Source organism: Prionailurus bengalensis, unplaced genomic scaffold (assembly GCF_016509475.1).
Source record: "Prionailurus bengalensis isolate Pbe53 unplaced genomic scaffold, Fcat_Pben_1.1_paternal_pri Un_scaffold_93, whole genome shotgun sequence".
Lineage (NCBI taxonomy): Eukaryota > Metazoa > Chordata > Mammalia > Carnivora > Felidae > Prionailurus > Prionailurus bengalensis.
In genome coordinates this window covers 32,751-104,839 of record NW_025091190.1, presented here as the reverse complement: position 1 = coordinate 104,839, position 72,089 = coordinate 32,751, and the positions used below count along the sequence as shown (strand labels likewise).

General features: G+C 41.5%; 1 protein-coding gene, 2 long non-coding RNA genes and 1 pseudogene across 4 annotated transcripts in view; 2 read left to right on the top strand and 2 right to left on the bottom strand.

The window, feature by feature from the left end:
• Positions 1 to 2,788, bottom strand: part of LOC122478559 — a 3,091-nt gene extending 303 nt beyond the window's left edge. The window contains exons 1-3 of one of the 2 annotated variants that reach the window (XR_006296095.1): positions 2,653 to 2,788; positions 1,486 to 1,617; positions 1 to 427 (exon numbers count right to left, since the gene is read on the bottom strand). The exon at positions 1 to 427 is cut by the window's left edge and continues 303 nt beyond it. This is a non-coding gene — a long non-coding RNA (uncharacterized LOC122478559). Of the gene's footprint in view, positions 428 to 1,485; positions 2,536 to 2,652 lie in introns of those variants that run through there. The other variant, XR_006296094.1, reaches the window with a different exon arrangement.
• Positions 2,789 to 15,828: 13,040 nt separating this feature from the next.
• Positions 15,829 to 49,209, top strand: LOC122478560 (annotated as a pseudogene).
• Positions 49,210 to 54,741: 5,532 nt separating this feature from the next.
• LOC122478558 lies at positions 54,742 to 66,632 on the top strand. Its single transcript, XR_006296093.1, has 2 exons — positions 54,742 to 55,097; positions 66,477 to 66,632. It is a non-coding gene; the product is annotated as an uncharacterized LOC122478558 (long non-coding RNA).
• A 5,118-nt stretch (positions 66,633 to 71,750) lies between these two features.
• LOC122478562 overlaps positions 71,751 to 72,089 on the bottom strand; it is a 22,687-nt gene continuing 22,348 nt past the window's right edge. Inside the window, exon 4 of the mRNA XM_043572107.1 lies at positions 71,751 to 71,906. Within this exon, the coding sequence (XP_043428042.1) occupies positions 71,881 to 71,906 (26 nt within the window). The 3' untranslated portion in view covers positions 71,751 to 71,880. The remainder of the gene's footprint in view (positions 71,907 to 72,089) is intronic.

The window sequence follows — 72,089 nt, the reverse complement described above, 5'->3', positions numbered from 1 at the left end:
AGGAAGCTGGGGCAGGATGGTATGTCCCGGCCAGCCACAGAGAGGAGCTTTACAGACCCCTCAAAGCTCAAGAGACAAAGCACAACGGCTCAACCCCACCCAGTCACACACCTCTATGTGTGCTGTCCACTGTCCAGGATTCACGGGGCTACCCACAGAAACACGGGATCCGCGTGTGGCTGACATGATGCCAGAGACACCTCCCCACCTCCCCGGGGCTGCTTCCCGCACGCCAGAGGGGACAAAACGAAAGTCTCTGTCTCACGACAAAAACTCTGTACACACAAATAAAAAAATAAAAAACTAACGGAAGTCTATCTACAAGGCTAGCTCTTTGCAGAGGCTGCAGGTTCTGGAAAGTGAAGAAATTCGTATGGGTCGTGGGTCACCTCTGGCTGCTCCCCGATGCTGAGGCCAGAAGGACTTCCTGCAATTGTGGGAAAGACAGGTGTTCACACAGTGGATCCACACACACGTCGCGGTTCACACCGGGCCGAAAACGTGTCCTAGTGACGGCGGTTAGTGAAACCACAACTCAGCCATAGAGCCCGCTTGTTACTCAGCCAAACCTCCACCATGGACGAGCACCCCCGAGCCCACAACGTCAAGACGTTATTTCGCGAGCCCGACCTTCTATCTGGGAACTACAACAGCAGCATGGGGAAGTAAGGGAGTAAATTCAAGGAGCCAGGAAGCGTTTGGTTCCCTTCCTGGTGGGACTGAAATCCCGGTGGGGCCCACACACCTGCCCGCTCTGTCTCAGTAAACACAGAAGGCCCCAGGCCGCCTGCTCTCCCCTCAGGGCCCCGGAGGATCGACACACTCGTTGACACTCTGTGTTAGGACTAAAATCGGGAATGGCAGAAAGAAACAAACGTTCCCCGAGTTGAACTCAGCGTCTGAGGCTCGTTCTGCCCCTTCCAAGGTCCCTGGGGTGTAGCCAGCTGGGGCTCCTCATGACACAGGGCCGGCCATGTCTCACGGCCACTCCCCACGATTCCTAACCCCAAGTGACTTCCACTCACACGCTTCAGCCCCGTGCAGCTGCCCGACTAGAGGGCGGTCTCAGCGCCCCAGGGGCAGGGGCACCCTGCAGAGGGAGCAGCCCACAAAGTCCCGGGGCCACCTTACCCAGGTGGTGCTGGTCCCTACTGGAGGGGGAGGTGTTGGACAGGGAGCTGAGGTTGGAGGACAGCCAGGAGCCCCTGTGCTCTGCCTGTGCCTCGTGTAGGTCCTGCAGAGGCGTACAGAGACACAAGCAACCAGGAGAAGAGGGAGGCTGCAGCGCAGATGACTGGCAGGCCTGACGTCCATCCGCCGGTGGGCAACATCCCCACTACGGGGCGAGCCTGCCTGCAGCGACCCCGTAACACACACCACTTCTGGGAGGGTCCTGCTCGCGAGGCACCCCAGAGATGGAGCTGGTGACAGGACCCAAAGAGAGCCTGCGGGACACGAGCTCTGCCCTGACACCCCTGACGCTACCTTGCCCCCTGTGAGAGCCGGCTGATCCTGTCCCGAGCCTCGTCAGCTGCGTGCTCCACCAAGGCCAGCACGTGCTCCTCTGCCGTGCTGTCAGTCAGGCTGCAGGCACTTCCTTCCAGCTCAAACGTGCAGCTGCGAGGCAAGAACACCACACATGTCACCGGGGCACGTGCTGCTCCCACCTCACCACAGTCAGTCCCTACCACTCCCCAAGGTCACCATGGGCTGGGAGCAGAGGCATGAAGTACTCCTTGACCCTGTCCTCATGGCTGTAACTGCAGCAATACGCGAGGCCTCCACGAACAGCAAGGGAGACCCAAACGGCCGCTGGAGGTGTCTCGTGTCTCAGCTGCACACCTGAGTCGATCTAAGAGCAACCTGACGGCAACCTCACTACTCACAATGTCATTCGAGGCACCGTTGGAAAAAGAGGCAAAGCTCCATGGAGCGTGGAGACACCAGAAACAAGGGTGAGCTGGGAGCACAGGTCATGAGGCAAAAGGGGCATCCCGAGCCTTCGGCAGGTGGCCTCAGACCCCACACAGAGAAGAGCTTTATTTGAACAGCCAAGGGTCGCTGGGTGCAGCACCCAACGGATGTGGTCTCTCCTGTGGAAGGTTCCAGAAGCACATGGACAGATTCCATCCAAGGAGCTGTGGGAGCAAATTCTGCCTGCGGATCCCAAGCCTGCAAGAAGCACCCCCTCCCTGGCCCAGGGTGGATGGCTGCAGGAGTTGGGGGGGTCGGGTATGATGAGAATGAAACCCCGCCCAAAGCGTGTCACTTGCCTAACACAGCACAGCTATGTCCCCCGCTCAGGGACAGCCAAGCCAGGCCACCAACAAGTGTCCTGCATAGGAGGGAACTTCTTCAGAGTGAAGGGCCAACAATCACTGCAACACACGTATGGGAACAGCAGTGTCACACCTGGAACAGAGCCTGCGTATGGCTGGCAGGGGCGGTCCAGCCCTTGTGCCCCCAGGTCCGTTAGCGTGACAAGGCCCGGCTGGTCCAGGTTGCCGGCCAGCTGCCTGGAAATACCTGAGACCAGAGCTCACATGCAGCCTCTGGGGACCAGGCTCCTTCCAGCAGGTGGGGTGGGTGGGGGGGGGGGTCCACGAGCTACTCCGCAGACACGGGCGCCAGCACAGGCTCACCCTCACTCACATTCCTGAGGTGCGTTTCCCGATACCTGATAACTTCTCTACTTCCTTTTGGATTCCTTGGCAGTTTCAACTTGTACAGGTGCTGCTTCAGGAACGAGCTCCTCAAAAGCTGTGTCTTCGTTGCCCCGAAGATCTGCCTGCTGAGAAAAATCCATGTCCTGCATAAACGACATGCTGTGCTTCAGAGCTAACAGCCGCTCCTAGAATCAAAAAGGACAGGGCAGCAGGCCTTTACCTCTGCCTCACAGCCGAGGCGCCATGGCGATGGGTTGGATGTGGACAGCAGCAGCCTCGCCTGGCCTAACAGCGGGCTCCCATGGTGCTACCGCGGCAGGTGTAGGTGGGACTCAGCACCACAGGCGCGGCCGACTGGCTGGGAGCACTCGGGGCTGGCAGAGGGGGACGGGCCAGAGGGCACAGTGGCCCTCACCTCACCTACAGGCTGATCAGGTACAAGGCACTGGTCCTAGATGCGTGACACATGCAACCTGGCTCGTGGGACAGATCTGGGAAGCCACTCTGGATGGCCAAGACGTCCTGTCCGGACTCAGTGAGGCAGCCACGTAAAACAAATCACAGTCTGGCTGCAATCCATCAGACACCCACACTTAGATCAACAGATCCAGCACTTTCCACCAACCCTAAAGAAGACATTCCAGCTGGCGCAGGAGCAGAGAGAGAGAGAGAGAGAGCACCTGGAGGGGAGGGTGGCCTGGGATGTGTACCCTAGAGCAGAAGCTCCGCGCCACTGCCAGTGATGGACTGGTGGAAGCATGTCAGTCAGTGGGGGTGGGGCTCTGTGTAGGCATCGAGACAGAGGGGAACTCACGTCTCTGTGGCTCCCTGCTGCCGTGGGTTTCTTACTTTGCTCATCTTAAAGCCTGCGTGAAGGATCTTCTTGGTCTACTTGTAGTACACGGTGTCTGGTCTGTTGTAGGTCATCGCGTTATCACACATCAGTTTGAAATCTGCCTGAAAGGGAAAAAAATAGAATCTGTCAAATTTGAATCACTAAGATGCCAGCGAAAACCGGATTCCTGTCAAGAGGCTAAAACTGAGTGGCAACTAAACCAGGCTCTTCAGCTTCACAAATGGTTTTTAACGACTCTTTGAGGAAAGTTTCAGACCTTTCAGTGAGAAGCCTGCCAAACCTAGAGCTTCCTCTTGAGCACGACACATGCTTGCTTTCTGTTTCTGTTGTTTTATTCTGAGAAAGAGAATGTGTGTGTGAGCAGGAGAGAGACAGAATCCCAAGCAGGTTCCACGCTGTCATCACAGAGCCTGACGTGGGGCCTGAACTCGCGAACCATGAGATCATGACCTAAGCCGAAACCAAGAATTGGACGCTTAACCGACGGAGCCTCCCAGCTGCCCCAACAGGTGCGCGTTCTAAGAACACCGCAGCTCCCTCTCTCCACCTCCAACTCCCCCGCTTTGGGAGAAATCAGATGTAAATAGGAACAAGAAGTGACAGCCAGGTCCTTTTAAGTAAAAGCTGAGGGATGAGCAGAGACCTGAGCACGTTCACGTCCTCTCTCTGGGATTTTGCTACAGAATTCAAAACTTGGTCTATCGGCGATTACTCTAATAGCATCAGCAAAAAGGCTTTCCGTAAGATAGGAAAATCTTGCTGAACAGCTTACATTAAAAGCAAGCTATTGGACATTTCCATATATCATCACCCCAACCAAATTACTGACAGCACACACCTGTCACAGGTGCGCTGGCCATGAGGACGCATAAGGGCAGCTGAAGCCAGCCAGACCCTGACTGAACCCCAGCACTGGCCCCACGGCCAAGGTCCCCAGGGCTGGGCCTGTGGCCCTCAAGTCCCCACCCTCTGCAGGCCTTGATGTAGCAGTCTTGAGGACAAGGCAGAGGGGGGACACTGCTCACATCCAGGACTGTCACTGGGCAGCAGAGCAAACCAGCGCCCGACAAGGAAGGTGGAGGATTGAGGGCCGCTCGCCCCAGTACCCTTGCATGTGGCACAGCCTCTGAGGCTCAGCAAACACGCTCAGTCATGTCACCAGAAAATGACAGTGATAGAGCTAAGCCTTCCAAATTGAATAGAAACTAAGAAAGAAACCCGATGCCTTTTCCTAAATGACATCATTACCAAAGTGTCCAGCACTCATCTTGATCCGCCCCTGGTTTCAAAGCCAACAAACAATTCCTACCTCGCAGTTTTACCAAGAAACAGAGTTCAGAACTACACGCTAGAGAGTCATAGCGGCGGTGGTGGCGAGGTGGCATTGGCGGCGTGAGTAATCTATTAGGAATATTATTATTAAGGGTTAGCATATAAATTTTATTATAATAAAATATTTTAAAATAAAGATATTTCTGTAAAGAAAGAAACGCCAAATAAGCTTCTTATGGAAAAATCACATAACGTTAAGTAGGTAGTTTACAGCCATCTGATATGAATCCTGGGATATTCTCATTTCATACAAACAGAAGTTTTTAATTGTATGCAGAATATATGCACTAAGACCATTTTGTTAAGTATTTTCACTGAATAGTCTACATAAGTCATCAACTACATATCCCCTTAATTATAACAGGAAAAAAATTTACTTACAATAACTTTACAGTAAACATTGAATATAATATTAAGTATAAACATAATGCATAAATATATGTTTTATTTCATAAAAACCGAAAATGAAAGTGAGGGATTCATGTCTGTTATATTCCTCAGTTTTCCCAATTTACAAATGCTTAAACAATCCTATCATACTGAGGATGATACTGAGGACCCACTAGATCAAATATTGATTCCCATTATAAATAGAAATCATTTCAAAATACAATTATGATCACAAAATGAAAATTTTAGAACTTTATCCTACATAGATTTCTCCAAAGAATGGTTGGATTGACATCAGCTTCATTAGAAGACAACTTATGTTTAAAGCCATCGTATCTTTCTATACTATTCTTCTTTTGCATCCTTAATTACTTGTATGATATATTCCTTTTGCTACATAACTAGCCGTCCCAAAGGACTTATTCTAATGGTACTCACCTGCATCCTTGAACATATATACCATCTTACACTGACTGTAAATAGCCAAACCACCTACTTTGTCAGTTCAGAGACAACAAATCAATGCATGATAAATAACACCATTCCACTTTGGACTAAAAAACAGGAGGTTAAAGTGTTTCCCATTATTGCTACCAAGAAAAAAAGAAAATTTTCTGCCTTTGAAAATAGGCGTTGACTTCTCTTGACAGAATGTAAGTTTATCTACAGAAAAGATCCACGAATTCTTAACACATTTTTTTCATAATAATATAGTCTGTCCTTTAAAAAATAAACGTAAGAAAAAAACTGTATATATTCTCTATAACAAGTAGGTAAACCATTTCACATACCAACAAAGAGTTAAGTAGTGTATATTTCTATATGCTACTGTATAGATATAGGTATATTCCTATATTGAGGTTCTTATAAGGCAGACAGATACACATATGAATACATATATCACAAGGTATTGTGCATTTACAATAGCATAGGAACAAACATAAAAAAAATAGCCATTAATTATGGTATGTCCCCATGGTGGTAGTAGATGGTGGGCAAGGGTGCTGAGAAAAAAAGTATAAATGAAGAGAAAAAAGTTATGGATGAAATGGCATTTAAACTTGGTCTTGATAAGTGCGTAGAATCACAGTAGAAAGATGGATTATAAAAGCAGTCCATGCGGACTAAATATTATGGGTAAGTTCTGAGTATTCTCATGTATATAATTTAATTAGAGACCAGAAATTGAAGCACATAAAACTGTCAGGATAGGTACTCAAATATGGGTCTAGCTATAGACAACTGAGTGCCAGAATAAAGCGTTCACAATTGATTTGGTAACCAAGAGAGAGAAATTGAAGGATTCTGAGGAGAAAACCTGACTTGCAAGCGAGGATGGGAAGTCTACTGGAATTTGTAGGAATGATGTTGGAAAACAATTTTGACAGTGTAGGTAAGAAAATGTAACCTTGAACTGAGGGAACTAGTTATAAAAGACACCCGATAGCTATCAGTATAACTCTAGTACTTTTCTATAGCAAATTTCCCCAGAAACGGATTAAAACACCAACATGCTAAGGAAAATCATATGTTGTAGGGAAGGCCAGCAAAAGAAACTATGTGCATATGTATGGATAATTTTTTGTTTTGGATGCTACTTTTTTTAACAGTATGGTAATTAATAACTGCCGTGCACCATAAAAAGATAAGAAGACAAAGTAGTCTGGGCTTAACTTACAAATCAACAGACATGCAAAAAATCATCAAGGACAGACATCTGTGTGTTATACCTCCCTCAGTAGTATGTCAAAAAGACAACCTACTCTCTCAAGAATGATGCCTGCAAAAAGCAGAGAGGAAAAAGTTCTCCTCAAGAACGCTTTTTGTTTTTCCTACAGCAACATTAATTACATTGTCGGCTAGAGCTGAAAGCATGAGATAAGCAGAAGCAATCTGATTCTCATCTTGTTTAAACTTGTCAGTTCTAAAATGAAGTCAAGAGTTAGGGAAAATGGAGAAGGTCTCCTTCCTCATTTAAAGATAAATGGGAAGTCCAACTCCTGAATTTTTTTAAAAGGACGGTTACTCTCTAGAAGACAGTTGTCTCTTTGAAAGTATTTCTAATTCAGCCTCTCACATGACAGCCTCCCAGAGTCTGAGAGTGATATGTTTCATCAGGAGACACTCCCGTCTTCAGTGCAGCTCTGGATCACCTGTTCTGCCTTTGACCCTCTGCTAAAAGAAAACGGATCTCTACAGGGCTTAGAAGCTGCCAAGACTTAACAAATTTTTCAGCTGAACTTTTGCTTCAACTCAGTGTTCTTACTTCCTAGTTCTGCTGTTTCATGTGGCATGCTAGGCAACCCTAAAGAGAAGCTACTTTCAATAAGCACTTATTTGTTAGAATTCTGACTCCCAATATGATCCTGGAGATTAGATACATGTTCCTCCAGAGAAGAGAAAGGAGGAGAGGGAAAACTGAGGAAAGAACAAGAATAGATGAAGTATGAATACGTAGATCACCTAGTGAAGGGAGGGTTAGAGAGTATGACACAGAGATGTGAAACAAAGCGTCTGAGGGGATGCGATGCCTGCGATTTGTCCCAAGTATCAAAACACTATGAATGTACCATATTTTGAGGGAATTTCAATACAGATCTTATCCAGTCAACATTTTTTTTCCTTCTGAGTTGTGAATCCCTTTCCTCTTCTAGTTGTGTATCCCTAAATTTTTCCTCAAATAAAGCCTTTTATTTTTTTCAAGTGTTAAACGAGTGGAATGAAAAGAAAGAGACCATTTTATTTCTCATTACTTGGACACATTTTTTTTATCCCTTAGAAAGTAAATCCATTCAAATAATTACTTATTAAAATTATCTGGGACAATGCTTTAAAAAGCCCAATGCATGAATGGTTTTATTGTTGAGATTAATATATTTCACCAAATTCTACCCACTATTACATATCCAGACTGCTCTGATTGTTCACATGAATTTTTTAATGAGATATATTTTTAAAGTGTATTCTTTGAAGAATTTTTTTTTTTTTTAAATAGAAGCTTAGGCACATGAGTGAGGTCTGACTTTATGGGGGAAAAAATATCACTTGAATCAAGACATGAGGTCTAGTCTATGCACCGATGCAGTGCCCACAATTCTGATGTGACATTCCAATGAAATCCTGAAAGTTAATACTTCCTAAATTCAGGTTTAGGGTACATGGGCTGGGAGAAAACAATTTCCCCATTATCTTCTTCATAATCTGAATCTTAAAGGTCACTTAATGATGGCAAATTGATGGGAGAAAAACTAAAAGCAACAAAAACAAAACCAACAAATAAGTTTTATTGTCAATTGAAAAAATAAATAACCAGCGCTGACAAGTAACAAAGAATCCTGATTTTAAAAAAGAAACTGCATTTGCCATTTTTTTCTAATCTCTTTAAAGGTTTTCAATAGTTCTAAATTAAATCCCTTTCCCCCTTATCTCTTTTTCCATCAGAAAATCTGAAGAGTATTTGGATTCAGACATCCACTGCACCAAAGATCTTTCATTACACAGCACAAACAAGCAATTTATTGAACAAGAACCCAATTACTTAACCTAGCTTCAGGTTTCATTCTATCTACCCTGCCGCATCTACCTTGACGGAAGCCTACTCATCTCTTCTCATGGACGTTGCTACATATCAGTTCTGATACAGAGAGATGATTCCTAACCTTCTTGTAGAGAACCACTGATTCAAGAAGCTCAGATGCCCATCTCAGCTTCCTTGGACCCATGAATAACAATGGGAAAGAGTGCAGACAGATATGGACCCTTTCCTCCTCTGTACAAGGAACCAGCATTCAAAGAGTTGAAAAAAAGGAGTATCTGCTCAGAGAAAATGACTAACATTTACCAAAGTCCTGTCCTGGCAGTGTCTGAGGTTCTCTCCAGGGTGTTTCTGTTCTTTACATTACTATCATGCTCCCCCCATTTTGCTAGTAGAGAAGAAAGTAAATTCCGTAAAGTTCTTGTACCTTTATTGCTGCCATTCTTGTTTTCAAACTTACTGATAAACGATGTTAATGACTTGACTTTTACATCACAAATTCTCAATAGTAAATGCACATTAGAAGAACCTAGAAACCTACAGCCTGAGTCCCATCCCTACAGATTTTGATTTAATTCATCAGGACTGGAACCTGCGCATTGTTATTGTTTTTAAATTTCTCCAGATGATTATAATTTACAGCTAATGTTGAGAAGCATTATTTGATGTGAATAGCAACCAAAATTTCGTTATTATATTAGAATTATGAACAGCTGTTAGGAACCATTTTAGTTTAGCTTCATTTCCAAAGCGGTAATATTTTAAAGAAAAGCCTCTGGGGGCACCTGGGTGGCCCATTGGTTGAGCATCCGAATTCCTCTCAAGTCCTGTCCTCCTGGTTCATGAATTTGAGCCCCAAGCTGGGCTCTTTGTTGAGAGCTCGGAACCTAGAGTCTGCTTCATATTCTGTGTGTGTGTCTCTCTCTGCCCCTCCCCTGCTGACACTCTGTCAATCTCTCTCTCTCAAAAATAAATAAACATTAAACAATTTTAAAAAAGGAAAGCCTCTAAAAGTTTACACTCGCGAAGACATCGTTACCTCACAGGAAAGTCTATTTCTTTGGTTTCCTTTTTAACATTAAATCTTTAGAGAACGTTCCCGATATATTTCAAAGTATCCATGTACACGACTGCTCATGACAACACTGTTTTTCTTGATAAGTTCAATAATACCGACAATAAAGAAGTGGAGTTACACACACAAACACAGAGAAAGAGAAAGAGAGGGAGGAGAGAGAAGGAGAAAGGAAGACACCAACTAACTCACATAAATGGGAATAGGGAGAATGCCTTCAGTGTAAAATACTTTACGGATGTACTTATAGGCATATATGTGCATGCATAATACCTTTTTGAAGAACACTGTAAAGGGTGGTTTCTAGAAATAGAAGGTTAGGCTTTTATTTCTAGTATATACCTTTTTAATTCTTTCTATATTCTAATCATTTGTATGAACTGGTTTCATATATTTCAACTAGGAGAGACTATTTGGATAATGGGATAACAAATCATTTGTTTCTTTTTTAGAAGTTTTCAGTATTCTCCCAATACTGATGTGCAATTAGCTACCCACACTCTTCCTTGTGCTACCGTTTGGAGGTGATGAAGTTACCAGTCTTCTACATGATGGCCCATTGGCTATTTTAAAGAAAACAACAATGTTTTCCTTTGGTGGAAACTCATTTCAGATTCTTCATATCCTTTTGAAGACTGTACTGTGTGTTTAGTATTAATGTGCTGGTATTAAAGGATATGAAAATAATGTCACCAATTTGTGCCATGAAGAAGCTTACATTCGATCAAGGAGATAAAAATAAAAACATAAATAAAAAGTAGTAATTTCATTGCAAGTTCATTTGTAAACAGAGGAAACAAATGCCCACAGGGGAGTCTACTCTCTCAAGATGGTGAGCAACCAATACAGGGAGTGTAAAATTGGCAAATGGGCATGGAACGTGTTTCTCAAAATTTACTTTTCAAGTTAACAGAATTTTGATGTGTTATTTTAGTTCAATTTTACAACAGTACCAGATATCATTATTCCCAATTTATAACTGCATAAGTAGCAGCTCACGATATAATGGCTTTAAGATCTTTTCTTCTCTGACCATGTTCTGATTCATCAATGTTGCTCTACAATAGCCAAGAATTAAATATACTTTCTAAATATGGTCTGATCAGTGCACAGGCAAGTGACACTACTGAGTCCACTGATTTTAGCACTCATATCCCTGATAATTTGTTCCAGAGTGAAGAGAGTGGAAGGAAAAATAGAGTTGATAGAAGCAGTTGGGTATATGGAGAAAGAAACGGCAAAGCCTGCCTGGAAGACTCAACGATGGCTTCAGAGAGCAGGCAGTGTTGGCTTGAACTGAGACTTGAAAAGCAAGGTTGAGTATTCCGGGGATAAATAGTGGGGTCTTCATTCCAAGCACAGGGAGTAATACAACCAGAATACTACCTGTTTAGACACTGTGGATGCTTTCCACATTGTGTACAGTCACAAGAACAGGAACAAAGGGGCAAATGGGAGTGAGGTTTGAAAGGGAGATAGAGGACTGACCATTATTATCTTGGGAATTTGGATATGATTGTACAGGCAATTAATATAACAACATAATAACTCATTTTATGTCCTGGAGAAAGACCTGTGTATTTTCCAGACATTAAAAAGGAATGAAAACATGTATAATAGAGATGTGCTCAGCTAAAATAAAACATCACCTAAATATCAGTAGTTTTCAAGTTGAAATGACAATTTCATACTTTTGTAATTTTTACTCCCCATCGGGAACACAGTTACACACTTTTGTGAGAAACAATGGTCTTTTTCATTAAGCTATGCATGATATAGAAGAGTCAACAGGTGCCTAACATGACTGCTTGTGGTTAGGATCACTTTCAAATTTATTTTGGCATAGTATTTCCATCAGAAAATTCTAAGTCAATAATTTTTTAAAAAAAATTTGTACTTCTATTACAGGCCATTTATTGCAGGCTGTTTACTATGATTTTTTGCTTACGATTTCTTGTCAAATGAAAAGCCCTAACTTAGCTTCTCCCGAACAATTTCAAGCTTTAGCTTCTATAGTACAGGTGTCTACTGCATATCCTAGAATTGGTATCCCTACTGGGAACAACAGGAGACCATGGCGAGGAAAGAAAACACACAGCAATATGTATGAAAAGAGTTTTTTTTTTGTCTCTTGGTTTTAATGTTCTTTAAGATAGCATGCTGGTTTCCTCTGATGCAAGAAGATTCCTCAAAAGACACTAAATTTAGAGTCTTTAAACAATATTCTGCTCTATGAAATTCTTATCAAACATTCATTGTTGAGATTTTTTAAATATGGGTTAATAAGTAGTTTCAGACAAGAGCAGAACAAAACTACTTATTTTATATTTGGAATATAAGACAAAATTGTATTTGTGTGATACAATGTTAGGGACTAGATTGGTTATTTTTACTTGATAGAAGTATGATTTATAGTGTCTTTGGGTAGATTGTGATTGTTTCATGTTTTATTGTCAAGTTTCCTTGGCTAATAAAGCCACAGATAATGAAGCTGGCACAAGAGATCATTGTCTAGAGTTTTCAAGGTCAATATGTCAATTAAGATCCATGAGCTACTCATTAGGACCGGAAAAAAATGAACATGCTGAGCAAGAGGAGATTACAAGTCTGGGATATCAAACATCTGTATTGACTTATGACAGCGTCAAGTTCTCCCTTTTGTGAAGTGACTTAGAGGGGCAAATTACTTTTTCACTAATTTGACAAAGATGACACTTTTTAAAGCTTCCTAATATAGGTTCAAGGATGCTTCATCACATACATCCATAAACCATGATACATATATTGCATCAAATTCTCCAAGTACATATTGTCCATGTCATCTGGCAGAAGCATTAATTTATTTCCTTCATTCATTTGACAAAGACTTATAATTTCCTGAGTATGTACTGTGAATAAAGTTCTGGGTTAGCCAGAGGAGAGGGGGAAAAATGAGGTAACCACCATTTCTGTCTCAAATACCCTACAGAGATAGATACTAAGCAATTAAATACATGATCAGTTAATTATAGCTGGTATAAGTGTCACAAAGGGAAAGTGCATGATGTGAGAACATACAATTATTATCATATAGGACCTGCAATGAGAGAATCATGTGGTATGAACATATCCACAGAATATAGATATTAATTTACTAACTAAATATAATTGAATATGGATTTGTTGAGAACCCACTATATTCCATTCATTCTGTGGGGGTTAAGGATGTAAGAAAATCATACAATGTAATTGGGGAAAGAGACATATGTACAGAAAAATGCTAAAAGCTACAGAAGCACAGATAAAGGGTGGTCCCTGAGATTTAAAAAAGAAGAAGAAAAATACTTGAAAGAGAGAACTGGTTCATTCATTTAATAAAATATTTATTAAACATTTATCATTTTTCCAACTTGGTGCTTGGTGTTAGGGACTTATGTCAATAAAATATAACCCCTGTCTGTAAATGACTCACTTTCTACAGCAGTGGTCGAAACCAGGATGGTTTTCTCCTCAGGGGACATATGACAAAGTCTGGAGACATTTTTTTTTTTTTTTTGTCATAACTGGGGAGGGGGCACTACTGTCATCTAGTGGATAGAGACCAGAGATACTGTGAAACAGCCTACAATACAAAGAACAACACCCCCAGTGATGAATAATTATATATCCCCAAATGTCAACAGTACCAAGGTTGATAAACCCTTGAGAGCCACAGAGAAATAAGTAACCAATTACAATGCAGTATTATTAGTGATGAAATTGGGCTGTGTTTTAAAAGACTAAGGAAAGTAAAGGAATAAATGTGATGCATTAAGGAGAGTAGGCAAGGAAAATCATTTAACATAGTACACTATTATTGCAAATTTTGGTGAGATTCTGGAAATGCCTGTCAAAATGAAGATAGCAAGGTTAATATAGAATGGATGTGAGAGGGTTTTTGAGAGGTAAAACAAACGTTAATTTATGAAGCAATTATATGATGAAAGTTTGTGAGGTTGAAACAGATGGAAGAAGCGGATGGAAGAGTCAATGCTTTCCTTACAGTTTGTTTTGTTTGGGTGGTAGGTTAGATGGTGTTAACATGAATATATATCAAGACAAAGGTGAAAGACAGTTTTGAAAGATATTAATGATAATAAAAATAATACATGTTACATGTCAAAGAGTATGTTAGTCACAGCAAACTATTAAATGTGTCATAACCCTTGTTAGGGAGGTAGAGCTATTTAAAGTAAGTAGTTATCTCGAATTTTTAAGAAAGGGAAAGAGAGATTAAATACATCACTCAAGGTCCCATTGCTTATTTGTGGCAACATCCAAACTCCAATTGATATTTATCTTCTGAAGCCAGTGTTGTCAACCTCTATGCTCTACTGGATAAGGAAAGCGAGACTGTAGACCATCTAGGTGGAGTTTTCACAGTTTGGATTTAGATTGCTTGGGTTCTCCAAAAAGTGAAACCTGGCATAAAAGTTTATATACTGCCAGTGTCTTAGGGAATACAATTCCAGGGAAGCAGAAGTGAGGAGAAATTTGAGTGAGACATAGATATACGGAGAGCAAACATTCAATTTTAAGTCAAGCACACTTGATGGTTTGATTGCTGGAATGTCTTCTAAGAGACCATCCTAACTGTTGCATTTCAGGACAGCCCATGGATAAGACAAAAGGGAGAATATTCACCACCTCTCAACAACATTAGTTAAAAATTTGCTCTAAAAACTTTGGACTCTTCTGCCTTTCCTACATTGCTCATCTAGAGATACCAAGTGGGTGTCAGTGGCAACAGAGATGTCTTGAGGCAGGAGGCAAGAAAGATTCAGCATGAATGGAAGATAAAACACGATGAGTTGTGCCAGTGAGAATCAATCACAAGGAAAGCTAATGCAAAATAAGAGGCCAAGCCCTGAAACAAATACAACTGGGAAGCTATGCAATGGTGTGTACGAAATAGCTGACCTATCTGCTCTAAATATTACCAGCTTTGTTGCGCTCAAGTTATTTCCCCTTCTGGGGTCTTAATTTTCTCATCTTCAAAACAGAGAAAATCATAGTACCTATCCAGTAGTATTGAGAGGACTGAAGGATTTAATATATATTAATAATTTGAAACAGAATGAACATAAGCACCAAATGCATTTATCATTTATTATTGACATCACCATCATCGTTGTTGAGAAGGAGAATATCAGCCCCTTAATAGCCACAAATGGGCTGAGTCTAACAGCAAGGCCTGGGTGTTGTTAGAGCTGGCCTGGCACCCACAGTTAAGGGTATAATGTCCTCTTGTTGAATATAAATTATCTCGGACAAAACACGAAGATCCAACAATGTCACTTTGTGACCATGATGAAGTGAGACTAAAAACAAAAACTTAATTGATCAAATAGAGAGTACAATAGTCAATACTCCAAAGAGTATTTGAGAAAAATGGATAAAAAAGAAGACAGATCACACTGGGCAAATTGATGAGCAGGAGATGGGGAAACCAATCATTTTTAAAGTATGAATGTGAATAAGACAGAGATGGGAATTTAACTTGAGGAAAATGTAGGGTTGCAGGAGAAATTACGTATGACAGGGAGAAGTAAACAGTTAGTTTGCTTTAAGAAAGGCTCTGTGGGAAAGAAGTGTTTGCAGATCCAAGAAAGAGAGGGGAAATCTGATGAAGTAAGTTCTTAAAGTACATAGAAAGGAGAGATAGCAAGAAAATTGTTGGAAAACTAACCCTAAGAAGGAAAAGGTATTTCATTCTCTGAAATTGGAGTAGAAAGTGAGATAAATCCTAGTATCACTGAATATGAAGAATCTGTGATAGAGGGTAAAGAGGGGCAGCAAAGAAGTTTCATGACTGCTGACTTGTTTTCTCACTGAGGAAATAATCCAAGACATCTGTTGAAGTTAAAGGATAGTAGCTTGGTAACACTGGGGCAGCCACAACAAAAAAGGGACCTGGAGCCAACAGGAAAGAAAAAGGTATCAGACATTAATAAGTATGCAGCCAGCACTTCCTTTTGTGGGCCACAGTGAGAGTGGAAAGTGCGCCCCAAAGGCCTCAGGCACACTGGGAGAGTACAAGGTGATAGAGCACTGCCTGCCTACCCCAAATGCCATACTCTGCGCCTCTATCACGTGCACATCTTTGTACATAATCATGCTGTCAACAAGTTCCACTTCTGGTACTTTGTCTCTGAGCTGAAGAAGATGAATATATCTTCAAGGGAAATTGTCTACTATGGACAGGTGTTTCAGAAATACCCCCATGTGGGTCAAGAACTTTGGCACCTGTCTGTGCCATGACTCCCCAGTGGCACTCACAATATGTACCAAGAGTACTGGACCTGACCACTGCAGGTGCTGTTACCCAGTGCTACTGAGACATGGACACCTGGCATTGCACCTGGGCCCACTCGATCCAGATTATAAAGGTGGAGGAGACTGCAGCCAGCAAGTGCCTACCAGCAGCCAACCAACTCCATGACTCTACGATCAAGTTCCCACTGACCCACCAGGTCTTGCATGGCCAATAGAAGCCATGTTTTACCATGAAGAGGCCCAAGATCTTCTTTCAGATACAGAGCTGCCCTGTCCCTAGGTCTGCCCAAGAAATGCCTTGGGAAAACCAAAAACCCAAAAAGCCAAACAAACCAACAAACAAAAAAACCTAAACAAAACAAAACAGAGAGAGAGAGAGAGAGAGAGAGAGAGAATGCAGTTAAGGCAGAAGATTCTACACTCATAACCCTAAAGGATCTGATCAGTATAGCTATGTCATGTTTCTGTAGAAGTCCTAAGCGTCTGAGATGACAAGGAGACACATAAAACTCTTGGACCAATCCCTGTTATCAATGGCAAGTTTTCTGTGGTGAAAGGTGAAGAGGAACAAACGAATAAAAAGTCTTAAGCGAGCACAATTGAAATGAGCGATGACTGTGTCCAGGCCACATAAACAGGAAAACAAAGCCTGCTACAGAATGACCCATTAAAGGAGCTCGATTTCTAGGTCACTGGAGATAGGGAATGGAGAAGACAGGTGGAGATGTAAGGGTGGGGTGGGGTGGGGGATGGCAGCTACGCTCAGTAGCAGTGCCACCGAAGGAATTTGAAGGTTGGAAAGGTAGAGGGTTTCAGATAAAGTGTTTTAAGATTTTGGAAACCAAACAATTATAAAAGATAGTGAGATGCAGCCAATGATGTAGAAATTTGTCCTTGAAGTTGGGCAGTGTTATGGAGGGAAGTAACTAGAGAAGAGTCCAAGACCCTAGTGGCCAGGAAAGGTGTTACATGTTAACAGGAGATTAACTTTAAAAAGATTACTAAATATTAGTTGTCCTATTTTCTCAGGCCAAATAAGATTTCTAGTACACTATAAAAAGAAGGAAGAAGAAGAAAACCCCTTTAATGTTTCATATTATAGTTCAGAAAACTTACATTATTGTATACCAATTTCATTAAACTGCAGTGAGATTTATTTTTACAGAATGCTCATATGCTACAGATAGACATTACCTTCTGAAGAAGATGTCAAATAGACTTGTTTATGCCCAGAGAAGCCACGTATGTAGAAAAAGCCTCACCCATCTACTACAGTTTCTGGAAAAGAGCTGAACAATTGGTGGTTACTACTGATGGAATTTAAAACAGATTCAAAAGATATAAGAAGCTACATTGTTAAAGGAATGGTATATAATTCTTGTGCTTCTTTACGTATGAGATCTTTTCTAAAAATTTTTTTGATGTTTAGTTATTTGTGAGAGAGAGAGAGAGAGAGAGAGAGAGAGAGAGAGACAGCGCAAACAGGGGGAGACACAGAATCCGAAGTAGGCTCCGAGCTCTGAGCTGTCAGCACACAGCCCTACACGGGGCTTGAACTCATTGACCGCGAGATCATGACCTGAGCTGAAGTCCAGTGCTTAACCAACTGAGCCACCCAGGTGCCCCTCTAGGTATAAGATTCTTAATTTAAAAAGTAACTGCATAAATCTCGTGACCCTAGGAAATACTTGGTTACACTGAAGCTTTATTTAGCCCTGAAAAGAAATTCAGTGTTCTCTCTTGGTAAAATTTTGAAGAATCACTCATTAGACCTAATTGTTCTTCCAGAACGTCTGGCTGTTAGAGGTAATTTAGTAGGACAGAAAATAAAATATACTCGCAGATTACTTGCTACAAATAAGATTGTACTCTCTGTCTGTATCGTGAAACATTAAATCATATTTCCAAAGAGAGAAGTTACCGGATTATCTCCTTGAGAAAATACATGTGTGTTAATTCTTAACATCTTAACTCTACATTTGGGAAGACCTTATTTTAAGGTTTGACTTTTTCCTGCTGCTGATCATAGACCTGAGGACAATAATCAGAACCACTAACATAAGATGACAAAGAAATGCCATAAAAAATACTTACATAAGATATACCAGGAAAACAAACAAACAAACAAACAAACAAACAAAATACTTGTTTTTTCTGGGCAGTCTTATTGTGATATGTAGAATTTTTACAAAGATTAGGTGATTTTGAGTGGTGTTTACAACTAAAAGATGGGAAAAAAATCAACATTTTTAAAAATTTTACTTTTCTTCTGGAATCCTCAGGCAATATTATAACTGACTCATTTAACTCATCTGAATTAGTTTTTAATAAGCTCTCAAAGGTGGACCAATTGTCTCTAGTTTCTCCTGGGAACTGGAGATAATTAAATGAAGGTGAGATCCAAACTCCTAAGGGTATTTTTTGGCTAATTTTTGAGACTTCTTTTTTTTTTCTTTTTTTTTTTTTCAACGTTTTTTTATTTTATTTTTGGGACAGAGAGAGACAGAGCATGAACGGGGGAGGGGCAGAGAGAGAGGGAGACACAGAATCGGAAACAGGCTCCGGGCTCTGAGCCATCAGCCCAGAGCCCGACGCGGGGCTCGAACTCACGGACCGCGAGATCGTGACCTGGCTGAAGTCGGACGCTTAACCGACTGCGCCACCCAGGCGCCCGAGACTTCTTACTTCTAACTAATTTCCCTTAGATCTACATACCATTCTGACCCCACATCTACCATGGGTGATTAAGAGTTCTGCTTGCTTCTTTCACTATCAATAGGAATAACTCATATTTCAAACTTAGAATTTACCTGCAAAACTGAAAAACTTGTCAGTTATTATCTACCATTACACTCTGTCATATTCACACACAAAAAAATCGTTTATTGATTTCATATGTAACCAATGATGGGTTTTACATTCTTAGCTACTAACCAACCACTCCTTTTGATTTTGGCATATTGTTAGAATTTAGAATTCAAACCCAATCCCTTACTCTTGTCTCTCACCTTCCACATATCTATTGGCATAATCAGAAATTATGAATAGGTCATGTTTGAGAACCTAGAACTCTCTGCATGTCATTTAACAGCCACCAGTCATGTATAGTTATTGGGCCCTTGAAATGTGTCACTACTCTGAACTGAGATGTGCTGTAAGTTTAAAATATAAAGCAGGTATTTAGGTCCTCGTACAAAAAAAGGTAAAATATCTCATTAATTTTTATAATGGTTTGATGTTGACATAGTAATAGTTTTATATATTTGCTAAAATACAACATTGAAATATTTTATAGTGTATATAGTATAGTAGTCTGGCTATAAAAATTTTTAAATTACATATGTGATTCACATTCCATTTCCCATTACAATTTTATTGAACAATACTGCCCTAGCACAACGTTTGAAATTAGCATTCTCAGTAAATGTTGTATCCTACAAAAGAAAGCAGATTTGGAAAATGTTACAGGACACCCTACTATCTGCCCCACCATTTCTCATGAGTTGGGCTCATTCTTTCTCTTTGAAAATAACCAAGATTTTTTTTTCTTTTTTAATGTGTATTTCTTTTGAGAGAGGGGAAGAGGGAGGGATAGAGAGAATCCTAAGCAGGCTCCAGGCTGTCAGAGCTGAGCACAGCATGGGGCTCAGTAGCACGACTGTGAGATCATGAGCTGAGCCCAAATCAAGAGTTAGATGCTTAACCTACTGAGCCACCCAGGTGCCCCCCAAATAACCAAGATTTTCAAACAGCTGTTTAAAAGGTATACCAACAATTAGCAAGATTTTAAAACAGCTGTTTAAAAGTATGGATTGACAAGAACCAAGTTTTAAAGTGTTTTAGAGTGTAAGCCAATAATTGTAGTCTTTCTACTACTCACAATGTCATGTGTTATTCTGTAGTCATAACATTCAAAATATCCGAGGAGGTACGAAGTTGAATAGAACCTCTGCATCTTCTATCTCTAGCATTCTTTAGACAGTAAAACAGTTATGCATAGGCGGACCACATTTAAAAAACCAAGGCTCTCACATATTTACTCCTCTGGTCACAAATGTGCAATGATTTCCCAGGCAGTACTGTCCACATGTATAGAAACAGAAGCTTACCTTACATTACCTCCTCAATAACTAATAATGACTTGTCCCTACCAATAACACTACAATCATGGGATACAGCTTGGACAGGGTCATGTTTTATAAATGCTGTCTTTAAGAAAAAGAGTAAAGTGGCTACTAGCTCACAAATTGGGTATGAATGCCAGTTAATCATTTTTTATTTAAAGAATGCTTATAGTCTTCATCAAGCCTCAAAGTCCTAGTAGATCACAGAATTGAATATGGATACTGAAAAAAAAAATACTAAAAAGCAATAAAAAATAAGGCAAATTATATAAATATGCAATTAAGAAACAAGATTCAGAAGGAATAATACATTTGTTTTAAAAGTTCTTTTTCACGGTGCCTGGGTAGCTCAGTCGGTTAAGCATCTGACTCGACTTCAAGCTCAGGTCATGTTCTCATGGTTAATGGGTTCAAGCCCTGTATCCACCTCTGCTCTGACAGCTTGGAGCCTGCTTGGGATTCTCTCTCTCTGTGCCCCTCCCCCACTTGCTCTTTCTTTCTCAAAATAAATAAAAATAAACCTTAAAAAATAAATTAAATAAATAAAGTTCTTTTCTCATTTACTAGAAATGAAATGCAAATTAAAATATGACATGATTTTTGTCAATCTAGTCAGCATTTTTTAAAATTTGACCTTTATTTTTATACAGCAGTTTTATATTCATACAAACTGCAGGGCTTATCGTAGTTATATATTGTAGGGGTTTGAACAAATATATAATGACATACATCCATCAGTACAGTATCATAAAGAGTATTTTCATTGCCCTAAAAATCCTCTATGATCTTATTCATCCTTCCCTGCCCAGAACCCTTGGCCACCACAGATCATTTTATTGCCTACATAATTTTGATTTTTCCACAATGTCATAGAGTTGGAATCACCCGGTACATAGCCTTTTCAGATTGGCCTCTTCCACTTAGTAATATGCATGTATGTTTCCTCCATGTCTTTTCATGGCATGATAGGTTTTTGTTTTTGTTTTTGTTTTTGTTTTTGTTTTTGTTTTTGTTTTTGTTTTTGTTTTTTCAGCACTGGATAATATTATAAGGTGGCTTGCACGTTTTGCTGAATTAGAGTAAATGTGCTACAAACATCCAAGTACAGGTTTTTGTGTGGGTGTAAATCTTTAACATAAACTTTGAACTCCTTTGGATAAATACCAAATAGCATATTGCTGGAGACTGTGATTCTTTTTTTTAATTATTTTAAATGTTTATTTATTTTATGAGAGAGACAGAGTGTGATCAGGGAAAGGGCAGCAGAACCTGAAGCAGGCTCCAGGCTCTGAGGTGTCAGCACAGAGCCCAACTTAAGGCTTGAACCCATGATCTATAAGATTATGACCTAAGATGGACTCGGATACCTAACTGATTGAGCCACCCAGGTGCCCCACTACGATTAGTTTTGTAAGAAAACACCAAACTGGGTTCCACAGTGGCTGCATCATTTTACATTCTTACTAGCAATAAATCAGAGTTCCCATTGTTCCACATCCTTGCTAGCATTTGGTGTTTTGGATTTTGGCCATTCTAATAGGTGTGTAGTGGTACATTGTTTTCATTTGTAATTCCCTGATGACATATAATGTGAAGCATCCGCTTAGATACTTATTTGCCATCTTTCTATCTTCTTTGGTGAAGTGTCTGTTGAGGTCTTTGGTCCATATTTTAATTAAGTTTTTTGTTTTCTTATTGTTGAGATTTAAGTGTTCTTTGCATATTTTAGAAAACAGTCATTTATGAGAATGTATTTTTTAATTATTTTCTCCCAATGTTTTACTTATCTTCTCATTTTCTTGACATTATCTTTCACAGAGCAAGAGGCTTCAATTTCAATATTTATCCAGTTTGTCATTTATTTCTTTCATGGATGGTGTCTTTAGTGTTGTATCTAAAAAGTCATTACCAGGTAGCATCTTTTAAATATATGTATATATATTATAAATGATCTAATTTGCGAAGACTAATGTATACAGATACTTACAATTTTGTCTGAAATGGAAAAAAGAACAACATACTTGAATTATGTGGAAATTTTAAATAAATTACAGCATATTCAAAGACTGAAATATCACGTATGCATCAAACTTATTGAGAATATTCTAAGATAGGAAATTATCTATAATAAAATTTTAAAATAAAAGTCAAAAACCCTGATATACTCAATTTAAAAAATGATATTTATAGAAAGGCTAGAGTAAATTAAAATATACAAAATGTTTTCTCTGAATAGCAGGATTATGGATGCTTTCAATATTATTTTAACAATTTAATTTTCAAGTTTTCCAATTTTTTTAAATTATAAAAATACAAAAAAAAATCACCCTTTTAATCAGATCAAATGATGAGACAGTTTATATACTGAAGTCTCTGAACAATGCTGATGATATGACTGACATGTAAACTTTAAGTATTCTCCCAATTTTATCAAGTCTCTTATCAGGGAGAAGAAGGAAAATTGACAATTCTAATTATATTAAAGGTTTCATCACTGCAGATCCTTACATTCTCTGAAACTTCTATGCCTAACGCACTTTTTTGTTTCACAATACTTAAACATATAAATTTTGTTTGTTTCAAATACATTAATATATAAATACCAGAAGCACAGAACATACAAAATATTTTTCAATATGCACCAAAATTGGGCAAATTTGATTCGAGCTTCTAAGGTCCCAGGTAAAAGACCTATTCATTTGCTTACCAGTTCTTTTTTTTTTTTTTAAACCTATTTATTTATTTAAATATAATTTGTCAAACTGGCTTCCATAAAACATCCAGTGCTCACCCCCAACACGTGCCCTCCTCATTGCCCATCACTCACTTCCCCTCCCTGCTCCCCACCCATTTGCTTGTTCTCTGTATTTAAGAGTCTCCTATGGTTTGCCTCCCTCCCTCTCTGTAACTTTTTTTTTCCCCTTCCCCTCCCCCATGGTCTTCTGTTAAGTTTCTCAGGATCCACATACGAGTGAAAACATGTGCTATCCGTCCTTCTTTGTCTGACTTATTCCATTTAGCATAATACCCTCCAGTTCCATCCACATTGCCGCAAATGGCCAGGTTTAATTCTTTGTCATTGCCAAGTAATACTCCGTTGTAAACATAAACCACATCTCCTTTATCCATTCATCAGTTGATGGACATTTGGGCTCTCCCCATAATTTGGCCTTTGTTTGAAAGTGCTGCTATAAACATTGGGGGACAAGTGCCCTTATGCATCAGCACTCCTGTATCCATTGGGTAAATTCCCAACAGTGCTATTGCTGGGTCATAGGATAGTTCTATTTTTAATTTTTTGAGGAACTTCCATACTGTTTTCCAGAGCAGCTGCACCACTTTGCATTCCCACCACCAGTGCAAGAGGGTTCCCGTTTCTCCACATCCTCTCCAGCATCTATAGTCTCCTGATTTGTTCATTTTAGCCACTCTAACCGGCGTGAGGTGGTATCTGAGTGTGGTTTTGATTTGTATTTCCCTGATGAAGAGCGACATTGAGCATCTTTTCATGTGTATGTTGGCCATCTGGATGTCTTTGGAAAAGTGTCTATTCGTGTCTTCTGCCCCTTTCTTCACTGGATTATTGGTTTTAAAAAACCTGTATTTATTTTGAGAGACTGTGTGAGTGGGGGAGGAGGGAGACAGAGAATTCTAAGCAGCTTCCATGCTGTCATCACAGAGCCCAACCTGGACTTGATCTCAACGACTCTGAAATCATGACCTAAGCCAAAACCAAGAATCAGACACTAACCGACTGAGCCACCCAGGTGCCCCTGACATGGTAATTCTTGAATATGTTGCTTCAGAACAAAGAAATCTGCTTTCCTGTCCTAAATGTTCTGGATATTTTCTTCTTACACTATATGTGGATATTGTCATAATACAAGTAATGTCATCCTGATGGATTTCTAGGGTATACCCAGTTTTTCCCCTTAGTACGGTGATATAAAATCTTTTGAAAGGGCATGCAGGTTTTTTACTCAAATAAGTCAAGGTAATTAAGGTAGATAAGAAATAAAAAGTACTTTGATGTATAAAATAAGATGGCTTTAGGAAATGGTGGCATCCTAGAATTCTAATTTATGGTAACAGTGTTTGTCCCATGCTCCCAGTTGATGTCTGTTTTATAGGAAATCAATTTTATGGGCTCTGTTTAAACACAATGCAGAAGTAGAGAGAAAAATTGTAATTCAAATGTCTGGCTGGCTCCACTCATGATGCCATGCCCCTGAGTGTGACACTGCCGATGTGAATGTCCTGTGCCCACTGTCCTTCTCAGAGCACATCTTGACCCATGGATAGGAGCTGTGCTTTTTTTTTTTTCTTCAATATATGAAATTTATTGTCAAATTGGTTTCCATACAACATCCAGTGCTCATCCCAAAAGGTGCCCTCCTCAATACCCATCACCCACCCTCCCCTCCCTCCCATCCCCCCCCCCCATCAACCCTCAGTTTGTTCTCAGTTTGTAAGATTCTCTTATGCTTTGGCTCTCACCCACTCTAACCTCTTTTTTTTTTGTCCTTCCCCTCCCCCATGGGTTCCTGTTAAGTTTCTCAGGATCCACATAAGAGTGGAAACATATGGTATCTGTCTTTCTCTGTATGGCTTATTTCACTTAGCATCACACTCTCCAGTTCCATCCACGTTGCTACAAAGGGCCATATTTCGTTCTTTCTCATTGCCATGTAGTACTCCATTGTGTATATAAGCCACAATTTCCTTATCCATTCATCAGCTGATGGACGTTTAGGCTCTTTCCATAATTTGGCTATTGTTGAGAGTGCTGCTATAAACATTGGGGTACAAGTGCCCCTATGCATCAGTACTCCTGTATCCCTTGGGTAAATTCCTAGCAGTGCTATTGCTGGGTCATAGGGTAGGTCTATTTTTAATTTTCTGAGGAACCTGCACACTGTTTTCCAGAGTGGCTGCACCAGTTTGCATTCCCACCACCAGTGGAAGAGGGTTCCCGTTTCTCCACATCATCGCCAGCATCTATAGTCTCCTGATTTGTTTATTTTGGCCACTCTGACTGGCGTGAGGTGATATCTGAGTGTGGTTTTGGTTTGTATTTCCCTGATGAGGAGCGACGTTGAGCATCTTTTCATGTGCCTGTTGGCCATCCGGATGTCTTCTTTAGAGAAGTGTCTATTCATGTTTTCTGCCCATTTCTTCACTGGGTTATTTGTTTTTCAGGTGTGGAGTTTGGTGAGCTCTTTATAGATTTTGGATACTAGCCCTTTGTCCGATATGTCATTTGCAAATATCTTTTCCCATTCCATTGGTTGCCTTTTAATTTTGTTGGTTGTTTCTTTTGCTGTGCAGAAGCTTTTTATCTGCATAAGGTCCCAGTAATTCATTTTTGCTTTTAATTCCCTTGCCTTTGGGGATGTGTCGAGAAAGAGATTGCTATGGCTGAGGTCAGAGAGGTCTTTTCCTGCTTTCTCCTCTAAGGTTTTGATGGTTTCCTGTCTCACATTCAGGTCCTTTATCCATTTTGAGTTTATTTTGTGAATGGTGTCAGGAAGTGGTCTAGTTTCACCCTTCTGCACGTTGCTGTCCAGTTCTCCCAGCACCATTTGTTAAAGAGACTGTCTTTTTTCCATTGGATGTTCTTTCCTGCTTTGTCAAAGATGAGTTGGCCATACGTTTGTCGGTCTAGTTCTGGGGTTTCTATTCTATTCCATTGGTCTATGTGTCTGTTTTTGTGCCAATACCATGCTGTCTTGACGACAGCTTTGTAGTAGAGGCTAAAGTCTGGGATTGTGATGTCTCCTGCTTTGGTCTTCTTCTTCAAAATGACTTTGGCTATTCGGGGCCTTTTGTAGTTCCACATGAATTTTAGAATTGCTTCTTCTAGCTTCGAGAAGAATGCTGGTGCAATTTTGATTGGGATTCCATTGAATGTGTAGATAGCTTTGGGTAGTATTGACATTTTGACAATATTTATTCTTCCAATCCATGAGCAGGGAATGTCTTTCCATTTCTTTAAATCTTCTTCAATTACCTTCATAAGCTTTCTATACTTTTCAGCATACAGATCTTTTACATCTTTGGTTAGATGTATTCCTAGGTATTTTATGCTTCTTGGTGCAATTGTGAATGGGATCAGTTTCTTTATTTGTCTTTCTGTTGCTTCATTGTTAGTGTATAAGAATGTAACTGATTTCTGTACATTGATTTTGTATCCTGGCAACTTTGCTGAATTCATGTATCAGTTCTAGCAGACGTTTGGTGGAGTCATCTGCAAAAAGCGAAAGCTTGACTTCATCTTTGCCAATTTGGATGCCTTTGATTTCCTTTTGTGGTCTGATTGCTGATGCTAGAACTTCCAACACTATGTTAAACAACAGCGGTGAGAGTGGGCATCCCTGTCGTGTTCCTGATCTCAGGGAAAAAGCTCTCAGTTTTCCCCCATTGAGGATGATGTTAGCTGTGGGCTTTTCTAAAATGGCTTTGATGATGTTTAAGTATGTTCCTTCTATCCCGACTTTCTCAAGGGTTTTTATTAAGAAAGGGTGCTGAATTTTGTCAAAGGCCTTGTCTGCATCGATTGACAGGATCATATGGTTCTTATCTTTTCTTTTATTAATGTGATGTATCACGTTGATTGATTTGCGAATGTTGAACCAGCCCTGCATCCCAGGAATGAATCCCACTTGATCATGGTGAATAATTCTTTTTATATGCTGTTGAATTCGATTTGCTAGTATCTTATTGAGAAGTTTTTCATCCATATTCATCAGGGATATTGGCCTGTCGTTCTCTTTTTTTACTGGGTCTCTGTCTGGTTTAGGAATCAAAGTAATACTGGCTTCATAGAATGAGTCTGGAAGTTTTCCTTCCCTTTCTATTTCTTGGAATAGCTTGAGAAGGATAGGTATTATCTCTGCTTTAAACATCTGGTAGAACTCCCCTGGGAAGCCATCTGGTCCTGGACTCTTATTTGTTGGGAGATTTTTGATAACCGATTCAATTTCTTCACTGGTTATGGGTCTGTTCAAGCTTTCTAGTTCCTCCTGATTGAGTTTTGGAAGAGTGTGGGTGTTTAGGAATTTGTCCATTTCTTCCAGGTTGCCCAATTTGTTGGCATATAATTTTTCATAGTATTCCCTGATAACTGTTTGTATCTCTGAGGGATTGGTTGTAATAATTCCATTTTCATTCATGATTTTATCTATTTGGGTCATCTCCCTTTTCTTTTTGAGAAGCCTGGCTAGAGGTTTATCAATTTTGTTTATTTTTTAAAAAAACCAACTCTCGGTTTCGTTGATCTGCTCTACAGTTTTTTTAGATTCTATATTGTTTATTTCTGCTCTGATCTTTATTATTTCTCTTCTTCTGCTGGGTTTAGGCTGCCTTTGCTGTTCTGCTTCTATTCCCTTTAGGTGTGCTGTTAGATTTTGTATTTGGGATTTTTCTTGTTTCTTGAAATAGGCCTGGATTGCAATGTATTTTCCTCTCAGGACTGCCTTCGTTGCGTCCCAAAGCGTTTGGATTGTTGTATTTTCATTTTCGTTTGTTTCCATATATTTTTTAATTTCTTCTCTAATTGCCTGGTTGACCCACTCATTCTTTAGTAGGGTGTTCTTTAACCTCCATGCTTTTGGAGGTTTTCCAGACTTTTTCCTGTGGTTGATTTCAAGCTTCATGGCATTGTGGTCTGAAAGTATGCATGGTATCATTTCAATTCTTGTATACTTATGAAGGGCTGTTTGGTGACCCAGTATATGATCTATCTTGGAGAATGTTCCATGTGCACTCGAGAAGAAAGTATATTCTGTTGCTTTGGGATGCAGAGTTCTAAATATATCTGTCAAGTCCATCTGATCCAATGTGTCATTCAGGCCCCTTGTTTCTTTATTGACCGTGTGTCTAGATGATCTATCCATTTCTGTAAGTGGAGTGTTAAAGTCCCCTGCAATTACCACATTATTATCAATAAGGTTGCTTATGTTTGTAACTGTTTTATATATTTGGGGGCTCCGGTATTTGGCGCATCGACATTTATATAATTGTTACCTCTTCCTGATGGATAGACCCTGTAATTATTATATAATGCCCTTCTTCATCTCTTGTTACAGCCTTTAATTTAAAGTCTAGTTTGTTTGATATAAGTATGGCTACTCCAGCTTTCTTTTGGCTTCCAGTAGCATGATAAATATTTCTCCATCCCCTCACTCTCAATCTAAAGGTGTCCTCAGATCTAAAATGAGTCTCTTGTAGACACAAATAGATGGGTCTTGTTTTTTTATCCATTCTGATACCCTATGTCTTTTGGTTGGCGCATGTAATCCATTTACATTCAGTGTTATTATACAAAGATACGTGTTTAGAGTCATTGTGATGTCTGTAGGTTTTATGCTTGTAGTGATGTCTCTGGTACTTTGTCTCACAGGATCCCCCTTAGGATCTCTTGTAGGGCTGGTTTAGTGGTGACAAATTCCTTCAGTTTTTGTTTGTTTGGGAAGATCTTTATCTCTCCTTCTATTCTAAATGATACACTTGCTGGATAAAGGATTCTCGGCTGCATATTTTTTCTGTTCAATACATTGAAGATTTGGTGCCAATCCTTTCTGGCCTGCCAAGTTTCAAAAGAGAGATGAGTCACGATTCTTATAGGTCTCCCTTTATATGTGAGGGCACGTTTATCCCTTGCTGCTTTCAGAATTTTCTCTTTATCCTCGTATTTTGCCAGTTTCACTATGATATGTTGTGCAGAAGATCGATTCAAGTTACGTCTGAAGGGAGTTCTCTGTGCCTCTTGCATTTCAATGCCTTTTTCCTTCCCCAGTTCAGGGAAGTTCTCAGCTATTATTTCTTCAAGTACACCTTCAGCACCTTTCCCTCTCTCTTCCTCCTCTGGGATACCAATTATGCGTATATTATTTCTTTTTAGTGTGTCACCTAGTTCTCTAATTTTCCCCTCATACTCCTGGATTTTTTTATCTCTCTTTTTCTCAGCTTCCTCTTTTTCCATAACTTTGTCTTCTAGTTCACCTATTCTCTCCTCTGCCTCTTCAATCCGAGCCATCGTTGTTTCCATTTTGTTTTGCATTTCGTTTAAAGCATTTTTCAGCTCCTCCTGACTGTTCCTTAGTCCCTTGATCTCTGTAGCAAGAGATTCTCTGCTGTCCTCTATACTGTTTTCAAGCCCAGCGATTAATCTTATGACTATTATTCTAAATTCACTTTCTGTTATATTATTTAAATCCTTTTTGATCAGTTCATTAGCTGTTGTTATTTCCTGGAGATTCTTCTGAGGGGAATTCTTCCGTTTGGTCATTTCGGATAGTCCCTGGAGTGGTGTGGACCTGTAGGGCACTTCCCCTGTGCTGTGGTGTATAACTGGAGCTGGTGGGTGGAGTCGCAGTCAGACCTGACGTCTGCCCCCGGCCCACCGCTGGGGCCACAGTCAAACTGGTGTGTGCCTTCTCTTCCCCTCTCCTAGGGGTGGGATTCACTGTGGGGTGGGGTGGTGTGGCCCATCTGGGCTACTTGCACACTGCCAGGCATGCAGAGCTGGAGATCTGGCGTATTAGCCTGGGTGGGTAGGCAAGGTGCACGAGGGCAGGAGGGACAGGCTTAGCTCGCTTCTCCTTAGGTGATCCACTTCAGGAGGGGCCCTGTGGCAGCGGGAGGGAGTCAGACCCGCTGCTGGAGGGGTGGCTCCGCAGAAGCACAGTGTTGGGTGTTTGCGCGGAGCAAGCAAGTTCCCTGGCAGGGACTGTTTCCCTTTGGGATTTTGGCTGGGGGACGGGCGAGGGAGATGGCACTGGCGAGCGCCTTTGTTCCCTGACAAACTGAGCTCTGTCGTCCCGGGGCTCAGCAACTCTCTCTCCCTTTGTCCTCCAGGCTTCCCGCTTTCTGAGCAGAGCTGTTAACTTATGACCTCCCAGATGCTAAGCAAGTCCCGCTTGCTGTCAGAACACACTTCGTCCGGCCCCTCCGCTTTTTCGAGCCAGTCTCTGCTTGGCCTGCAGGCCCCCCCTCCGCCCCGGCTCCCTCCTGCCAGTCTGTGGAGTTCGCACCACCTCTCTGCCCTTCCTACCCTCTTCCGTGGGCCTCTCATCTGCGCTTGGCTCCGGAGACTCCGTTCTGCTAATTTCTGGTAGTTTTCTGGATTAGTTAGGCAGGGGTAGGTGGAATCTAAGTGATCAGCAGGATGCGCGGTGAGCCCAGCATCCTCCTAAGCCGCCATCTTCCCTAAACCTCGCTTACCAGTTCTTGAGAGTATGTGCAGAGTGTGTGACATTTTCTAATTTTCTCAGCTTTAAAGTCCTGTCCTCACCACTAAATAAGTAGATCTTCAAGAGGTAGTTCTTATGGGGTAGCAACTACTCTCAGCAAGCCCAATCTTAAATCACATCAACACAAAATTACTTTAATTAAAAAGAAAATTAAAACGCAAACACTACAGACACATATCCATATCCATACACACACACACACACACACACACACACACACACAAACTGCAGTTCTCTAGAGATCACCCACTTCAACTTTCCTTCAAGTTCAAATAATATATTCCTGAATTTAACATGGATCATATGATACAATAATCTTTGGTTTCATTCATCTCATTATTTACAAGTCAATCTTTTCCAGCAAACAGTTAAATAATTTTTTAAAATTAACTGACAATTCTAATGATATATTCACAGTTGCCTAATAGGCTAAAGAAAAAAAGACTCCAAGGAAAAGCAAATAGAGGCCCATTCAACCTCCTTTTAACAACAGTAAAACTCCAGTACTTTCTCACAGTTGAGTCTCCAAGCATTTATTTCCCTTCCTTTTAATTTTAACCACACAGCCAATGTTGCCTTATCTTCCTTTACATTTGTTGTGAAATCTTCTGCCACTTTCTTTTCCCTCTCTTGTTGAAGTTGTCAGTCTCTATTTTCCCTTCAGTATTTCACTCAGCCTTAATGAAAGTTAACCTCACAATCAAAATTAAATGGAACTTAATGGGAGAAAAGAAGAAGGTAATACGTTTGTAAGAAAACTGATGCCATACTTAGGAAAATCAGTGTCAAAAGCTGTGATCATGGTATCACTTAATGATACAACGTCATTAACGCAGCTGATGTAAAGTGATCCTGAGTATAAGCAATTGTGTCTGAGAGAACACAGGTGTGAGTGTACATAACCACCCACTGGATTCCACTCAGGATCTGTGAAGGTCATATGTGGTCATCACATTCAGGACCTCATACCAAAATAGCAGCACCTTTGATGATAAAAGATAAGGCTGGAGCATCAACAGAAAACCAATTGTCTTCTTTCTAATGCAGAAAGCTCACACTGCAAGGCATTTCCATTCTAATAGAAATACACTTCACACTTTCCACAGATCAAAAGATATTTGAGTCTCTCGTATCTGGCATATGAGGATATTTCACTTTATGTTCCAGACAATTCTTCCTCTCTCTCTTCTTCTCCCTTCACTCCCCTTCCCTGTTCTCTCCTCCTTGACCCCAGACCATGTTTCCTTACTAAATCACACCACAAGCAATAGTTTCAACTTTACCTAATCAAATACACATAAACGGATCAAAGTGATTAAATGATGAAGCACCAACCAAAGATTTACAATAGGCTCTATAGAAAATGAAGGATACAACATCTCCAGTAAAGCTTATACTTTCAAAGTGGTAAACTTTCTGTCTGTTCACTTTTGGTTCCCTTGATTTTGATAATTTTTTGTAAATCTGAAGTTCAGGAAACCAAAGAAAATCCACAAGAGATCTTTAGGGTACAATGATAATCGGGTGTCGAAGTTTTACCTCTTCCTAAACAATAAAAAAAAAAAAAACCAACACCTGAAACTACATATAAAATGTAATTAAAAATCATCCATATTTCTCTAGTAATCCAGTGTTCAGAAACAGTTGATTCTGGAATAAATAGGTTTGTAAATTTTTTAGTGTGATTAATTATGATTTAGTAAGAGTAACTAAGTTTTATTAGTTTGCCTGAATTTATGATCTTTTTCCTTTTTAAAAGCAGTATCTTCGGGGCACATGGTAGCTCAGTTGGTTAAATGTCAAACTCTTGGGTTCAAGTCTGGGTCAAACTCCCGGCTGGGCATGAAGACTGCTTGGGATTCTCTCTCTCTCTCTCTCCCTCTGCCCCTCTCCTCTACTCATGCTCTTTCTAAATTAAAAAAAAATTAAAAACTGAAAAATAAAAAATAAAAGTGCTCTCTTCACTGACAGTAATTCTATTTGTGGCCATAACATTCAAGATTCTGAATGCTTCTTCAGTCTCCATTTTCATATTTATTGATTTTTTTTTTGTAGACACATTGTTTTTTTCTTATTTGAGGGAAAGAATGCATGCAGAAGCAGAAAGAAGGGGCAGATGGAGAGGGAGAGAGAGAGAGAGAGAGAGAGAGAGAGAGAGAGAGAATCTTAAGCAGGCTTCACACTCAGCAGGGAGCCTGATGTGGGGTTCCATTCCATGACCCTGGGATCATCACCTGAGCCAGTATCAAGAGTTGGATGTTCAATCAACTGAGCCATCCACGTGTCCCTCCATTCTCTTATTTATTAAAGAGTCATGGCCATCCATTCTTAAAGGCAAAACTATCTGAGGCTCCTGTATAAAAGTACCCAGGTGATTCTAGATCTATCATTTAGTGGTTAATACTTGTTTTTGGCTATTGACTCCCTTTTGGGGAAATATTCATCTCCTACTCTCAACTCATGTGGTTCCCATGAAACTGATTCCATTCATAGGTACAGGCCTGGCATATGACTCAAACCTGGCCAACAAAAGCCTCACATTTGTCTACCTCAGTGATTGGCTCAAGGATACACACTGACCTCATGAGAACCAACTAAAGCAGGTTTTACTAAGATTTCCCACAGAGAATTCATCTGCTTTCTTTGCAGTAGTTGGCCTAGTGGTACCCAACTTGCAAACACAAGAAGTCTACCTGACAATGGAGCTTATATGAAAGAGAACCAGGGTCTGGAGAGAACAAATGGATTGAGGGACATTGTTTGATCCTCTGAATTAAGCAGCTAATGAGTTTATATATACTGCTGGAAGTCTCAGTTTCCAGGGATAATGATTATGCCTTTTGTTTAAAGCAATTCGAGTTAAATTTTATGTACCTTGCAACCAAAATAGTCTTAACGGACACACAGCAATGACCACTCTCACTTCATATATTCTGTAGAAATTAAAACTGTACAAACTGTCAATGTAATAATATACAGGTTTAAATGACTTAGCATATATTAAGGAAGGCTTGTTTTTAATCTCTCTGATAGGATTTACTTTCTACAAAGAATATTTTATCTTATAATTAGCCATGTTCTCCCATATGAAAAGGAAAACTGAGAAGCACCTGGGTGGCTGAGTTGGTTAAGTGTCAGACCCTTGGTTTAGACTCCGATCATGATCTCGCAGGTTCATAGGTTTGAGTCCTGCATCAGCTCAGCTCTGACAGTGCAGCCCTGCTAAGGATTAGCTCTCCTTCTCTCCCTCTCTCCCTCTCTCGCTCTCCCAAAATAATTAAACTTAAAAAAAAAAGGAAGACTGAGATAGATAAATTTTTCAAGAGCTTATTTGATGACACTTCTAATGGAATTGCAAGGCAAACCAAGAATAGTTGGAAGCATTCCACCCACAGAAGCTAGGGGCCAGGTTTTTATAGAGGAGAAAAAGAAGCAAAGCAATTATTTGACTGGTTATAGCTTAAGCAGTTGTCTGATTTGGGAAAGCCTAGGTGGCTGTGACTGGCTGTCCTCAGGGTTCATTTTCTTGAATTCAAATGCACGGACTCTGGCTTAGTGTTTGGTTTGGTTAATGAGGCCTTAGAGCGACCCCTGTCTAGTGGCCTCCTTCTTTAAATATTTTCACACCAGCATATATTCTCCATAGGTTTAAGTTTAAATATAAAATTTCTGGTTGGTATGGGCCTCCACAAAAATAACACATTTGGCAATACAGGAACAAAATGTGACCAGGTAATTCACACAAAGCTTTCTTTTATACAGTTGGCAAGGAAGAAGAATCTGAGAAATTGAAGCAAGTGCAATCTAGGGTGAGACTAATACTCCTACATGTAGTTAGCTATAAGGTTTCTGTTTTATTTTTATTAGTAGTCATATTGTTGGAGAAGAAGAAAAATTCAAACGTTCTTGTCCTCATTTTAAAGTACAATATTTTAGGGGCACCAGGGTGGCTCAGCCAGTTAAGCTTCCCACTTCAGCTCAGGTCATGGTCTCGTGGTTTGTGAGTTCAAGCCCCACATCTGGCTGTCTGTTGTTACTACAGAGCCTGCTTCAGATCCTCTGTCCCTCTCTCTCTCTTTCTGCCCCTTCCCAGTTTGTTCTTTTTTTTTCTTTCTTTCTCTCTTTCTCTCAAGAATAAATAAACAGTAATACATACATACATAAATTTAAAAAGTATATAATATTTTAAAGAAAATTCCTTTTGCAAATATGACCTTCTAACAGAGCTATCTATATGCTTGGGAAAAAAAAAACATTTAACTATCCCTTCACTCCAAGAAATTCCTCAAAATCCATCTCATATACAGACCTATTCCATGACATTTAGTTCACATAACAATTCCACATGCTCCTAAACTTGGTGTCTGCCTTTCTTGTAACAGTAAATACATTATACCAATGGGGAAAAAAAGGAGGTAAAAAAGAATGTCTTAAATTCATCACTGTATGCTTAGAGCTGGCTTTTATATGTATAGGTAATACATCTTAATTTTTTGACATTCAATCTTCAGGGGGTACTAAGAAAATATCATTTTTCATGCACTTCAGATATATTATTTCTAGAATTCACAACTATCCTGCAGATATCACCCCCATTTTACAGATGAGGAAACTATAGATCAGAAAATGGAGTCCATAGTTCTCATCTAATAGGTTACAGGAACAGATTTTAAACAAAGATCTGAATTCCAGTTCTTTCCACATTACCTTGCTAACATATGCTTACCTTAGAATGACGTTTCCTGTAGGACAAGAATTTCATCATGGCTATTATTGCTTCATTATATAGAATGTTGCAATATAAAGAGAAAGCCAAATAATGAATCTGGATAATGTTAAAATAAGCCCGAAACAGGGGTGCCTGGTTGGCTCAGTTGGTTAAGTGTCTGACTTTGGCTCAGGTCATGGTCCCCTGGTTCTCGGGTTCATGCCCCGCAGAGATATGCACTGGTGGTGTGGAGCCTCCTTGGGATTCTCTCTCCCTCTCTGCTCTTTCCCCACATGTGTGCTATCTCAAAATAAATAAACTTAAAATAAGCCCCAAACATGTATAATCTTACACTTATTTGCAGATCTTGAGCAAGTTGCTTAACTTCTCTGTGCCAAAACTGCTTCAAACAGTAGTGATAATACCTTAGAAATTAGTTATGATGCTGACATACATTAAAATATATAAAGCTCTTAGCACAATATCTGGAACATAGTAAACACTCCAGAAATGTTAGCTATTGCCACTGAGATGAAAACTCACTAGATGGACATGTTTTAAACCAGGTGACTCCAGTCAGCAATAGCTGGACATCTAATCCGAAAACAGTCAATCCTACACTGGCTTGAAATCTATGATATGATCCGGTGAAAATATGATGCATGTCTACTAGTTTCTCTCCCTTGGGAATCTGAATTAAGAAACAAGGACTAAGCCCATTCATCGTAATTCAGAATTTATATGGTTTGGCTCCTACCTTCATCAATTTTTCTCTCATCAATGTAACCAACAATGCTAAGACTGTTGCTGAATCTAGTCTTTCAGTCTTCATTTTTATATCATTTGGCAGCATTCCATATGTTCAAGACCATTCTCCTCATTCTCTTTGGAAAGCACTGAAAAATTGCAGCTATTCAACACTTAATCCCAAGCCTCTAATCTCCACACCCCACTGTCCCTCTATGCAATTTCATCCACACTTTTGACTTCACTAATTATCTTCATGTTAGCTCAGACTTGTCTTACACATTCAACTGCCTTGTCCATCTCTCACTTCTCTGGATGGCTCAACGATAAATGATACCTCCGACACCATATGTCCCAAACCAAACTCATGATCTTCCCTCTCAAACATAGCCAAGATCCCTTCCAGTGCTCCTTACTTCCATAGTGGCCCCAACAAGTAACCAGATCACGAATTAGAAAATTAGAAGCATGCCCGGATACCTCCTTTTCCTTTATCCCCATCTTTTACTAAATCCTATTAATTTTATCTCTTAAATATTTCTCAATTCCTTCTCTCCATCTCCACTGCTACCTTTTAACAGGTATACCTACATCCATTCTAATATCTTGTGTACTTTCCATACTGTAACCAGTTATATTTTTTTATGATTCTAATCATGTCATGTTCCTGCTGAAGAGTCCACAATGGCTTCCTACTATTCTTAAGATATTTGGTGAAAATACATATCATAGTAGGCAAGACCTGCAAGATATGTTTCGGCTTCTTTCCCTCTCCTGTTGCCCTACATGCAGCCATATTTGTCTTTTTTTTCAGCTCCTTAAACATAATAGATTATATTTCCTGCTACCTTAGGATCTTTGCACATGGTTTCGCTCTGCCTGGACTACTCCTCGTCCTTCTCTTCACTTAATTAATCCTTATTATATCTCATCTCATAATACTTCCTCACAGAAAGTTTCTTGAACAACTAGACTTTATCAGACCATTTAGTTATTTATTCAACAAATATTTAATAAAAACCTACTATACACCATGTATAGCTCTAAACATATGGGATTGAGAAACACAAAAACCCTTCCCTTCATGAAGCCTACATTCTAGTGGAAGCAAACAGGCAATAACCAACAAAATAATGCATAGAATGTATAATATATGTAAAGCCAGTAAGTCTGGGGACTGGGGGTAAGGGGGAAGAAAGAAAAAAAAAGGGTAAGAAAATCACAAGCAGAGAGTTTCCAGTGCCTGAGTTGGTATCTGACATAGAGTTGGCCCTCAATAAATATTTGTTGAGCAGATGAATGAATAAAGGAAGGAGCATGTTCAAGTTATGAGAAAGTGTAAAGTGTAAAAGACTAGAGGAACTACTTGATGGATGAAACAAAGAGAAACCAGGCAGGTCTTGAGAGATAACAGTCTCTTGAACCATTCATTCTCAATGGCTTCATTCAGCTCCAGTTCCAGTCATTATATGGTCTTGGTATAACCATATTTAGTATCCATACCCTTCCTTCCCCAGTGCCAAGGGCTGGATAATTCAAGTGGATCACTCTTGAAACCAAAATACCTAATCAGGACACGGATACAAGATTGTGTATACCACTTCCATCACTCACCACCACACATATCCCTAAAGCCACTTCTTTACTACACACACACACACACACACACACACACAGATATCACTTGTGTTGAAGCTTCAGTTCTCCAGTCCACAGCCCCTTTCAGGTACAAACTCCCTCCCATATACACAAGACTGTGAAAGCCCTTGCTCTTTTCCCTGACCCTGTGAGACACTTAGGTCACTACTCTCCAAATCCAGTCAAACCCACAACTGGGGGCCCCTCAGGAAAAGGAACCTGGGTCTCTCCTTCCCAGCAGTCTCCTGCACCTTAAAGACTATCTTCTACCCACACGTAGATGGACATGAACTCCTTTGTGATTCTGAATGACCTTCAAGATCACTGATCCCATATATACTCAAACTCAGGCTCCAGCATCAGATGGCAAGGTTCTGAAGGACTGGGGCTCTGAGTGCCCCCTCAAGCCTCTTGTCTTTATCAGAACCCACAGAAGGATTTGTATACTTTCTGGGTGGCCTGGGTGGAAACTAAGGCACTGTACTTCCCCAAAACACAAATATTCAGTGTATACCCCCTTTCCATGGCACTGCCTGATATTACAGTAACACTCGCCTCACAGATAACTGCCTCCTCACAATTAGAGACTCTATCAAACCATGTCCCTTTAGGGAGCCCTCCCATGTTCCCACAAGTCTGTGTACCCTGCTCCATGACTAAGCCCACTCCTATGATCAGCCCCATCACAAGCGCCCCTCAGGATTGGAGTCCTGTATCTTCCCTGGAGTCCCAGCACTTTCTGGGCTCATGCTCACTCAGGAGTGGGCACACTCGCACATACATCCCTGCGCCTTCTCTGGGACTCCGAGGTCCCTTCCCACCATTCAGAGTTGTATGACTTCCCTTGACCCCTGACCCCGAGGTCCCAGCCCCACCACACAAACACACAGGGACGCCTCCTCAGGAGTAGGGCCATGCCCAAGTCCCCTCACCCCTCAGACCCAGGACTGCCCAGCTGCTTCAGCGCTTCCCCCTGAACGACCGCCTCCACAGATCTGCCTCAGGTGCCCTCTGGCTCTGCTCCACCATGTTTTGTTGTCCCTCCACATCTAAGCCCACGCAAAAGTCACGGGGCAGTGGGGAGTGGGCAATAGGATCCTCGGGGTGACATACCTTCCTCAGGAAGACTGGGAACAATGTAGAGGGCCTGGCGGGGAGGTGGTAGGTGGGCTGGGAGGGAGCAGTCGCCTGAGGCCCCGCCCCCCCATGGCCCCAGTCCTCTTGGGCCCAGGTGCCCACAGGGCTAGGAGTCCCCAGCACTTCTCATTTTGCTCCTGAACATTCGAGTCCTGGCAACTGAGCATGCTCAGCCACCTCTGGGGACCCATTGTGCTGGGATGGCGCTCTGCTGCACTGAGGGGTTCTTCCTGCCCACCCCAGACATGTAAGGCCTGGCTTTACTGTGGTTGAAGCTCAATTTGGGACTTGAGACAGATTTCCTGATTTCCCAACACATCTCCTCCTGGCCTGCCTGGTTCTGGTCAAGGTGCTGGGTAACCTATTTCTTCAACTGAAATGCACCGAGGAATCAATAGTTCTGTGCCCACCGATACCAAACTCGAAGAGGCCCAAAGAGTTCTGGCTCCTTGCCCCTCTACAACTGCACCAGCCCTAACCCTAGACTTTACTGCTGTATTTCTCAGTATACTTAGGATGTATTTTCCCATCTCCCCCTGGTGAATCGACACTATCTTCTAAGACCAAGCTAAACATTACACTTTTCTGAGCTGCTTTATCCTCCCACAGTCACCTGTGTGTCCCTGGCCTGATGCTGACAATGCTTTATGCATTATTTACTTCTCTCTTCCTCACTTAAGGGTGGGGTGAGCTCTCTGATGCCTGGGGTCTGACACTTCATCTAGGTATACTCCATACCACAGCATAGTGCTTGACACAAGGTAAGTGCTTCATAAAAGTAAATGTTTGTGGAAGGAAAAATGAATCCTAAGTTCACTCCTGCACATCCTACCAGTTTTATTGAGCACTTAGTTTTTTAACAACTACCATTCTAGACCCCTTCTCTTCAAAGGTCTCACAGAGAAAGGAAGAGATTATGGCTTTATATACCTCATAGAGACACCACCTCCAGCCTGGACTTCAACTTATTCTAGGATGTTAGCCCACCAGAGAGTGGACACTCCATACATTTCTTTACTGAACAAAAGGATGTAGTCACAGAAACAAAAAGAGAGAGATGGAGAGAAAATGGCTTTGGTAGAGGTTAACTAGTGTTTGAAGTGCTACCGAATCACAGAGAGAACTCTCAATTAGAGGTGGCAGGAGTAAAACAACGAAAATCCTAAAGAGGAGTGGATACCCTAGCTGAGTCTTGAAGAATGAATAGCTGTCAGCCAGGCAAAGGAAAGGAAGACTGTGCCAGGCAGAGGGAGCAGCATGAGCAAGGCAGAGTGTAGGGAACAGCAGTGATACTCAAAGAAGTCCAGGAGGCTAGAGCACAAAACTCCCAGGGCAAAACATTATCTCTAAAGAAACTCCTGTATAGCTAAGTAATGTCTTCAGTTGGGTTCCCCAAAAGCAAAATCTGAGGCCAGGACTTGGTTGCTGGTAATTTGTTTGGGAAGTAAGCTCCAGAAACAGATGGGAGGGAGACAGAATGAAAGAGGGGAAAGTGGAAAAGCCAAGCAAAGTGTGATATTGAGCTGATAGCTTTACTAGATAATTGGGCTTGAGCTTACTGGATGGAGACCCTCTGAAAACCATGTAGAAGGTGCCTCAGCTTTGCACCACCAAATAGCAAGGAAACTGGGTCATTTACCTCTTAATTTTCATCCCCATTATTTGAGGGTTATCTCAATCCCCCAGCTGGAACTCATTAACATTTCCTGATTATGCTTGCCCAGGGCTAAGCATTCTACTAGGATTTGAAAGAAAGCCTTGAGGCAGAAAAGCAGATGGACCAGAAAGCATTTGAGCTAGTAACAGGCTTAGAGCTACACTGAAATCAGGAATAAGGTTTTGAAAGGGCGGGCCTAAGCCGGCTGACTCCATCTTGTTCTGTGTCCTTCACCTTGACCACGCCTCCTCCCCTTGAGTAACCTCCTGCTCGCCTGCCTAACAGGACTCCGACCCTTCCCCAGCCAATCGGCTGAGGCCACAGCCATTACCTCACCAACTGCCCCTAGGCCCCAATAAAACCTTTGTGCTTCTGAAACTCGCTCTCTCTCCCTGGTATCTCACCACTGCGTAGGTGCAGGTAGGGGATTGAGCTCGAGCTAGCTCGAATAAAGGCTCTTTTGCTTTTACATCGGACTTGGCTCCCTGGTGGTCTTTGGGGATCACGAATTCTGGGCATAACATTTGGGGGCTCGTCCAGGATCCCCAAGACCCCCGAGGGACTCCCGACCCGGAGAGCCTGACTGGCCACGGTTAGTGTCTGTTCGTTCCGTCTTTTCTGTGTGAGCTCATTTCTGAAATTCTGGTAGTGCCCGACGCGGTCTAAGTGGACGCACTGGAGGACCACGGGCCGGGAGTTTCAGAAGACGTTCCGATCCTCCCTTTTGGAGGGACGTGGAATCCCCTCATCGGTTTTGGAGGGACGTGGAACCCCCTCAAAGGTCTGAGATAGCTTTCAGTTTTGCTTCCATGGAGTTGGAAGACTTTCTAGGGGCCCTGTTTGTTTTTGTGTTTCTCTGTTTTGTTCTGTGGACTTACTGGATGGATGTTATGGGACAGACTCAGACTACTCCTCTAAGTATTATGATTAATCACTTTAAGGATGTGAGGGGAAGAGCTAACAACCTCAGCGTGGAAGTCCAAAAGGGTCGATGGCAGGTTTTTTGTTCTAGCGAGTGGCCAACTTTCAATGTCGGATGGCCACCAGAGGGGACCTTTGACCTCCCTACCATCCACCGAGTCAGGAGTATCATCTCTCAGCCTAAGATGGGCCATCTTGATCAGCTCCTTTACATTATCACTTGGCGGGACCTTGTAGAAGACCCAGCCTCTTGGCTTAAGCCTTTCCTAGCCCCACTCCCTCCAGAGCCAAAACCCATTCTTGCTTTGCAGGGGACAAAGAAGAAGAAAAGTCTTACACAGCCTTCAGCACCCCTCTACCCTGTCCTACAAGGGGGGACTGAAGAAGAATTAATTTTTCCTCCCCCGTATAACCCCTCTAGGATGCCGGAAGAACACCATCCTCCCTGTCCGGGGGAGGCAGATGCTGTTCCGAGAGCGGGAGGCAGAAACGCTCCGGTGGGAAGCCGACCCTTTACCAGACAAAGGGCTCAGAGGGAGCAATCCGCCTCCGCCGCCGACTCCACTGTTCTGCCCCTGTGAGGCACTGGACCCCCAGACGCGGAGGGGAATCAGCCCCATCACTATTGGCCTTTTGCCATTAGTGACCTCTACAATTAGAAAGCTCAGAATCCTAAGTTTTCTGAGAAACCGGCAGGGCTTATTGATTTATTAGACTCTGTTCTTTTTACCCATCAGCCCACGTGGGACGATTGCCAGAAGCTTTTGCAGGTCCTGTTCACGACTGAAGAAAGAGAAAGAATCCTCAATGGGGCCCGAAAACTAGTTCCAGGAGCAGACGGGAATCCCACCACCAACCAGGCTCAGATAGATGCCTCCTTCCCCTTAACTCGGCCCCAGTGGGATTTCAACATGGCACAAGGTAAGGAGAGGCTCCGGGTCTACCGCCAGACTCTAATGGGGGGTGTCTCCGAATGGCTGCTAGAAAGCCAACCAATTTGGCCAAGGTAGGAAATGTACAACAGGGAAAAGATGAATCTCCGGCTGCCTTTTTAGAACGGAGCATGAAGGCATTCCGTACCTATACCCCCAGGGATCCAGAGGCTCCGGAAAGGAAGGCAGCTGTTATCATGGCCTTTGTAAACCAATGGGCCATAGACATTAGGAGAAAATTACAGAAAATAGATAGACCAGGAGAAAAAAGTCTGCAACTTACTGGTGGTAGCCGAAAAGGTATATAATAACCGGGAGCCTCCTGAGGACAAGCAGGCTCGCGCCATGGCGGCTGTCAGCAGTAAGCAGACTCGAGACCTGGACAGAATACTACTAGCTACCACTGCTGACTTCCCCGAGGAACGAGACCGCCATCTCTGGCAGCTGGCAGACGACGCAAGAAAAGGTAAAGGAACCACAAAGGGGGGGGGAAGCAGAGGCTGCAGAAAGATCAGTGTGCATACTGCAAGGAGATAGGGCATTGGGCCCGGGATTGTCCAAAAAGGGCCAGCGGGAAGGGAAGCAAGACTGATCGAGTAAAAGTCCTAGAGCTAGATGAACTAAGTGATTAGGGGAGTCAGGGTTCGGACCCTCTCACCGAACCCAGGGTAACTCTTAAAGTGGAGGGGACCCCTGTGGACTTCCTTGTCGACATCGGAGCACAACATTCGGTCCTCCACACCCCACAAGGAAAACTAGCCAGCAAGAAGTCCTGGGTACAAGGGGCAACTGGTATGAGCCAGTATTCATGGACTACCCGAAGAACTGTAGATTTGGGGACGGGACGGGTATCCCACTCCTTTATGGTAATACCAGAATGCCCCTACCCGCTGTTAGGATGGGACTTACTGACCAAGATTGGAGCTCAGATAACTTTCAGACAAGGGGGGCCTCAGGTCACCGATGGCAAGGGCTACCCCATCCAGGTCCTGACCATGAAACTGGATGAATACCACCTCCACCAGGAGGCGCTCCCAAGAGAGGATAATATAGACAGATGGCTACAAGAATTCCCCTCGGTTTGGGCAGAGACCGGGGGGGATAGGACTAGCCGCTCACAGGACCCCGGTCCTGGTAGAGCTCAAGCCAGGAGAGAGTCCGGTAAGGATCAAACAATACCCCATGTCTCAGGAGGCCCGGAAGGGGATCCAGCCACACATCCGGAGACTACAAAGCCTAGGGGTACTAGTTCCTTGCCAGTCTCCCTGGAACACCCCCCTACTGCCGGTCAAAAAGCCTCACACAAATGACTACCGACTGGTACAAGACCTCCGGGAAGTAAATAAGAGGGTCACGGACATACACGCAACTGTTCCCAGCCCATATACTCTCTTGAGCTCCTTGGCGCCCTCCAGGGTCTGGTATACTGTACTGGATTTAAAGGACGCCTTCTTCAGTCTGCTGCTGGCACCCCAGAGCCAACCCTTGTTTGCCTTCGAGTGGCATGATCCGGAGGAGGGCTACAGTGGGCAACTCACCTGGACATGGCTACCTCAGGGATTCAAAAATTCACCCACCATCTTCGACGAGGCACTACACGAGGACCTGGGTGAGTACAGAAGGGAGCACCCTGGCCTCACCCTCCTACAGTATGTAGATGACATCCTGATTGCTGGCGACATGGCCAAAGGCTGTGAGCGAGGGACCCAGGACCTGCTGGCTACCCTGGGGGCCCTAGGGTACCGGGCATCCACGAAGAAGGCTCAGATATGCAGGGAGAGGGTAAGTTACCTGGGATATATCCTGGAGGGCGGACAGCGGTGGTTATCAGATGCCAGAAAAGAAACTGTCCTAAAGATCCCTACTCCCACCTCCTGAAGAGAAGCAAGGGAATTCTTAGGATCAGCCGGCTACTGCTGCCTCTGGGTTCCAGGTTTTGCTGAGATTGCCAGGCCCCTATATGAAGCTACTAAAGAGGAGAAAACATTTAAATGGGCTGAAAAAGAAGAAACTGCCTTTAATCAGTTAAAAAAGGCCCTCCTAAGTGCCCCAGCCCTGGGCCTACCAGACATTACGAAGCCCTTCCACCTCTTTGTAGACGAACATAAGGGAATAGCAAAAGGGGTTCTAACTTAGGCCCCTGGAACCGCCCAGTGGCTTACCTGTCCAAGAAACTACACCCAGTGGCTGCCGGCTGGCCGCCATGCCTAAGAATTATTGCGGCGACAGCACTCCTAGTCAAGGACGCAGACAAACTGACCCTAGGACGGGAGATCTGGATCACGACCCCACACGCCATTGAAGGGGTCCTGAAACAGCCTCCTGATAGATGGATGAGCAACACACATATGACTCATTACCAGAGCCTCCTACTCAACCCTCCACGAGTGCGGTTCCACCCCAGTGCAGCCCTCAATCCTGCAACCCTGCTGCCCGACCCTGACCTAGGTGCTCCACTACGTGACTGCAGGAATCCTGGAACAAGTACATGGATTCCAGACGGACCTGACCAACTGGCCCCTCCCCGATGCCGAGGCTACTTGGTTCACTGATGACAGCAGCTTTGTGCGAGACGGACACAGGTATGCAGGTGCAGTGGTGGTCACCGAAACGGACACTGTATGGGTGGAGGCTCTACCCTCCGGAACGTCAGCCCAGCGAGCAGAGCTCATAGCCCTCACCAAGGCGCTGATGCTGGGAGCTAGAAAATGGCTTAACAACTACCAGACTTGGGAGACCCAGTTTCACCAGCCCAGCCCAAATACTCCCAGGAGGAGTTACAGTGGATCAAGAAACTCCCCATGGCCCAGGAGATAAAGGGATGGTGGTATACACCTAACAAGGAGCTTGTGCTGCCAGACCGGCTCGGAGTCTCAATATTAGAGCATGTGCATCGGTCTACTCACCTGGGGGCCTGAAAATTAAAAGACTTAATCCGACATGCCAGAATCAAGATTCACCAACAGGACACCAAAATAGAGCAAGTTGTATCTGCCTGCAAGACCTGCCAACTCACCAATGCGAGAGCCACATCAAATAAAAAAGGAACCAGGCTCAGAGGCACCAGACCGGGAGCACAATGGGAAGCCGACTTCACTGAAGTCAAACCAGGAAAGTATGGTTATAAATACCTTTTAGTATTTACAGACACCTTCTCTGGCTGGGTGGAGACATACCCAACCAAGCATGAAACGGCTCAGACAGTGGCTAAGAAGCTACTAGAAGACATCTTACCCAGGTATGGTTTTCCTGCCATGGTAGGATCAGACAATGGACCAGCTTTTATCTCGCAGGCAACACAGGCAGTAGCCAAGGCGGTGGGGGCAAACTGGAAATTACATTGTGCTTATAGGCCCCAGAGCTCAGGACAAGTAGAAAGAATGAATAGAACCCTAAAAGAAACCCTTACCAAATTAACCATGGAGACTGGTGGGGACTGGGTGACTCTCCTACCGTATGCCCTTTGCCGGGTTAGAAACACTCCTTACACTCTGGGTTTTACTCCCTACGAGATCATGTTTGGCAGGCCACCCCCTGTTATTCCCAACCTTCGAGCTGAACTTCTTACTGAGTTTAAAGATCAAGAACTTTTTCTTTCCTTGAGAGGGCTCCAGAAGGCGCATGAGGACATTTGGCTGCGCCTCCGTGCCATCTACGGGGCCGGCCCAACCCTGACACCTCACCAGCACAGGCCAGGAGACTGGGTCTACGTTAAGAGGCACCACCGAGAGACCCTCGAGCCGCACTGGAAGGGACCCTACATCGTGGTGCTGACAACACCCACCGCTCTCAAAGTAGAAGGCATTGCGACCTGGGTCCATCACACCCACGTTCGGCCAGCGGACCCCTCCTCGATCTGGAAGGACTTCGTCACGTGATGAGCCATCAATCGGGACCAACACAACCCACTCAAGCTCAAGCTACAGCGCATTCAACCCACCTAATATTGGTAACTCTGTTAACTCTGCTTGTCATTGCTCATGCTGCTGGGAGTCCCCACGCCCCCCAAAACATCACCTGACAGATCACAGACACCAGCTCGGGGACAATACTTAATCAGACCTCCCAGAGCCAACCCAGGGACACTTGGTTCCCAGAACTTTGTGTAAACCTGCAAACTCTGTTCCCCTTGTCACCATAAATGCAGCTGGTCCCATGATTGGGTCCGTAAGCTACATGACAAGGGGGGAATGAAAGGGCGGGCCTACGCCAGCCAACTCCATCTTGTTCTGTGTCCTTCACCTTGACCACGCCTCCTCCCCTTGAGTAACCTCCCGCTCGCCTGCCTAACAGGTCTCCGACCCTTCCCCAGCCAATCGGCTGAGGCCACAGCCATTACCTCACCAACTGCCCCTAGGCCCCAATAAAACCTTTGTGCTTTTGAAACTCGCTCTTTCTCCCCGGTATCTCACCGCTGCGTAGGTGCAGGTAGGGGATTGAGCTTGAGCTAGCTCGAATAAAGGCTCTTTTGCTTTTACATTGGACTCGGCTCCCTGGCGGTCTTTGGGGATCACGAATTCTGGGCATAACAGTTTGGGCACCAGAAGAACCTCTACAAAAAGTTACATGAAAAAACTCATCAGAAATAGCCCTCCATAGCTGAGTAGTTTAAAAATTCACAAGCCTTGTCACTACAACTATCAAGATGAATATACACAAGCTTTTACACATCAATCCTAATGATTGGTAAAGGCTGTGGGGGCTATAGGAATTTCAGTGTGGGAGGGGTCACTGAAGGCTGAAGAGGACAAAGGAGCTTCATGAAGTATAACAAAATGGAAAAAAAGGCCTTTGAGAACCAAGGTTCTACTCAATCTCTTGGGCAAATCGCTTAAAGAGACATTGAGCCTCAGATTCCTTTTCCAACAAACCCAAACAACAGTGCTGCCTACCACAAAGAGAGCAGTAAGTCACAAATGAGACAGGCTAAAATGCATTTTATAACTATAATTATGGTAAATAAAGAACCTGGCATGTTTTCAAACAATTAACATAAACATACCTTGATTCCATTCCTGAGTAGGCTCTGTGCAGATGCTAGTGTTGAACTTAAAAAATAAAAATGACAGGGGTGCCGAGGGGCTCAGTGGGTTAAGCCTCTGACTTCAGCTCAGGTCATGATCTGGAGCCCTGCTTCCCTTAGAGCTCTGTGCTGACAGCTCAGAGTCTGGATCCTGCTTCAGATTCTGCGTCTCCCTCTCTCTGTCCCCCCACCCCCACCCCGTTCATTCTCTCTCTTTCTCTCTCTCCCTCTCACACACACACACACACTCACAAATAAACATTAAACATTTTTCTGAAAAAACAGATAAAACTGCCAGCTGTTTTACCAATAAAAACAGGTTTCTCTGGGAATAGAGAATTGCAACCTGAGACAAGCAAACTGTGGCAAAACCACAGACAAGGCCTCCTGGAAAGGAGAGAGATGCTCTCTTATAGAGAAAAGGGGGAAAGTTGGAAATGCTGTTATAAAGTCCATTGGATGAAACTAGGAGTTTAAAGTATACCAGATTTTCATTGAGTGTGTTGTGACAGGTTTTCATTGAGTGTGTTGTGACTGTTTCTCACTTTTCCTCACTTCCAGTAGGTCTGTAGGAAACAAGGAGTACTCAACTTGACAGCTCCCTCTGCCCTCTGCCCTCTGCTCACCTCCTGACTCCTTTCTAAATGAGGTTTCCTTTTATTACTTTTCACACCGAAGATAAAGAAAGAAATGAATATACCACTGTCCGTGGTTTCTAGAATCTCGCAATCCAAAAAAGAAAGGAGAATTAATCCATAATTATAACCTAGCATGATCGATGTTCTGATTAGAGCAACCATGGGAGGCTGTGGGAGCCCAGAGGGAGGCATACAACCCAGCCTGCGGTAGAGAGGATAGGCTAAGGGATATTTAGGGGAAACTTCCGGGAGGAGAGTGTTTGATCTAACTCTTCAAGGGTAGGTAGGAATAAGCTTGGCAAAGAAAGCAGTGGGACAAGGGGAAAAGGTGATTGGGGCAATGGGAACAGCATGGACAAAGCAAAGGATAGTGTGTCTGGGGTGGACAGCAAGGACAGGAGTGGCTGCATCAATAGGTAAGTACAGATCCTGGAGAACTCAAATAGCAGGGGACCTGATCCTGAAAATGATAGAAACCCATTGAGGAATTTTTAAGCAGGTCAGGGACCTGGTCAGCTCCTCTGGTCGCTGTGTAGAGAGTAGATTTGAGACAGAAAAAAAAAAAAATATTTGAACAGTGCAATTCTATACAAATGTGTTTGTTGACATTTCAAATTACCATGTGATGAGAACCTTTTATTTACTATATATGCTTGCCCTGTACAATTTAAATCTTAAGTGAATTTAAATACCAGTTATTTAGTCAGACTAGCCACATTTTAACTGCTCAATAGCTACCCTATATTGGAAAGCATATATAGAGAACACTCAGAAAGTTTTTTCCCACAGCATTGAAAGACAAATTACAACTGGGCAGAAGAAATAAAATGCCTAGAAACATTCAGGACTTAAAAAGACCAGGTTCAGGATACCTGGATGGTTCAGTCAGTGAAGCGTCTGACTCTTGATTTCAGCTCAGGTCATGCATGATCTCACGGTTCAAGAGATCAAGCACCAGGTTGGGCTCTGAGTTGACAGCATGGAGCCTGCTTGGGATCCTCTCTCTTTCTCTCTCAAAATAAATAAATAAACTTAACAACAACAACAAAGTCCAGGTTCAGTTCTGTATGTCAGCTTCTCCTCAGGAAGCTGGGAAGGAAGGAGGATAGACTTCACACCTGCTGGAGTCCTCAGAGACTTCCTTCTGATATGACTAGCACAGCATGAGGACTGGGATAGAAATGTCCCCCTCATGGTCTCCTGGGAGTCGGTTTTCCCATGCTATCATTCAGAGTGTACCCAGGAGGTCTGCCTTCCCTGAGGTTTCTTATCTCCACAGATAGCCACTTCCCACCCACCATAGAGCCAGGGTGCCTTCCTTCTCACAAAATATTCCCTATAAGATTCACCCACTCCCTCTGTAAACATTTATTAAAATGATGCCTTCCATGTGCCTGTCACTGAGTTAGATACAGTATGGAAAGAGAGATATTCAAGGTATAATCACATTTCTCACATGGGCCCACTCATTTACATCTCAAAGTAACATTGTAAAATTACTATTAACTTCATCATCCTGTACAGAAGATGAAACTGAGATTCAGAGAGTTTAAGTCACACAGTCAGATAGCAGTAGCGCTAAGGAAGGCTGAAATGGTGCTATGTGGTCTTAAGTAATTTCATACCAAAACTCCCATGCTTTTGATGTTTACAAACACGTTGGGAAGAAAAGATGAACGCACACAAATACAATTTATAATTTCCAAGCAATGTAGTAAAAGCAGTGTTACAATCATGCTCAGAAAAATATTGAAGCATCAAAGAGGGATGCCTTTGGTGGCCATCATGGAAGGTTTCCTGGAGGAAATGACCCTGGAGCTAGTTGGAAGCATTCCACCCACAGAAGCTAGGGGCAAAGTTGTTATAGAGGAGAAAAAGAAGCAAAGCAATTATTTGGTTATAGCTTAAGCAGTTGTCTGATTTGGGAAAGCCTAGGTGGCTGTTTGTGACTGGCTGTCCTCAGGGTTCATTTTCTTGGATTCAAATGCACGGACTCTGGCTTAGTGTTTGGTTTGGTTAATGAGGCGTTAGAGCCACCCCTGTCTAGTGGCCTCCTCCTTTAAATATTTTCACACCAGCATATATTCTCCATAGGTTTAAGTTTAAATATAATGAGCAGGGACAGAAACAAACCTTGCTGCAGCAAAACTGTTAGGGATACTTCTTTTTCTTTTAAGTTTATTTATTTATTGAGAGAAAGAGAGAGACAAAGAGCTTGAGTGGGGGAGGGGCAGAGAGAGAGGGAATAGAGAGACCCAAGCAGACTCTGTGCTGATAGCAGCACACGCTGAGAGCAGCACGGAGTCTGACTTGGGGCTTGATCCCACGAACCGTGAGATCATGACTTGAGCCAAAATCAAGAGTTAGATGCTTAAAAGACTGAGCCACCCTGGTATACCATTAGGGATGATTCCAACCTGACCTTCTCAATTTAACTTTAATACTAACAGAGACAAGGATGGCTCACACTGTCCAAATATCTTTCTTATTCAAATATTAGATGGATTTTTTATGAATGAATTTTATCATAACTGCTAATTGATTAGATAATTGCTCATCGTTTAGCAATAACAGAACATTTATGGGGTTATTTACTTAAAGCATAATTATATTTATTGTCATGATAAAAAGATTTGGTTTTTTTTCTTCTTTTTTCTTTGAGAGAGACAGAACACAAGTTGGGGAGAGGGGCAGTTGGAGAGAGAAAGTATCTCAGGCAGCCTCCACATTCATCATGGAGCCTGATGCGGGGCTCAGTCCCACCAACCTGGGATCATAAACTGAGCCAAATCAAGAGTCTGACGATCAGTCATCTGAGCCACCCAGGAGCCCCAAAGTGGGTTTCTGATATGATTTCTCAGTACCTTAAGCATTGGAAATCTTCAAACTGGTCTTTCTAAGGATTGTTTTCAGACTATCAGGCCAAATTTTCTCTCTATATCACCTGCTTTATGCTATATGCTATATTGCTCTGGGTATTACAATCATAATTTAGGCCAGTGTGTGTTGAGACGTCACTTTTATGTATTTGGTCTTTATTATTAATTGCATAAATGCCTGTTTGCATGTATTTGTCAAAAATTGATTTTTAGGGAGAGTAGTATTGGTTTTTACACTTTTCTAATGCTTTCAAACACATTTCTGTCTCACTTATCATCACCTAGGACGTTTTTCTTCTTAATTAGATTGCTGCGAATGTGCTAAGGTACTATCTCTCCACTTCAAGCCCCCATCTTCTCAGTTCTCTGATTACATGGCAACTCGTTCTCTAACTCTTGCTTCAGTTGCTTCAGTTTTATGACATTATCTAAGTCACACCGCTTAACTGAAAGAACCTTTTCACCAGAAAATGCAGATCCAACTAAGAGTCAAAAAACCTCGATATTGAGTTACCTTCTATGAACTACATTAAGCATTTTCTCCACCTCAAAGTCACAAGTATTTTGTTTTTATTTCAATACCATATGATACGTGTTCACCAGAGCCTTGCAGTTAAGATACACTCAATGATTATGTTGAGTCATAAGAAAACCCATTGACTGACAGAGGTAATGGACACCATACATTTTTGCTTCTCAGTCTTTTCAATTGTGGCATTCAACATAAGTCTGTTAGCTGAAATAAGAATTTCTAGGCTGATCAGTAATTCAACAAATTATTAACTTCAGTTGAATACATGTGTCAACACATGTAATTAAGAAGGTCATCAACTCAACAAGAATGATGCTACCATCTTCATTGTGTATTAACAACCTCTCAAAGAGTAGCTCTTCAGTCTTCGGGGTTTGCACTGAATTCATGTTTTGAATACAATTCTTAATCCAAGATTAATTCATTTAAACTTTACCTTTGTGTACAACCTATCTACTTCAAGCAGGCTTTAGTGGGACTATTGGAACTCAGGGACTCTATAATGCCAAAGTGTAAGACTAAAGGAGTTTAATATGAGAACATTTATATTTTATCAGAACATGTGAAAAGTCATCTTCTTCATTTGTATTTTGGTCTACCACATTATTTCATGCAACTATTTTCTCCTGAAAATCAATTTGCCACAAAGCTTTATTGTATAACCTGTTATATACAATGCATTAGAGGTAATAAGAATTTCAAGCTAGAATGGTTACTTCTTTTGAGGAATGTCCATTATTATTTACAAATATTTTTAAATCTCTAACAACATACAATGAGATATGATAATAACTGTATGTGGTCAACTCCCCTAATGGTACAAATGGGAAGAATGTAGATACTGATGAAGGCTGAGAAAATGTCTCAAAAAGTAGAATTCGAAATTTTAGGATTGATAAACAGCACTTTTATAAAAGGGTGAAATTAAAGGAAATAAAAAGTGATCACAAGGATGAAGTATCAGCACTACATCATTACAGAGCAGTCAGGAAACTAACCTTAGTTTGTCAATGAGGTGGATGACATAAAAAATTAAAATCCAGGGATGTCTGGGCGGCTCAGTCCGTTACGTGTCTGACTTCAGCTCAGGTCATAATCTCGCGGTTCCTGGGTTCAACCCCACATCAGGCTTTGTACTGACAGATCAGAGCCTGGAGCCTGCTTTGGATTCTGTGTCTCCCTCTTTCACCGCCCCTCCCCCACTCACACTCTGTCCCTCTCTCTCTCAAAAAAAATAAACATTAAAAAAAATTAAAATCCAGACAGATATTTTCAAAACATTATCGTGCAGACAGTAGAGTCACAAAAATACAAGTATTATCAATTGACAATTATGGGGATTTCTTTAGAAACTCTGAACTGTTTCCTTAGAAACAACTCAGTTGTTCCTGTCATCACTCCTCTGATTTGTAAACGAAATTAACAATACAGTATTCAGTAGCAATAATTTAGAGAGAAAATAATCAAATAAACTTTGAACTTGAGGTGAGGACCATAGTTAAATAAGAAGAGAACCCAAAGCAGTTAAACAAAATAAAACAAATTAAAAATTAAAAATCAGATGAAGAGAGACAGGAGAAAAACTAGGATGCAAGAGTTTTATGAAAACAAAGGGAAGAAAGTATGTTTCCTCCCCTGCTTTTTTTTCTTGTATGAGAATGCACACTTAAGGCTTTATCACAACTTGTTATTTTTAGTTCACAGTTCTTAATAGACAAGCTAACCTATAATTACCAAAGAATGACTCGGAGTAGTTCTTCAGATAACAGGACACTGAAAACACATTTCCACTTAACAGGAGGGGATTAGTTGGTAGACTGTGTTAGAAAAGCTGCAAATCTCCTACAACAAATATCAATCCTCTCATTCAGGGGTTGCTTTTCATCACTGACTAAAAAATATAGTCAATCCATTAAACTTTCTTTCTTTCAAGTTCTAAAATTGTCCCAGGTGAATTATCAGGGTTTTTTTCCCCATCATGTCACTCTGGTGGGCTGATAAAGACCCAAAAACAACATATGGTCAAATGTTTACTGTCAAACAGCAATCTCTTAACATTAAAAGAAAATGGGTTTTGGATTCAAAACTACATTAAAGAAACACTTTTGTTAGTTTGTTTTTAGTTTATTATGTGCCAAAAACTGAGGTGGGCACAAGCACCCCCCCCCAAACAAAACAAAACCCCACAAAAATAAAAAAACAGAAAAACGAATGTATTACCATTTAGTGATAAAATTAAACAACAACAGCAAAAGAACACACAAATACCAACAACACGATATGATGTGGTAAAACATTCTGAAAAGACAGAAGGGAAAGTGACTTTTTGTAAGGTGAGAAAAAGGCAAGTAGTTAACTAACTTGGATCTTAAAAGAGAAGTTGTTTTCCTTTTGTTGTTATTGATTTTTGTCCTTTTTTTCTGAAAAGAAGTAGAGGAAGGCAAAGGGGAATAAGTGTTAAGGTATGAACCCTATTCATGTTTGAGTAGCATCAAGCTTTCTATGAGATTGCAATTTAGACACACACACACACACACACACACACATGGAGGTAGTAAATGATTGGTAAGGCTGTTCTACTTGACATCATCCCTGTATTAGCCAGGGTTCTCTAGGAAAAGAGAACTAATAGGATGTAGACACACAGATTAAAAAGATAAGGAAGGGAGGGAGATTTACTATAGCAATTGACTCATGCAGTTGCAGAGATCTAAAAGCTCTGTAATCTTCCCTCCACAAATTGGTATAATTCAATCCATGTCCAAAGGCCCTTGTACCAGGGGCTCTGATATTTGAACACAGGAAAAGATGAATATCCAAGCTCAAGAGAAAGAGTGAATTTGCCCTTCCTTTGTCTTTTGGCTCTATTCAGGCCCTCAACAGATTGGATGAGGTCTACTCACATTGGTGAGGGCACAGGTCTTTATTCAGTCTACTGAATGAAATGCTAATCTCTTCCAGAAATACCCTCACTGACCACCCAGAAATAATGTTTTCCCAGCTGTTTGCATTCTATAGCTCAGTTAACACATAAAATCAACCAATACAGTCGCCACTAGCTCCCAGACTGTTCACAAATCTCCAGCTATCCCATCATATAAGTTCCAGTTCAGATATTGTAATTCCATTGAGATCTTCCCTGATGCTCTAATCTAAGTCAAAATTGCCCCTCCTCCCCAGCCCTATCACATCATCCTCTTTCACTTGCGGCGCGAGCCTGTGGAGTTGGCGGCGTCAGCGGCTGCTCCAGGTGGGGGCGGCGTGAGGCAGCGGGAGGCAGATGCCAGCGCGAGGCGGCGCAAGGCGGTGGCGGCCCCGAGGCGGCGGCGAGGCGGCTGCGCGAGGCAAGGGCTGCTGGAGGCGGGGGCAGCGCGAGGCGGCATCGGCGGCGTCGGAGGCTTCAGGGGCGTTGCGAGGCCAGGCGGCGCGAGGGAGCCGCGGTGTAGGCATCGGTGGCGTCTGCGGCGGCGCGAAGCAAGGGCTGCTGGAGGCGGGGGTGGCACGAGGCGAAGACGTTGGCGAGGCGGCCGCGTGAGGCGAGGCGGCGGCGCGAGGCGAGGTTGGCGCGAGGCGGCGGCAAGGCAGCTGCGGAGGCGCGGGGCGACGCAGCGGCGCCAGGCGGCGAGGAGGCCACGCTCCGGCCGGGTCCCCACTGCTCCAGGCGGCGCCATGGATGAGGCCGTGGGCGACCTTAAGCAAGCGCCGCCCTGCGTTGCCGAGGCGCCGAATGTCCACTTGGAGGTGCACCAGAGGAGCACAGGTGAGCCTGGGCGCCGCACCCAAGCGGAGCCTGACGGCCCTGGGATGAAGGGGCGTGTGTGCAAGTTATCCTCAGAGCTGGCGTTTGTCGGGCCGTTCGGTCACCCTAGCTGCCCACCACCTGACGTCTCAGGACCCCAGGCGAACCCCCGTGGTCCGCAGTTTTCAGAGAGGTCTGGGTGTGGCTTGTGTGGGGCAGGCGCCCGGACGGTGGACCCTCCCGGGCCTGCCTGCTGCAGAGGGCGAGGCCGACGGGGAGGCCGGCTGGGGCAGTGTGGGAGGCAGGGCGGAGGCAGGTATGGTCCAGAACCGGTCAGCGTCCTGGAAGCCTTGAAGGCCAGTCGGAAAGTGTCAAAGAGTTTTCCCACGTGAATCAGAGGCCTCGGGCTTTTGTTAAAATGCGGACTCGAGCTGCAACCCCACGGCTGTGGGAGCTTTGCGCCTTGGTTCCTAACAGTAGCAGCACTAGCGAGAGCTCGCGGCGCGCCCCAGGCCTGTGTGTCCGGGCTGATCTTCCGTTGGGGCAGCCGCGGGTGGCAGGAGCTGTTGCTGTGGCCTCTTGGCGTATGGAGAGCAGGGCTTGGCTCGGGGCTGACCCCCAGGCGAGCCCACGGCTGTGCTCTGAAAGGTCTGACTTTGTAGAAGGCACTTGTTACCATCCTGACCTCTGTGTCTTGTGTCCCCAGCCCTGCCAAAAAAGAACATACTAAGCTGAGCGTTAGAAAGCTGATCAACAGACGTAACATTTTGTTTGGTGACTACATGTGGACCGAGTTTGATGATCCTTTTCTGAGCAGAAACGTGCAGTGTGTGTCTATTGTTGCCACAGAGTTGAAGGTTAAAGACCCACAGGTGACTAATTCATATTGCCAAGAAATCGCTAATTCACAGCCTAATACAAAGTCAGTGTCATGGAGGCACCAGGCTGGCTCATCTAGCAGATCATGCGATCTTGATTTTGGGTTCATGGGTTCAAGCCCCACATCGGGTGTTGAGTTTACTTTAAAAAATTTTTAACAATATTTATTCTTCCAATCCATGAGCACGGAATGTTTTTCCTTTTCTTTATATCTTCTTCAATTTCCTTCATAAGCTTTCTATACTTTTCAGCATACAGATCTTTTACGTGTTTGGTTAGGTTTATTCCTAGGTATTTTATGCTTCTAGATGCAACTGTGAATGGGATCAGTTTCTTCATTTGTCTTTCTGTTGCCTCATTATTAGTGTATAAGAATGCAATTGATTTTTATACATTGGTTTTGTATCCTGCGACTTTGCTGAATTCATGTATCAGTTCTAGCAGACTTTTGGTGGAGTCTGTCGGGTTTTCCATGTATAATATCGTGTCATCTGCAAAAAGGGAAAGCTTGACTTCATCTTTGCCAATTTGGATGCCTTTGATTTCCTTTTGGTGTCTGACTGCTGATGCTAGAACTTCCAACACTATGTTAAACAACAGCAGTGAGAGTGGACATCCCTGTCATGTTCCTAATCTCAGGGGGAAAGCTCTCAGTTTTTCCCCACTGAGGATGATATTAGCTGTGGGCTTTTCATAAATGGCTTTTAGGATGTTTAACTATGTTCCTTCTATCCCAACTGTCTTGAGGGTTTTTATTATGAAAGCATGCTGAATTTTGTCATATGCTTTTTCTGCATGGATTGACAGGATCATATGGTTCTTATCTTTTCTTTTATTAAGGTGATGTATCACATTGATTGATTTGCGAATGTTGAACGAGCCCTCTAGCCCAGGAATGAGTCCCACTTGATCATGGGGAAAATTCACTTTATATGCTGTTGAATTCGATTTGCTAGTATCTTATTGAGAAGTTTTGCATCCATATTCATCAGGGATATTGGCCTGTAGTTGTCTGTTTTTGTTGGGAGTCTGTCTGGTTTAGGAATCAAAGAAATGCTGGCTTCATAGAATGAGTCTGGAAGTTTTCCTTCCCTTTCTATTTTTTGGAACAGCTTGAGAAGGATAGGTATTATCTCTGCTTTAAATGTCTGGTAGAATTCCCCAGGGAAGCCATCTGGTCCTGGACTCTTAACTTGTTGGGAGATGTTTGATAACTGATTCAATTTCTTCTCTGGTTATGGGTCTGTTCAAGTTTTCCTTTTCTTGCTGTTTGAGTTTTGGAAGTGTGTGGGTGCTGAGAAATTTGTCCATTTCTTCCAGGTTGTTCAGTTTGTTGGCATATAATTTTTCATAGCATTCCCTGCTAATTGTTTGTACTTCTGAGGGATTGGTTGTAATCGTTCCATTTTCATTCATGATTTTATCTATTTGGGTCATCTCCCTTTTCTTTTTGAGAAGCCTGGCTAGAGGTTTATCAATCTTGTTTGTTTTTTCAAAAAACCAACTCTTGGTTTCATTGATCTGCTCTACAGGATTTTTTTGGTTCTATATTGTTTATTTCTGCTCTGATCTTTATTATTTCTCTTCTTCTGCTGGGTTTCGGGTGTCTTTGCTGTTCTGCTTCTGTTTCCTTTAGGTGTGCTGTTAGATTTTGTATTTGGGATTTTTCTTGTTTCTTGAGATAGGCCTGGATTGACATGTATTTTCCTCTCAGGACTGTCTTCGCTGCATCCCAAAGCGTTTGGATTGCTGTATTTTCGTTTTCATTTATTTCCATGTATTTTTTAACTTCTTCTCTAATTGCCTGGTTGATCCATTCATTCTTTAGTAGGGTGTTCTTTAACCTCTGTGCCTTTGGAGGTTTTCCAGACTTTTTCCTGTGGTTGATTTCATGTTTCATAGCATTGTGGTCTAAAAGTGTGCATGGTGTGATCTCAATTCTTGTATACTTATTAAGGTCTGTTTGGTGTCCCAGTATGTAATCTATCTTGGAGAATGTTCCGTGTACGCTCGAGAAGAAAGTATATTCTGTTGCTTTGGGATGCAGAGTTCTAAATATATCTGTCAAGTCCATCTGATCCAATGTCTCATTCAGGGCCCTTGTTTCTTTATTGATCCTGTGTCTAGATGACCTATCCATTGTTGTAAGTGGGGTATTAAAGTCCCCTGCAATTACTACATTCTTATCAATGAGGTTGCATATGTTTGTGGTTAATTGTTTTATATATTTGGGGGCTCCCAAATTCGGTGCATAGACACTTATAATTGTTAGCTCTTCCTGATGGATAGACCCTGTAATTATTATATATGCCCTTCTTCATCTCTTGTTACCCCCTTTAATTTAAAGTGTAGTTTGTCTGATAGAAGTATGGCTACTCCAGCTTTCTTTTGACTTCCAGTAGCATGATAGATAGTTCTCCATCCCCTCACTTTCAATCTGAAGATGTCCTCAGGTCTAAAATGAGTCTCTTGTAGACAGCAAACAGATGGGTCTTGTGTTTTTTTCTTTTTTTAATCCATTCTGATACCCTATGTTGGTTGGAGCATTTAGTCCATTTATATTCAGTGTTGTTATTGAAAGATACGGGTTTAGATTCATTGTGATATCTGTAGTTTTCATGCTTGTAGTGATGTCTCTGGTACTTTGTGGTCCTTGCAACATTTTACTCACAGAATCCCCTTAGGATCTCTTGTAGGGCTGGTTTAGTGGTGATGAATTCCTTCAGTTTTTGTTTGGGAAGACCTTTATCCGTCCTTCTATTCTGAATGACAGACTTGCTGGAGAAAGGATTCTTGGCTGCATATTTTTTCTGTTCATTACATTGAAGATTTCCTGCCATTCCTTTCTGGCCTGCCAGGTTTCAGTAGATAGATCTGTCATCAGTCTTATCGGTCTCCCTTTATATGTTGGAGCATGTTTATCCCTAGCTGCTTTCAGAATTTTCTCCCTATCCTTGTACTTGCCAGTTTCACTATGATATGTAGTGCAGAAGATCAATTGAAGTTACATCTGAATTGAGTCTCTGTGCCTCTTGGATTTCAATGCCTTTTTCCTTCCCCACATCAGGAAAGTTCTCAGCTATGATTTGCTCAAGTACACCTTCAGCCCCTTTTTCTCTCTCTTCCTCTTCTGAAATTCCTGTTATACAGATATTGTTCTGTTTGATTGCCTCACTTAGTTCTCTAATTCTCCCCTCATACTCCTGGATTTTTTTCTCTCTCTTTTTCTCAGCTTCCTCTTTTTCCATAATTTTGTCTTCTAATTCTTTCTCTCTGTCTTCCTCTTCTGAAATTCCTGTTACACGGATAATGTTCTGTTTGATTGCCTCACTTAGTTCTCTAATTCTCCCCTCATACTTCTGGAGTTTTTTCTCTCTCTTTTTCTCAGCTTCCTCTTTTTCCATAATTTTATCTTCTAATTCACCTATTCTCTCCTCTGCCTCTTCAATCTGTGCTATTGCCACCTCCATTTTATTTTACACCTCATTGATAGCATTTTTTAGCTCCTCATGACTATTTCTTAGTCCCTTGATCTCTGTAGTAATAGATTCTTTACTGTCCTCTATGCTCTTTTCAAGCCCAGGGATTAATTTTATGACTATTATTCTAAATCCTTGTTCTGTTTTATTGCTTAAATCATGTTCGATCAATTCGTTAGCTGTCGCTACTTCCTGGAGTTTCTTCTGAGGAGAATTCTTATGTTTCATCATTTTGGATAGTCTCTGGGGTGGCGCCCAACTGCGGACACTTTCCCTGTGTTGTCTGGAGTAACTTGTATTGGTGGGCAGGGCCGCAGTCAGACCCAATGTCTGTCCCCAGTCCACCGCTTGGGCCAGAGTCAGACTGGTGTGCACCTTATGTTCCCCTCTTCCAGGGGCAGGACTCATTGTGAACTGGTGTGGGCCCTCTCTGGGCTACTTGCACACTGCCAGGTTTGTGCTGCTTTGATGGGATCTGGCGTATTAGGCAGGGTGGATCTGCAACGTGCACGGGGTGGGCGGGGTAGGCTTAGCTTGCTTTGCTGTAAGTGGTCCCCTGCGGGACGGGCACTGCAGCACCTGGAGGGAGGTAGCAGACCCGTCGGGGGGTGGATCCACAGAAGCACAGTGTTGGGTGTTTGCGTGGTGCAAGTTCGGTGAGGGGAACTGTTTCCCTTTGGGATTTCGGCGGGAGGATGGGAGAGGGAGATGGCGCTGGCCAGCACCTTTGTTCCCCGCCAAGCTAAGCTCTGTCTTCAGGGCTCATCAACCGGTGTCCTCTTGCCCTCCCTGATCTCCGAGGGTAGAATTGTTGACTTTTAACATTCCAGATATTAAGTCCCGCTGGCTGTCAGAACTCACGCAGTCTGTCCCCTCCACTTTTGCAAGCCAGATGCAGGGGCTCTGCCTTACTGGGCGGGCTGCCCTTCCACCGCCCCAGCTCCATCCCACCAGTCCATGTAGCGCACACCGTCTCTCCGCCCTTCCTACCCTCTTCCGTGGGCCTCTTGTCTATGCTTGGCTCCGGAGAGTCCGTTCTGCTCGTCTTCTGGCGGTTTTGTGGATTGTTTAGGCAGGTGTGGGTGGAATCCAAGCGATCAGCAGGACAAGGTGAGCCCAGCATCCCCCTACGCCACCATCTTCTCTTCCCTTTCGTTTCTGTATGTTTTAAAAGAAATTCCATTAAATAGTGTGAGCCACTGAATTGTATTTAATAATGAAAGAAAAAACAAAGTATCTCCCTTCAGGTTTTTTATTTCATAACTCCTTTCCTTGTCTAGCAGTAGGGAAGTTTTATTCTGGTTAAAGACTCAAGAAATTTTATGAAAATAATGATTATGAATGAAAATGTTTAAATATGATCTGGAAGATAAAGTTGGGTATTTAAAATATGTGAAAATGCCAGTGGTATTTGTTACATATTTTTAAAACCTGAATCATATCTTACTGGTTTGAAACACTTCATGGGATTTGGCAGAAGTTGTTTTTAATGTTTATTTTTGAGAGAGAGCACAAGCGAGGGAGGGACAAAGAGAGAGGGAGACCCAGAATCTAAAGCTGACTTCAGGCTCTGAGCTGTCAGCACAGAGCTCGATGCAAGGCTTGAACTCATGAACCATGAGATCATGACCTAAGCCAAAGTCCAACACTTAATCGACTAAGCCACCCAGGCGCCTCTGGCAGAAATGTTTAACATGTGTGTTCTGGAATTTTTAGTTATTTTATGGAAATGATAAAAGTTATTTTGAAATAGAACATAAGAATTACATGTGTTAACTTGGAAAGCAAGGAAACCTATATCTATATGCATTAAGTCAAGAAGACAGAAACTACTGCAGGTTTTTCAGTTATTTTATTTTATAGTTAGGTGCTCTGAGAAAACTTGCTTAGTGCTTGCTTGTTTGTTTTAATGGCTAAAAGAAATGTTTAGAATAGTTGGTTTCATTTTTTTCCAGTATATTACCCTAGGTATGCAGTGACAAAGTCACTGATATTCCCTGATCTGAAGTAGACCAGGACCTTTTTTAAAGTTTGTACTGAAGTTCTCTCTCTCTCTCTCTCTCTCTCTGTATATGTGTGTGTGTGTGTGTGTGTGTGTGTGTGTATACACACATATACATACAGAAAAGTGCACATATTGTAGGAGTGAACCTCAATGATTTTTACCAAGTGAATATCCCTGTCCCTTGCATCCAGATAAAGAAGCAGATCACCTGGTACCCCATTAGGCTGTCTCCTGCTTCCCCAAAAGGTAGTACATTGTCTTAACTTCTTATAGCATATGCTAGTCTTGTTTGTTGTAATTCCATATAAAAGGGATAATACAGTATGTGTACTTTCATGACTGACTACTTTAACTTAACATTGTTTGTATAATTCATCCATATCATTGCATGTAGTTGTAGACAGCCATCATCATTGCTGTAAGTATCCCTATTATGTGAATATACCCCAGTGTATCCTTCTGTTGCTAATGAAGATTTGAGTAATATCCAGGTTTCAGCGACCACAAATAGTATGTTGTGAACATGTTATTCCGTGTCTTTTGGTAAACATTTGTACACATTTATGATGAGCATATACCTAGAGAAATGGAGCTCTGGGACCATAGAGTTGGCCTAAGTTCACTTTCAGTAGAAACAGCCAGCTAGGCTCCTAAAGAGTTTGTGCCAAGTTTACAGCTCCAGAAGCTGTGTCTGAGAATTCTGGTTGTTGTCCATCCTCATCAATGCTTGGTATTTTCTCTTTCCTTTCTGTATTTTCTGTTTTTATTACTTTCTAAAATTTTATTATATCTTTTCACTAATCTCTGCACCCAATGTGGGGCTCAGACTCAGAACCCTAAGATGAAGAGTCTCACGCTTTATCAACTGAGTCCGTCAGGAGCCCCTATTTCTGTACTTTATAAATGGCTTGGGTGATTATTGAAAGGTATTTCATTATGGTTTTAATTTGTATTTCCTTGATGGATTTTCATCGGTTTAACGGCCCTTTGTGTCCCCTCAAAGAGAGGTTTTTAAGGCAGAGGAATGTTTTCAAAAGTGATAGATGGGCAGGGAAAGGGATGAGTAGATATGACATGGAATCAGGGAGCTGCCCCTGCCTCTGTCCTAGAGAGCACTCCCAGTTAAGCTGAGGCACTGCTTCTGAAATGGAGCTTCCTCACCTGCTGCTGTGAGTACCTGCATATGCTGGAGTCTACACCCTCTTGGTAGTTGACTTTCTGCTACTTTGAGAGTTGAAAACAGAAGGATTTTTCCTCACTTTTGCCTTTTAAATTCCTACCAGTGCCTCCCGTTTGAGGGACCTATCAGGAAATCAGGCCAGAGAATCTGGAAGTGTCCTTTTCAGCATACCACCTTTCCCTCAGAGTAAAGAGAAAAGCTGGGAAGTCAGAAAGTAAACTGCATCCTGACTATGTCGATCCCAGTGCTCTTTACCTTAGCCCTCTAGATATTAAGGAGCAGGGGGAGGTTTGTAAGGATGGTAGCCATAGCAACCTGCATATCAATGTCCACCAACATTTTCAGGCAAATATTTAACCAATAGATTTCATGTGTGTAAGCCTTTTATAAAGTGCTCTGGAGAAATAAAAAGTAAAGTACTTGCCCTCATACCTTTATAACTTCTTAGGGAATAAAGAAAAATACACATGGAACATCAGCGAATAATAAAGAAAATTGGGAGGTAAATTGTGATAGTAGACAATGAGTCCTGAATGATTTTTCTGAGGGCAGGAGAGAGGAAATGGCAGCTAAAGTAGTTGAGCATGCTATGGGGTTGAACTTGATTTCAAAAGGTAAACACTGTTTGTAGAGGTGAAGGAAAGAAAGAACAGCATTCTGGGCCACAGGAGCAATATGAATGGAATAGAGAGCACAGGATTAGGCTGTGGCATCTTTCCAAAATATTAAGATCCTGTCTTATTTTGACCTCAAGTATGCTTTAAAAGAATAACACAGAGTTAACAACCTAAATTTTTATAGCAAGTTTGCTGTGAACTTAGAAATCTGGAAACCACACTGCAGTAGGAATAAGGGAACTAAGATGTTCACTTGAGAGGGTAGAAACCTAAAAGGAATGCCTATGAAGTGTTAGGTAGAAGAGAGTGTAAACTTTTTTAGTGATTTGAAGAGGAAGAGCTTGAATCAATGCACTGCAGTTAGAGGTACTCAGTTATAAATTCAATGAAAAGGAATTTTATAAGTTTATTTTGAGATAGGATACACAAGTGGAGGAGGGGCAGAAAGAAAGGGAGAGAGAATTTCAAGCAGGCGCCACTCTGTCCATGAGGAGCCTGATGTGGGGTTCAAACTCAGGAACCAAAAGATCATGAGCTGAGCTGAAGTCAGAAGCTTAACCAACTGAGCCACACAGGTGCCCCAGTGAAAAAGAATTTTTTGAACAACTGCTATCCAAAAATGAAACCCACTGCTCGTGTAGATGTAATATCTTGAGCCCTGAATTATTCTCACAGAAATTAAGTGACCAAGTATATCAGGGAATTCCTGTAATCAGAACGAAGAGGATGATCGCCAAGTCCCTTTTTAAAAAATAGGGGTAGGTGGGGTGGCATTTATCAAGAAACCTGAAAGCCGGTTAGTTTACACTTTAAAAACTGATACAATTAGTTTTTCCTACCTGTCTACTTTGTGCCAAGTGCAGTCAAGAGTATGGTGAATAAAATAATTCTGTGTTCTCTAAAACAAATGTGAAGAAACTTTAGTCTTAGAAGGTGCTCCATGAAAAAAAAAATGAGTCTGAAGGAAAACAATTTTGAGAAATTCTGTATCCACTTACCTTTTTAATAGTAATTCACAGAATATAAAAGTTTCATGGCTCTGTGATGTCCTTTAATAAATGACTTTGCTTAATCTCTGAATCATGCAGCGTTCTCCAAATTTATCTCAAAAAATAACCTTCTGTTTAAAGTACATCAACATTCTGGATCTGGTGTTTCTGCAGAACTAATTTTGGGGGTACAATTTAATTATAACCACAACTGCTGCCTATGGGTGCCTATGGTTCTAGCAAAGGAAATAGGTAAAACACAATCTGTTTCAACATTGGAGAGGGGCAGAAACTCATTTCTGGAAAAGGTAGTACATACCTAGAACCTATAGGATAGGTTATATTACTGGGAAAGAGGATGGGAAAAGAGTGTTTGAGACCTAGGAAACTCCAAATGTGAGGGGCTACCTGTGATTATGATACATTCTTGAACAGCACGGCACATTTTTAAGAAATGCTTAATATGGAATATATATTTAATGTATATTTAACACAGATTTGTTTTGTGTCTCACATTTTTTTGTAAGCCCACTACAAAGGTTATTGGCACACATAAATAATGGCCCAAATGTGGGAAAGAAATGTGGGGGCGCTCTGGTCAGAAACCTTTGCTAGAATGGTCTAACATGAACCTCTTCTCTGTTTAAATGTTTTTAGTCACTGAAAACACTCTTATCTCATGATGCATTTTTTCCTCCTTATAGTAAGATGAAATCCACCTTTCTGTAACTTTCACCTGCCCCAGGTCTGCATTCTTGAGCTGCAGAGACAGAACTCTGGGCTTTATTACTGTGGGAGTACCAGAGTCATTTTCTATTGGTGATGGAATTTAAAATAAGGATCTATTTAATGGAGTTTTCAGTTGCTCTGCACATTAATTTTAATACCAGACACTTCACCGCTTTTAACAAGTGAAATATATCTGTATGTCTTAAAGTTTTCTTAAGACTAAAATATAGGGGCGCCTGGGTGGCTCAGTCGGTTAAGCGTCCGACTTCAGCCAGGTCACGATCTCGCGGTCCGTGAGTTCGAGCCCCGCGTCGGGCTCTGGGCTGATGGCTCAGAGCCTGGAGCCTGATTCCGATTCTGTGTCTCCCTCTCTCTCTGCCCCTCCCCCGTTCATGCTCTGTCTCTCTCTGTCTCAAAAATAAATAAATGTTAAAAAAAATTAAAAAAAAAAGACTACAATATAAATATTGAGTTTTATAGAACCTGTATTTATCAAGGGAGTATTTTGGGGATTTGGTTTCAGCATCTTTTTGTAAAAATGTTAGATCTTAAGAGTATTTTCATAATTCAGCAGGGTATGCCATGTTAATGGACATGAGCAGCAGGATCCTTGGACCACATACTAGAATTACTCCTCAGAGTGCTTGTAATTTCAATTCCAGAGCCTAATGATAGCTGTAATCCAGTTGTTTGTCTTCTCTTTTTGAAAGTGATTCACAGCAGCCCACTGATTTTGGAAATCTATTTCTTTTGCTCAATTTGAAGTTGGTAGTCAAAATTTAAATTAAAGTGGTATTGGAAAAAGACATGGTAGGGATTGAAAAAAAGGAATGGATAGACAAATATTTTCTATGAGCAAAAGATGCTTTTAAAAACCACTTAAATCACTCAGAGACAAATTAGAATTTTCTTTCTTCTTTTTCATCTCAGGCTTCAGTGTTTAGAATACTAAAGTTGAAGGAAAATATATTTTTCTCTTGGTTGAAATTAAATGGTTTTAAATTGCTCGATAACTTCCAATTCTAGTTTAAACATGAGATATATGCAATATATCTTCACACGTTGTGTGTATGTGGTATAATTGGTATTTCAAAATTAATATGTATAAAACTTTTCTTTAAATGAGTTAAAATTACTTTGGCTCAACTTTTAACAGAATTCAAATTTTAGATATGCTCTAATTCCATTGGAACAAATTCCATGATTTTATATAATGAGGAAACTGAGTCGAGTAAAGGTTAAATAATTAATATTAGAATTAGACGTGGAAAGGTCTTGAGTATTTTCACTCTATATGGTTGGTGTGCTTTTTTACTTACTAAGAGACAAATAGTGTTACAACAAATGAAAAAATGTTTTGATTATTCAAATAGTGATGGGAGTCTTACTTTAATAAATATGGTTCAGTTCAAGAAAAAAGAGAAATCAAAATATGAAAATAAAACTTAAATAAACCTAAATCACATATGATGTGATACTCATATTTCTAATTTTCATGGGGGTTTTTTTCTTTTGTCATCAGGGAAATCATCTTTTGGGATCTTATGAAGAACTTCTTGTGGTAAGAACATATAATCAACCAAAATTTTATAAAAACGATCATAACATGTTTATTGCATGACATTCTCTGTGTTTTCAGATACAATGTCCAATAAACAAAGGGCTGAGAAAAAGTAGATTGCTCGTCTTTACATTCTTCTTTCCCATTAACCTGATTTATTGATTTATTGACTTATTGATTTGAAACATAACCTGGTTTATTTTATTATAGTACCTATCGCCACCAGATTGTTAATTAGTTTATACCTTTGTTGACTGTCTTTATCACTAGAAGGTACTTCCAGGGGTGCTAAAATGCTTACTTACTGACAAACATCTGACCTATACTAGAATTTTGTTCAATGGATGGCTTATACCAATATAATGATCACCTATTCTGTACCAGTCACTGAACTAGATTGCTTCAAAGAAACGTTTCCATTTATCCTGATAGTAAACCTAAGAGGTAGGTATTAGCTCCATTTTATAGTCAAGGAAGTCTGAGAGCAGGAAAATTATTTGCTCTAGGTTGTTATTATTAAGAAGGTGCTGGAACTTGAAGTCTCATTTAGCAATGTCAGATATCAAACTCTTATGGAGTAGATAGCCTGAAACTCAAAATTTGAAAATTATGTAAAGGAGAAAATGAACAGGAAACTTACACAAAGTCCAGAAACAATGTTTAAACACAAATTCCATTTCAGAAAACCTCACGGATCACTGATCCTGGGATATCTGCATGTGATCCTGGATAACTGATTCCCTAGTTCCAACTTATTCATGCATATTTGACACGTGTCTAGCAAAATGAATAAAATTTTTGAAATGGAATATAAGCTAGTTTTAATTATTTAGGTGCTTATTAACCACTTGATTCCATATTTGTCTTGTAGATAATAGAAACATTGGTAGACCGAGAGGGTATTATACCAAGTAAAATAAGTCAGAGAAAGACAAATACCATATAATTTCACCAATATGGGTAATCTAAAAAACAAAACAAATGAATAACAAACTGAACAAATGGATAAATGGACAAAACATCAACTAACAAAGATTCTTAAATAGATAGAACAAAGTGATGGTTGCCAAAGTGTTGTTGTTGTTATGGTTAATGCTGGTATATCTCTGAAATTAGTAATCTTGCTTAGTGTATCTAAGAAACATATGGTTTCCTCATCATGTTCTCTTCCTTTTGAAATTTTTGTGGATTGAAATAAACCTTTGGTTTATTTACTACCTATATGTATTGAAATGAGTGCCAGGTTTACATTCATAGATCAACTTGTAAATGAAACACTCCATCATATAATCCTGCTTAATTTTTTTTCATGTTTCATATAACTATTGACAATTTAAGAACATTATTTAAATCAGTTTACCTGTTCATCGTGTATCTCTGCTACTATAATATAGGTTCTTTGAGAGCAACCACATTTTTTTTTCCGTGAAGCACCAATGATGCTCATTGCTTAGAAGAGTGCATAGCACAATGGAGGTGTTCAATAAATACTTGTTCACTGCATTTTAAAAACATAGACAAATCAGCTAAAATGGTGTTTAGAGAGCTTCACCTAAGAGTCACTGGCTTCTTAAAATCTTTCTAGGAAGTATTAAAATCTTCTAGAAAGTAGTGCAATGTTTATAGTGTAATTCATATGGTGGAAGGTCTCCTTTAAAAACAAGGAGTTCAGGGGCGCCTGGGTGGCGTAGTCGGTTAAGCGTCCGACTTCAGCCAGGTCACGATCTCGCGGTCCGTGAGTTCGAGCCCCGCGTCAGGCTCTGGGCTGATGGCTCAGAGCCTGGAGCCTGATTCCGATTCTGTGTCTCCCTCTCTCTCTGCCCCTCCCCTGTTCATGCTCTGTCTCTCTCTGTCCCAAAAATAAATAAACATTAAAAACAAGGAGTTCAGAAATGGAAAACATCTCATTTCTGATTAGGATAAGAGAAAAGCTTATCCTCCCCCCCCCCCAAAATATCATCTACAGTCTACTTAATACAATGCTATTAATCCAACATACAAACATGTTTCTTTCTCATTATTAAAAAAGCCTCTCAAATTTAAAGTCAATAAAGAAATTAAAAGCTTAATGAGAGAAAGAATCCTCTGACTGTGTTCATGCTGCTATCAGCCTGTGATGCTGTAAAAGATAGGATGATGATTTCATTACCAGACAACCAAAAGAAGAGGAAGGATAACAAGGAGAGCTGTGAAAGATCTCCTGGTGAGAGAAATCTTGCAGTGAAAACTTGTTGAGCTTAATCAAGTCAAGGGAGAAATTAAATACAAAAGGGATAGCTTTTAAACATAACCACCTATTGCTTAATGCAAAATAATTTGGGAAAATAAGGAAAAATAATTTGAGATTGATCTAAACAAGATTCCTATTCAATGTAAAATTTTGTGGGAAACACTGAGATAATGCCCACCATCTCTTCCCACGTAATCTCAAGAAATTACAATTGGCCTGGTCAGAATATAAGTAATTTTTTTTATTACTCCCTTTAAAAATAAGTATTATATGAACTAGAAATTTACTGCAAAATTCTAACATTTCGCTCCCAGATTAAGAGAGAACCAACCCTTCAGCAGATGTCAAAAGCTTCCACAACTATGGTCAAAAGAGAGGTGCATGGGTACAATACTGGACTTTTCCTGCTTCCCACTGCCTTCACAAGTAGTACACAGGGTACCCCAGACACAAAATGGTTCTCACCACTTCTCCCTTCTATAAGACCACTACCCCCACACCCTCTGTTCTGGCTTCTTCCAGATCATCATCAAAACCTCCTGACATTGTTCTCAATTCCCACACTTTCACCCCTTTAGACTCTGCACAGCTCCTGTTTATTCCCCCTCTCTCAGCTTTCCACAGTTCCTAAAACTTGCCCACTGTGTTCTGTGCAATTCACAATGCATCATCTTCAAAGTCCCCAGGATCTTGACACTTGACTCTGAATGTTCCCTTCCTCATCTTGCTCAAAGGAGCCCTGGATCTTCTCTGAGAAAAGTGTTTTCCCAAGGGATCATTTTGTTTTACCCCGCCCTTCCTCACACGCTTGAGACTGTACTGGGACAAGTGTTCTCTTTACAGCTCATCTCCAGTTCTAGATTATTCCCTCTTCCTTCTCTCTGAATTACTCTAGCTTTGAATCATGTCATCAGATATTACTGCATACCACTCTTGAGAGTCAGCTCCTATCCCTCGTGTTATTCCTCTTCATTTCTTGAAGATTTTAGTTTCTACTTCAATCACTCTCTCAAAGATCTTACAAATCTTAGAGATACCAATTTATAGGAGGTGATTCTTCCAACATTCTAATTTCATGTAAATGACAATAAAATTTCCATATTCACAAGTTCAGACATTTACTTTCTGGTCATGTACATACATATTAGGGAGAGAGAGGAAGTGGAAGGGAGAGGAGGGGAGAAGAGAGAATGGAACAAAGAAGAGATAAGACTGGTTTCTTTTCAAATTTTTGAATGTGAATCTTAAAGGATTCCTTAATAATTCCTTAAAACTCAGCAAATGTAGTCTTTTTTTAGTCTCCCTGTCTTGACCTTCAACTCTACAAGTTTTGTATGATACAGCAGTAGTTTACTATTTGTAGTCATATACATACATGCACATATAAATACATATACACACACAATCTCTGTACATAAATACACATTTGATGATACTTTTGGGTTACTCAGAACAATCTCCTTCCCACATGGTTATCTTGCAAAATATTGGGGTTTTTCCTCAGGGTTTAAGGTTAGATGAGTGGAGGTAAGGTACCAGGCCAGCATGTACACCTCATCAGAGGAATGCAGATTATTAGATTAGTAACAAATGCTATAAAACATACCCTGACACTTTGGTGTGCCATAGCCCAGCAAATTAGACGGGTGTCCTTAGTCCTTAAGGAAAACACTATACTTCCAATCATTTACAAGTTGATCTATGAATGTAAACCTGGCACTCATTTCAATACATATAGGTAGTAAATAAACCAAAGGTTTATTTCAATCCACAAAAATTTCAAAAGGAAGAGAACATGATGAGGAAACCATATGTTTCTTAGATACACTAAGCAAGATTACTAATTTCAGAGATATACCAGCATTAACCATAACAACAACAACAACAACAAGAGTAAGGATGCTTACACACATCAATAAAAAGCAATTATTTAATTTACTTTTAACTTACTCTATATCTCCGTCTTGCCTTGATTTAGCTAATTCTTGGTTTCACTCTACTCAGGGATATCACTCTCTTTCAACATCAGTTTTACTGCCATCGACCTCCCCTCTGGCAACCATCACTTTGTTCTATCTATTTAAGAATCTTTGTTAGTTGATGTTTTGTCCATTTATCCATTTGTTCAGTTTGTTATTCATTTGTTTTGTTTTTTAGATTACCCATATTGGTGAAATTATATGGTATTTGTCTTTCTCTGACTTATTTTACTTGGTATAATACCCTCTCGGTCTACCAATGTTTCTATTATCTACAAGACAAATATGGAATCAAGTGGTTAATAAGCACCTAAATAATTAAAACTAGCTTATATTCCATTTCAAAAATTTTATTCATTTTGCTAGACACGTGTCAAATATGCATGAATAAGTTGGAACTAGGGAATCAGTTATCCAGGATCACATGCAGATATCCCAGGATCAGTGATCCGTGAGGTTTTCTGAAATGGAATTTGTGTTTAAACATTGTTTCTGGACTTTGTGTAAGTTTCCTGTTCATTTTCTCCTTTACATAATTTTCAAATTTTGAGTTTCAGGCTATCTACTCCATAAGAGTTTGATATCTGACATTGCTAAATGAGACTTCAAGTTCCAGCACCTTCTTAATAATAACAACCTAGAGCAAATAATTTTCCTGCTCTCAGACTTCCTTGACTATAAAATGGAGCTAATACCTACCTCTTAGGTTTACTATCAGGATAAATGGAAACGTTTCTTTGAAGCAATCTAGTTCAGTGACTGGTACAGAATAGGTGATCATTATATTGGTATAAGCCATCCATTGAACAAAATTCTAGTATAGGTCAGATGTTTGTCAGTAAGTAAGCATTTTAGCACCCCTGGAAGTACCTTCTAGTGATAAAGACAGTCAACAAAGGTATAAACTAATTAACAATCTGGTGGCGATAGGTACTATAATAAAATAAACCAGGTTATGTTTCAAATCAATAAGTCAATAAATCAATAAATCAGGTTAATGGGAAAGAAGAATGTAAAGACGAGCAATCTACTTTTTCTCAGCCCTTTGTTTATTGGACATTGTATCTGAAAACACAGAGAATGTCATGCAATAAACATGTTATGATCGTTTTTATAAAATTTTGGTTGATTATATGTTCTTACCACAAGAAGTTCTTCATAAGATCCCAAAAGATGATTTCCCTGATGACAAAAGAAAAAAACCCCCATGAAAATTAGAAATATGAGTATCACATCATATGTGATTTAGGTTTATTTAAGTTTTATTTTCATATTTTGATTTCTCTTTTTTCTTGAACTGAACCATATTTATTAAAGTAAGACTCCCATCACTATTTGAATAATCAAAACATTTTTTCATTTGTT